This window comes from Humulus lupulus, chromosome 9 (genome assembly GCF_963169125.1).
Source record: "Humulus lupulus chromosome 9, drHumLupu1.1, whole genome shotgun sequence".
In the NCBI taxonomy this organism is placed as follows: domain Eukaryota; kingdom Viridiplantae; phylum Streptophyta; class Magnoliopsida; order Rosales; family Cannabaceae; genus Humulus; species Humulus lupulus.
Window position 1 is genome coordinate 123,149,606 of NC_084801.1, and position 72,089 is coordinate 123,221,694.

The 72,089-nt window shown below is 39.2% G+C and overlaps 2 protein-coding genes and 1 non-coding gene across 3 annotated transcripts; 1 reads left to right on the top strand and 2 right to left on the bottom strand.

The window, feature by feature from the left end:
* Positions 1–5,033: 5,033 nt before the first annotated feature.
* Positions 5,034–5,140, bottom strand: LOC133803020 (small nucleolar RNA R71). The gene has a single exon (XR_009877754.1). It is a non-coding gene; the product is annotated as a small nucleolar RNA R71 (small nucleolar RNA).
* Positions 5,141–31,607: 26,467 nt separating this feature from the next.
* On the top strand, positions 31,608–32,225 carry LOC133800004 (pre-mRNA-splicing ATP-dependent RNA helicase prp28-like). Its single transcript, XM_062237987.1, has one exon. The coding sequence runs from the start codon at positions 31,608–31,610 to the stop codon at positions 32,223–32,225; it is 618 nt and encodes a 205-aa protein (XP_062093971.1).
* A 37,467-nt stretch (positions 32,226–69,692) lies between these two features.
* LOC133802259 (NAC transcription factor 25-like) lies at positions 69,693–71,597 on the bottom strand. The gene is made up of 3 exons (XM_062240526.1): positions 71,328–71,597; positions 70,933–71,252; positions 69,693–70,349 (listed from the first exon to the last, which is right to left on the bottom strand). The coding sequence occupies exons 1-3, from the start codon at positions 71,533–71,535 to the stop codon at positions 69,834–69,836; spliced, it is 1,044 nt and encodes a 347-aa protein (XP_062096510.1). The 5' UTR covers positions 71,536–71,597; the 3' UTR covers positions 69,693–69,833.
* Positions 71,598–72,089: the final 492 nt, after the last annotated feature.

A 72,089-nucleotide genomic window follows, 5' to 3' on the forward strand; every position in this document is an offset into this window, starting at 1 on the left:
GGAGGATGTCCCCTGGGGGACAGGGGGGCATCCTCCATCTCCACCTCAGCCTCATCTTCGTGCAGTGATGGCCCAGCCGGCGTAGCCACAATCTTCTTAGACCCGGTGATTGACCATAGGAACTTGGGGTTAGAGACCGGAGACAATTGGTGGCGATTGAGATTCGTCATGGTAAATAGGACTGCTGCCTTCTTCAGGGCGGGGTCTGCTGCAATGAGTCTGTTTATCGCCTCCGCCTCCGACCCGATGACCGAGGGATCAGCAAATTGCCCTGCAAGAACCGCACCAATATCAGTACAAGCGAGAGTGCAAAATGGTGAGTTCTAATAAGAAAAAGAAAAAGACCTGGATACTTACTAGGTTCAGCGCGAAAGCCTTCACGAACTGAAAGAGGCCCCTGTACCCAGAAAAACTCCTGTTTCCAGGACCCTGGGTTAGACACTGAGTCATCTATCAAGGGAAGCTCACTATTGGCCTTCTGCAAGTAATAGAAGCCCTTGGAATTGTGCACCCCAATAAGGTTGTACAAGGAATGCACCTCTTGCGCCGTCGGGGCGCGTTGCTCATTATCCTTGAACCAAAGAAAGAGGCAACTTAAAGTCAACGAACTGTTGGGCGACAGTTGGAGAGGGGCCAAATCAAAATAGTTGAGAACCGCCACAAAGAACGGGTGTAGAGGAACGGTGCCACCCGCCTTCATAATCTGCTCACTCAAAGCCACAAAGCCCTTCTCAGGGCGATCAGCCCGGCAGGTCTCCCGAGGAACATGCAAGGCGTATTCTGGAGGAGTTCGGTAGCGCTTCACGATGGTCTTCAGTTTGTTCGAAGACATATGGGACACTAGGCTGGACGCCAGTAGGGGGGCGTCGTCTTCTTCCTGGACGGACACCTGTCTGCGTACCTTCGACATATCTGCAAAATCAAAAGAAACATGTGAGGAAGAGGCAGAGCACTTAACCCTCCATTTTCTCTTCCTAGCAAGGGTTTTCCATCGAGGGAGCGATGGCGGAAGCGCTAAGCCAGGATCAACGGAGACTAGGGGCTGAGGAGAGGAGTTAATAGCCCCGTGATCTTCATCAGGCGAAGTGGGAGTGGGAGTTTCTGGCGGGATGTGTCCCTCCATAAACTCTAACTCCCACCGCAATTCAAAAAGAGCCGTCCTAAGACGCGCTATATGGTCACTAAGGCCCGGGGGTGAGGGTCCTCCGTCTCCCCTCGACACTGAGTCGATTTCGCTCTCTACCACCCAAATTTTATGCCTAAGATCCGCCATGCACTCGAGGAGGCGAATGCGGGCCTGCCTCAAAGAATCATAGTCCTGGTAAGGGCTGCCCTCAGGGGACTTGGGATCTGAAGACAGGTCGATAAACTTAGCCCTCGAGGGTATGTCGGACGGGCCCTCACTGGCCATGAAACCGCGTCCCGACAGCAAAAAGGGGGTCACGTTTAAACAAGGGGGATACTACAAAACACAAAGGAACAGGCTTAATACCCCTAGGTGCAAACGCCCTAAATGGACTACTACAAGGTATATGTATAACAAGAAAGAGGAGGGGCGCGCGTATGGTCAAAACAAGCTCGGGCTAACGTACCCCATCCCAAGTGTTGTTGGTGTGAATCCGATAAAATAAGTAAATAAACGGGAGAAGAAAAGAAAATATACCTCAAGCAATTGAAAGAACGAAGTCGGAGTCCAAGTAAGGTTGGAAGGCGAAAAGCACCAGAGCGTTGAAAATGCGCGTCTGCAAGAATTAATCAGAAGTGTGTGTTAGTCCAAAAATATACACACCAAGGAACTAGCTAAAAAAAAAAATGATGACGATGAAAAAATGGAAAAGTGATGAAATAATAGAGAAAGTGTGGTTGTGGGGGATTGAACCCTTTACCTCTTGAAAGGAGCAAGGGTCTAACCACCACTAAGCCAAGGAAGTAAGGTGTAAATATTAAGCCATGCATGAAGGCCTATTTATAGGAACCAAGATGAATAGTCTACAAGAGCACCTTAAGGCCCTTTCCTAGACTAGGGGGGCAAGTGTTGATGCTCATAATCTCATCAAGGGGAAATGCAAGGTAGTCACCTGGGCGTACTCCCCCCCCCCCCCCCCCCGATCCGCGAGACCGCCCCGTCTCACGAGGATGCTCTTCCGCGAGGCCACCAAGTCGCCTCCCGCGAGGCCATCAAGTGGCGAGGCCCCCCCTGATCCGCGAGACCGCCCCGTCTCGTGAGAATGCTCTTCCGCGAGGCCACCGAGTGGCGAGGCCCCCCCCCCCCCCCGATCCGCGAGACCACCCCGTCTCGCGAGTGCCTTGTTCCGCGAGGCCATCGTAGGGGGCGAGGTACCTTATTTAGCGAGGCCACCCTAGGGGCGAGGTGCCTTGTTCCGCGAGGCCATCCCAGAGGGCGAGGTGCCTTATTTAGCGAGGCCACCCTAGGGGCGAGGTGCCTTGTTCCGCGAGGCCACCCTAGGGGCGAGGTGCCTTGTTCCGCGAGGCCATCCTAGAGGGCGAGGCGCCTTATGTAGCGAGGCCATCGTAGGGGGCGAGATGCCTTGTTCCGCGAGGCCACCATAGGGCGAGGCGCCCTATTCAGCGAGGCCCTTGGGCCACTCCTACCATGCCCATGCGCGGGGCCGAGGGAGGCTGCGAGGCCGCCAATGGCGCCCCGTGCGCGAGGCCACGCAAGGTCCCGCGCGCGCGCCCCGGGAGGTCCACCAGCCCGCCATCTTCTCAAGAGGCCGACACACCGTGATTTGATGCGCATGGGCCCAAGACCCCTATTCAATGCCACGGCCAATACGGACACCAAAGATCCCCTTTTTCACAACCTCAAAGTCCCTATGCTTAGTAGATCCAGAACGAGTCGAATGAGACATATTTGTACGATCGGGTACTAGGTACGGATGCCAATGCCAGCGAGGATCGTGGTTCGTACGTCTACGGCCATGGGTCAGAGCCGACACCACTACCTCCTGCGCCACCACGCCTGCTGCCACGCCTCAGGAAAGGGTACAGACAAGTAGTGGAGACATCCTCCTGACACCTGCTCCTGTACGGGATGTACAGCCACAACCTCTGAAGCCACTTCCCTAGTACAGTACGTTTGTACCTCTTGGTCCCCTGGACCACTATGTACCTAAGGCCGTTAGAGCCTACTATAAATTGAATTCCAAGGCCACCTGAAAGGGGGTTGGAAATTTGACTGTAGCAGAGACATTAGTGTGAATGAGATACTGAATTCTCCATTGTTGTTATTCCATTGTTCTTGAGTCATTGTTCAAGTTTTCATAGCTTCCTAATTAGCGATTTCAATTCGATAATTTTTCCAACTTAACTTCGTTGACGAGTTCTCACCGTCAACAAAAAGGTTTTAGGGCTAAGGTTTTCATAAGTTTTTAATTACTAATTCTGGAGATTAGAAGAACAGAGGAGAGGACAACAATCTTTCCTACATCAAACTAATTTTTCCTTCTTCTCTTTAAAACTCTTTAATTTCAATTATAATTATGTTATTGGTTATGTTTGTGACTATGGAGTAGTCTTCTTTTAGGTCAAGGGTTATTTTAAAACCCAAAACATGAATTCTTGATGTTCAATAATGAATGTTATTTCTTGATTTCTCCAATGTTTAATTGCTTCTATTCTTCTATGATTAATGTTATGGATTATGTGATATATTCTTAGATGGCCAACTAATTAGGATGTTTCATTATTCTACTATCATCTTAGAATTACTATTCACCTAATTGTTTAGGGTTCTAAGTGTATGTGATAATTTGCAATTGATAGTATTGTCAAATGTATTATTGATTGTGATGAAGTTTAGAAACTAAGTTAAACGAATTATATGCTAAATTGATTTGTTGCTTAGAATAACCTATCTCCACAAGAATTCATGTTATTCCTAGGTTAAATAGATTACATGCTTTATGGATTTATTTCTTGGTATAAAGATTTAATTATTGAGCGCTTCACCTTGATTAATTGTAATTGGGAGATTAAGATAATTGACTGCTTCAGCGTTATCTACGGAGTTAAAAATTTAATTGGAAAATCATAATAATGTTTTTTATTGTTGGTCTTGAATGATTGTGGAGGGTGGAGAATGACTCTTAATTTTTTTTTTTAAATCGTAATATCAACTCATTATTGCTTTTATGTTTATGCTATTTAAGTTTCAATTTGAGAAAAAAATCCCTTCTTTAATTTTCGCTGTTAATTCTTCAATAATAATTTGAACCCCTTCTTTAATTTTTGTTGTTAATTCTTCAATATTAATTTGAATGTAGTCCTCATGGGTTCGACTCGTATTTACTGTTATACTGAAAGGAAAAAAATAATTAAATTTGACACGACACACGACACCCGTCATTTTTGGCGCCGTTGTCGGGGACTATTGTTATTCACTTTATTATTCAAATTTTTTTGTTTGCAACCATTTAGTTTTTACTATGGAATTTTCAGGTGTATATGTTTGGAGAAGAGGATACACAAGATCGACTACAAAAAATCAAAGATTATCTTGAGGCATCGTCCACATCACACTCTTCCAGAACAATCACTGATAATCAACTCTTTCAGCGTCATTATCAACGTGTGGAGTTTGTTAAAGAGCCATTTCCATCTGACAACGAATCTAATTTTGACTATTCAGTTCGATTTTATAGAAATATGGCTTAGCAAAGGACGTTCAAAGAGTTGGAGCGCTGGATCTTGACCAAAAACTGCTTTGCATCCAGTATCCACCTTTGGATGTCAACTTTGAGTTAAAGTCGGGCCTCATTCACTTACTGCCCTATTTCCATGGATTGGCTAGTGAGGACCCGAATAAACATTTGAAGGAGTTTCATATTGTCTGTTCTAGTATGAAGCTTGCTGCATTGACTAAGGAACAAATTAAGTTGCGAGCGTTTCCTTTCTCCTTGAAGGATGCAGCTAAAGAATGGTTGTACTATCTTCCACCCGATATTGTTGAAACCTGGAATGGTATGTAGACTATGTTCTTGGAACAATATTTTCCAGCATCTAAAGTTGGAAGCATCAGGAAAGAGATCTGCAGTATAAGGCAATATACAGGGGAGTCATTGTATGAATATTGGGAGAGATTTAAGCGATTGTGTGCTAGTTGCCCTCATCATCAGATAAGTGAACAACTCCTAATCCAGTACTTTTATGAAGGATTACAATCACAAGATAGGATTATGATTGATGCAGCCACTGGAGGTGCACTAGTTGATAAGACTCCTGTTGTAGCCAAGAGCTTGATTTATAATATGGCTGCCAACTCACAATGGTTTGGCATTCACCAAGATCTTAATCCCCCACCAAAGTCAGTTAATGAGGTAAATAATTCAAACGAGAACCATCTTGGTCATCAGTTTGCTCAATTAACTGAAGTGGTACAACAACTTGCTTTAGGCCAACAGGTGTGGCCATGTGGAATAAATCAAGTTGTTAGGCACGCTATTAATACTTGCCCTACTCTATTTGAGGGAAAGACTGATGGTGTTAATGTTGTAGGTAATTTCCCAGGTCAATTACGCCAGATGTACTATGAACCTTTTTTACAAACTTATAATCCTGGCTGGCGTGATCATCCAAATCTTCATTATGGGAATCTCCAACAAGTTGCTCCACTGTCTACACCTGTTAGACCGTCTGGTTTTTCTCTTAAATAACGATCTCAACAAAACTATGCACCTAGACCATCGCAAGCACCACAAGCTGCTCCACCACCAAGTACAAAACCCTCTAGTGAAGATTTAATCAATGCAATTGATACAAATATTCTTTAATTTTAGCAAACTACGCAAGCGTCCATTAAAAGTTTGGAGAATTAGGTGGGACAACTAGCGGCATCATATAACAGATTGGAAGCTCATCTTTCTAATATATTGCCTTCACAACCTAAGAAGAATCCCAAGGAGAATGTAAGTGTGATAACACTACAAAGTGGTATACAATATGAGCCATCCACACAACCTTCATCGCCAGCTTCAGTGCAAAAGCAAGTAGTAGAAAACTCCATCCATGATGAACCATCAATGTAGAAAAAGTCACATAAACCTACTATGCCAACCTATGTCCCACGTCCACCTTTTCCAAGAAGATTTCAGTCTATGGTTGCCCCATACTTTACTAACTAGTCCATGCCCAAAATCATGTAAAAGTCATTCATAACTAACTCAATCAAATCAACTGACAACTCTCTGATATCCACTGTCACTAGCAATGATCTGATCCATCTACTATAGACTACTAACTCTCAAGTGGTCAGTAATGTTCCAAACCCCACTGTATAGTAATCACAAGGCCTACATAGTGTATAAATTATCCTACTAGAAACAAAAGAGTGTGCAGGACTAGAATCAATCAAAATAGTATAAGAGTTTCTAGCACTAGAAGGCTAACCTATCACTTCTGAGGGACTAGCCTCAACCTCTACCCGTGTCAATGCAAACACTCGAGCTGGATTCGAGCTGTCTGCTTTCCTTGCTTCCTCTTTCTTTGCTCTCGGAAATCCTTCTTCAAGTGTCCCACTATCCCACACAGACAATAGGTCTTTGCCCGACACTCTCCCACATGGCACCTCTTACATCTAGTGCACTCTGGGTAGGTCCTCCAGACCTCATTGCCGGTCTTGCAGCCTATCTGTATACCGTGTGGCCTTCTATCAAGGTCTGAAGCTAAAACGGTCTCTAAAGCCTTCCCTTTCTGGTCACTAAGGCCTCCGCCCCTACCAGAATCCATAAATGGAGGCCCATCCTCCTTGTGCTTCTCTTGGTCATGTTCTCGCACCATATTTTATTCTCTGCGCCATCTGCAGTAAGGGCTTTCTCTACCACCTAGGCATATGTCGTCACCTCGGACAGGGTAGTATTGCGAACATCCTGGGCTATCATAGGTTGTAGCCCCTGAATGAACCATTCCTTCCTTGTCCCATCAGTGGGTACCAAGTCTGCAACAAATTTGGCCAATCTATCAAACCTGAGTGCATACTTAGTCACTGACATATTCCCTGTAGCAGCTTACTGGATTCCTCTGTGGTTGCAGCCCTAACTACATCATTGTAGTACTTTTCATTGAATAAAGTTCTAAACTCTTCCCAATCCATGATTTTCACATTCCTGGTCTAGGATATCACTTCCCACCAAATTTAGGCATCCTACGGAAACATATACATGGCACGTGCCACTCTCTCATTACCCTCGACCCTCATGAAGTCTAGGATAGTGGTAATCATACTCATCCATTGATTGACCTTTGTTAGATCTACATTTTCCTCAAAAATTGAGGGTGTTGTTTTCTGAACCTTTTATAAAGAGGTTCCCATCTATTCCCAGCCTCTGACGGCTGTGCTACAACCGATACCAACACATGTGGCACCTCAGGCTGAACATTCCTAGATGGAACTTGTTGCTGTCTAAGTAGGCAGATCGCTACTTCCTACCTCTATAATCTACCTTGCATATCAGCATGCACTTGTTGCCAGCTCTCTGGAGTTGGCGAAGGGATCTGACCTTGATTATCATTCTCGACATGTATTTATTGACCGACTAATGGATCTAAATGTAATGGAAGCATACTTCCAAATTTATCTCTACAATTAACAATTCGGCCTGTTAGGTAGTAATAACAATACCTATTTCCTTCTTGCAGTCTCAAGCAACTTATATAGATAAGAAACTTAAATACTTTAGTTTACAAAATCCAAGAAAGGCTTTTTGTCTTCCCGTTGAGGAGGGTGTATTATCTAAATAATAAATGTCCATTTATTCTTTTACTAGAAAAGAAGACATGAGAAAATTATTCCTACAACTCAGTGATAGACTATTTAATGTATCGAATGTTATGTTTTCACATTTTTTAAACGGTGGGAATAGTCAGTAGTTGTCAATCCAATGATTGAGTCATTGAATAATTATAAGGACTTAATTTTGAGTATCTTGAATATATTAAAGATTATATGCATGTGCATTTAGGCGGTGACCTAAAATCTTAAAGGATGAACTGATTTTTAATCTTCAAAGATTGATATCAGAATCAGCTTCCATAACTGTGGAGGAGATATATTAATCTAGAAATGTACTAGACATTTTATATTTGTATGTTTCACTGCAAGAGCTGATATATAATAGCTATGAGCAGTTAAATAGGCTATTTGACATAGTTAAGTTCTATGTCATTATGGAAAGGGTTTCATACTAGAATAAACAACTAGTATCTCATTACGAAAGCAATGGAGATACAACTATTCTAGAAGAACTAGAAATCATGATAGGGTAAAGCACATGAAATGATGTATCATTTAATTCAAGACAATTTCACATAATTGATGTAATGATCTTGAAGATAACTTAAAAATTGTTACAAAGACTTTTTCAGACAAATTCAGTCAGGAGAATATGATTGACATATTGAAAGAGATGCCTCAATTTGCTTTAGGGCAAGTGGGAGATTGTTGGGAATAGTGCCCTTAAATCAATTGTAGTTGACAAATGTATTAAATGAAATATATTGACTGTAAGAACTCATCGACTAAGTTAGATCAAGAACTTTGTGAGTTATAAAAGAAGTAGATTCAAATCAAATGAACTTCAAGCAAACTTTCTTGTGATTTCAAGAACACAAAATTCTTTCCATTAACAATGAGTGGTTACAAAATTCTCTCTCCCTTTCTTAGATGAAGGGAGGCCATATTTATAGTAGAGCACTAATGACTCTTGTTGACCCTCAATTTAGCCAACGACACGGAGTCAAATGTACGACAAAGTATAAAGCAAGAATGAGAAAAATGATCTAACGGAAAGGAAGAAAACACCAAGGAATTATAGTGGTTCGGCCCCAAAGAATGGTAATGACCTACGTCCACTTAGTGATATTGTTATTATTGAATCTCAAAGTCGTGATCAAAGAACTAGGGTTCTTGAGTTTCACAAACCTTAGATGTATTACAATAAGACGATGAACAACTCACTTTAGTTCTTTTTTCTCTCAATATTTCGCAACAAGATTCAGGAAATGAAAAGTTCAAAAGTCCCTTCCTTGAGCTATTTCATGCATATTTATAAGCTCAAGGAGGGTTACACATGCCAATGTGTCCTATCTTTTCTTAATAATCGCGTATCAAGATAATAATGAAGAAATATTCAACGCAGTTATTATAAGATTACAAATTAAGAAGGAAATAAATTAGGTTATACGACCAACCTGGTCGTATCAAAAATTAACCCTGATGATGCGGTGTGCTTCTGGTCGATAGTCGAGCAGTACTACGCCACGTGTCAACCATGTGTGAGAAATTATCACCACATCATCAACAACCGTTTTTTGGGTAAACAACTCTTAGTACATTGTGGTCCCTGGGGACACGACCCTGCATATGCAGTTTATAGGTGGTAGTGGTGCATGGAGCGTGGTGGTCGGTTCTAGTACATGTCGTGGGTTTGTTGGAGTACCTCAACTTTAGCACCTGGATGTACCTCCACCACTTGTTTAGTATGAGTATCATAAATTGTTTGATGAGGACCACATCAGGTAATTCACATGTACGACCACTACTTGTCTATCGTGCACATCGTCTCCGTACTCTAGCTCCTCTTGATTTGCAGGTACATTTTGTATCTCTTCTGACTTTATATCGAATCGTTGGAAGGCCTTCTCCGACCTTCCTCAAATGCATGTTCAAGAGGCCCTTGACTCTACCTCTCATGAGACCCATAGGGAAAGAGGTGCCTCATTGGTGGCACTTATCTCAGGAAGAGAGATAAGGCCTCCTGCATATGTCGTGAGACATGATGCCCACTTGTGAGATGAGGGTCTCACTTCACAAGGCCCTCCTGGCCGAGACACCAAACACGAGGCCCTCCTGGCTGAGACACCGGGCGCGAGGCCCTCCTGGCCGAGACACTGGGTGCGAGGCCCTCCTAGCTGAGATACAAAGCACGATGCCCTCCTGACCGAGGCACCAGGCGCGAGGCCCTCCTGGCAAGGCACCAGGCACGAGGCCCATCCTAGCCAAGGCACCAGGCGCGAGGCCCTCCTAGCTGAGGCACAAGGCGTGAGGCCCTCTTGGCCGAGGCACAAGGCGCGAGGCCTACCTGGCCGAGACACGGGGTGCGAGGCCCTCTTGGCGAGGCACCAGGCATGAGGCCCATCTGCCCAAGGCACCAGACGCGAGGCCCATCCTGGTCTAGGCACCAGGCGCGAGGCCTTCCTGGCCGAGCCACGGGGTGCGAGGCCTTTCTGGCCGGCACACCAGGTGCGAGGTATCTCGACTGAATGCGAGGCAGTGGCTTCACGAGGCCAAGGTGCAAGGGGATCTATTCTTCAGGATTGCAGAGACCTACGGGGCACTTGGGAGTGTTGGCTAGAACGTGGTCTCGTGAGTCCTATAGGCCCGAGCACGATAGTATGACTAAGTGACCCTTAGCCATGTATTTCAACCAGGGATCAGAGATTTTTTCCTTGGTGGATTTTCGGCATCCACACTTGCCCCCCAGTCTATAAGGAGGTCTTTAGGTGTCCTTGTAGACTTGTTATAATGCTACACTTATTATGCTCTAGTGGTACGGCTGTGTGATTTCTTGTAAACCAAGTTGTTGACGGTGAGAATTCATCTACAAAGTTTGTGTTGCTAGTGACAATGGTGGCACACTCTAGGTTGTCATGGCCGCGTGAGTGGAAAGACAGCTAGTCGGTATCCAGTCATGCATTACTTCCACGGGGGAGTTGTCGAGCATCATGGCACGTTGTTATTATTTTGTGAGATCTCTCGGGATGACTAAGTATAGATGAAATCGTATGGCACTCGATAATAGGCTTTGGAGGGCATAATCAAGTGCTGGATGAAAAGGACTAAGCATTGACATGCGAGGCCACAAACCAAGTTATCCGGGGGCATTGGACCAAGGGTGACCTTCCTTCTTGCCTCTGAGTCTTCAACCTTCATCTGTCAACACGTAAAGGCCTTTGTTTGTCATCTTTTACATGGTTGCGATACTTGCATTATTTTTGGAGGCATATAAGGCATCCAAAGGTGTCATTCAGCACTATTGGTTGATGGAGACCTCGCTATGCAAGATGGTCTTGCACAGCGAGACCCTCTCACATGGTGATGCTTTCCTCCTTCTCTCATTGGTGTGAGACTTTGAGAAGCCCACTCTTTTCTTTAGTACAGGACCTTGAGAAGCCTTGTTTTTATTAGTCTGGGACTTTGAGAAGCCATTTTTTTCTTTTTTTCGCATGAGGAGCTTTTGCAAGTCCTCATGGTCAATAGCTTTATGTTGAAAGTGTTCCCTTTGGGACCCCTCTACTGCGTGTGATTCGTGTCTGTTGGTGCACCTTGATTTCTTGTAAGGATATGTTGACCCCTTGGGTTCTCGCTATCCTTTTATGTATTTTTGTGCGTGCATTTTATTTTGTGCGAGAAGCGTCCTTCTCGTCAATATGCATAGTAATATTTTTGCAAGCATCTTCATCGAGACCCTTTTCGCAAGTGTCTTCTTTGAGACCCTTTTCACAAGCATCTTCTTTGAGACCCTTTTCACAGGCGCCTTCTTTGAGGCCCTTTTCACAAGCGTCTTCTTTGAGACCCTTTTCACAAGCGCCTTCTTTGAGGCCCTTTTTGGGCCAGGTGACCTTGGCCAACCTAAGATTGTTACGATGACCTTTTTTGGTCTTTTTTGGGACCCTTTATAAGGAGATGGTATTTGTGAAACCTTGCAAGCACCTATTTTCAGGGCCCTTTTTCCCTCGTAAGGCGACTCAGTTGATCTTGACTTAGGGATCTCTTTGGGCTCCCCTTCGGTCTTCTACGACATGGTTCTTTTATTTGAATTTTCAGTTCAACAGATGCCCAGAACTCGGTCAAAAATGTTCAAGAGCAAGTCCAAGTGGTTGAGGGTTTTTTTCTAATTTAAATCCACAAAGTTTTAAAAATTGCTCCAAGAGTTGATATATCACATACTCTAGGCGATATATCGCCCCTACCTATGCCCCGAGCATTCGTGGTTTCATTCGTGCGAAGTCAACCTGTTTTCTGTATCTTCCGTAGGTGATGTATCGGCCATATAGCTACGATATATCGGCATACGATGATATTTTAAACAGGTTTTTGCACACTTTCAGCATATTTGAAGTTTGTTAAAAGTAAATTTGACTGAGTAAAACGTAATCCTAATAGCTGCTGGAAGATTATAAAGCTTCTAGATCTATCTTTTAATAATTTTTTCATTCATAATGCTTAAATCATCAATAAACATGCTTGTGACAAGTGACACATTCTTATTAGTTCTATCTAAATCTTAGGTTATAATAAATAATATTTCTAGGACCAACTATATTAATCAAACCTTATGTTATAATTAATATTTCTAAATTATAGGTTAAACTTATAAAATCTATAACTGTTTCTATGAGCTTCCAACTAAATCTCGGCTTGAACCAATAACCACTGAAACTAAAATACTACAAGCTACAACAACAACAACTACTACTACTACTACTAACTAAGTGAAATTCAGAGACCCTACACCATAGGTCCCTAGGGTGGCTCTATCAACATCATATCAAAGTAAGAGTTGATACAAGGGTAAAACTATAATTTGGGAATTAGAGAAGAATTTTATTCTTCGGGTCAAGTATACAATTATATGATAATTGAGGTTGAATAATTAATTTGTAATTAATTATTAATTTTCGAAAATATATTTATTAATTTAAATATATAATTTTCAAAATTCATATATAAATAAAATAATTAATTTTTTAAATTAATTATTTTATTTAAGTGGGAGAAAATAAAATTGGTAAGTCAAACATAGTTTTTGATTTATGGAATTTTAAAAGAAGATGATAATGATGATGATCAATTTGAATTTAAAATTTAAATTTTGAAATATATTTGTCATTTTTTCCTTAAAAAGATAAATACCTTATTTTGTGGAGGTTTGATTTTAATTAAATAAATAAATAAAAGAAAAATGCAATATCCCTGAAAAGGGATATAGTAGTTGAGGTTGTGCCATGCGTGTATCAATATACTGATATTGTATCAGTATTGTTTTTATTTCATTTATTTAATTAATTAATCATTTGAAAATAGTTTTTCAAATTCGGTAAGTTAGATATTTACCTAAATCAACTCCTATTATCATTTGATATTATTATTATATTACTACTATTAGGAAAAATAAGGTAATAGAATAATCTTTATATATATGATATAGAATAATAAGAAGAAGAGACAATACAATACAGATACAATTCAGAATAGGTTTCAGAATTTTTGTCAAACAAAAAGACTTTCTTCTTCTTCTTTATTCTAGCCATTCTCACACCATAATCCAAGTTCTCATGTGTTGAGAAATACTTGTGATTCCTAAAATACAATCACATGTTCTCTATGTGCCCACACACATCTTGAGGTGCAAAGAACACTTCGAAAGATCGTGGTTTGAGTGCTAAAGCATTGGATAGGAAGAACAATAAATATATGAAAAGACTCAAGTACACTTGATAGGCTTCAAGAGGTAATTGTTCATGTTATTAAATATTTATGTGTTTATATGGTATATTTATATATATGTTGCATGATTAATAATATTGTATGTTAATGTTTCTGTCTGGATGTTTTCTTGTTCATATAAACTGTTTATATGGATGATAAAAAAATTTGTTCTACCCAATGGGCCCACCACACTTATTCCCCTGCGTGCTCTGAATGTTTTTTCAATAATTGGTACCAGAGCAAGTCATTAATTTATTCATATTATTGATTGTTGTGTGGGATTATATGCATTTTTATATTATATGTGATATATGTTTGAATGGATGGATGTTTATTTTCATGATGATATATTCTTAAGGGTTGTTTATAATGGTGCTTTTGGGTTTATGAATTGTTCAGTATCTTCCATAATTAATGTTTTTTTAATTAAAATATCTAAAATTAAAATTATCTTGAATTTTAATTTATTAAAATTAAATTGTTTAATTTTATTTTTTAATTAAATTATCCAAATTCAAATTGGGCCTTAGAAACTTTGGGTGTTAAAACCCAAAGTTTAATTATTTTAAAAAGTTGTATAATTCAAAATGGATATGGAGAAGGGTGGCATTGGCTCAGTAAGACTACATCTCAAGGTCCAAGATCAAAGTGCTTTTAATCAAGCCTTAGTTAGTCTATGTTACATTTTCATGTATTTTTTGCAAATGTTGTATTTTTTCTAGAAATACCCAAAAGTTACCATACCCGCTTTTAGTTAATTATTATAAATATTTGAATGTAATTAAAATGTTTAATATTTTGTCATTCATATTCCCACACAGTATGCAATTAGCATGCATTACATTCGTGTAGAAACATCCTATATTTTGTTATATGCTTATATATATGATAAATCATATAATAATAAATTTAGTTTTAATTAGTTAAGATGGTAAATCAAAATTAAAGTTGTTTAATTTGTTGTTTTAATGAAAAAGTTTTTATTAAAATAAAAATGATATTCTCTTAATTAAAGCAAAATTAGAATTAAGGGCACAATTTTGTTTTGTTTTGTCTAATTGGATCAGTAATTATTAGAATATCATTTGGTAAAAATAATGAAATTTATTTTTAAAACTAAATTAAAAAATATTGATTTTGTGAAAAACACACTTTTCCAAAATAGTGAGCGGGAGAGAGAGTTATGAAAATAAGTCTCATGGTCTCTATTATTGGTTGAACACCGAGAGGCATATGAAGGGCCTCGTGTCGCCTCTGTTTGCGGCCTCCCTAAGGAAAGGCTTCTGAATATGTTTATTTTATCTCAAGGTTGACTTCTCTTATGAGAATATAATTTCACTGACCCTGAGGCACACTCTTGAGTTAAGTCACTAATTGAAAATAATGGGTTACACTCCAAAGGTGTATATAGGCTTTCGAGCACGACGAGTGCATCTTAACAAAACTAGCGGTAGTTCATAAGTCAAAAGAGAAAAAGGCTTTTAAGTTTTCACTTATGAAATTGAGATTTGTCTCAAAATTAATTTGGAGTTAATCTGACCTACCCTAAGGCGGTCCATTAATTTTCAAATTAATTTATTGTGGATTATTATATATATTTTTTCTGTGTTTTTATATGTTGCATTCATGGATCATGTTTACTTTTCCAAATAAAATCAAATATTTATTATATGTTTTAATTCATTATATTTTATTTATTAATTTCCAGCAATAATGGTTAATTCTCTTAATCCTGATCATGTACTTGAAAACTTGGGAAATCAAACATACCTCATTGACAAACTCTAGGAAAGGATTCTATTTAATCTTAACCACATAAGAAGATGGTACGATGGGATTCACATTGTCTTCGGAACACAAAACTTGTATGGAGCGATCTATGATCTACCACCAGAGGTTCCAAGCTTTTTCATCCAGCTTTGATAAACATGAAAAATATGGTGAATGGATGAGATTGAATCACCTAGCACGTCAATGCATGTTATCGACCATGCATGGCGACATTAAAGAAATTGCATACGAGATGTGGGCCATGATAAATGATGATGCTATAGCACATGCTCAATTTTTGATATACGAGGTAAATTCGATTTACTCAAAAACTCTTATTTAATATTTTTTAATCCTTGATTCAAAATTATGCCACTAATATTTTTTTTCATATGTTCTTGTTTTTAGGGATGCAGAAATCTTTTGAGAAAAAGAATAGTTGCATTGAAACCAAAGTGAAGAAGAAATGATGAAGACAATTCAATAAAGAAATAATTAGTTTAGAAATTTATTTTGTTTTGTTTAAACAATTTAAACTTTTTGTCATTTTGAAATAGTTGATTTTCATTATGAAAGAAATTAATAAGTTCTTTCTTTAAATTAGTTCTAGACTTTTTTCTAGAAACTATGTTTTTAGATCCCCTTATTTGATGAATGAACAAGTTTAGTATTTCTTTTAAATAATAAATTCAGTTGTTATTTTTTAAATATACTTGTTCCACCTATTTCATCAATGAGTATAAATGATAATTATGAATTATTTATTATTGTGCAAATCATAGATTTAAAAGGACATCTTATTCCAACCACAATTAAGTGAAACATATCTGTGAATTATTTTTTAGACTGGCTTGTAATTAATTAAACACATAAAACAAATAAAAGACAGTCTTTTATTGCAACCATTCAATGGTTCTCTCCCTATTTATATAGTCTGTTAATTAAAGTTAACCAAAAAGACATTTCTCTAATAAAGGCTCAAAAATCACATAATCGTGTAGCTAATACATAGAGATGTATGTTGAACATTTTAATGTTCAAAAGCTAAAAGAAATAATAAATAGTAAGTCAATATTGATTGACATTTATTTTAGAAATGTTTAACTTTGATTAAAATGCAAAGAAAATTTCTAGAAATTTTCATGCAATATTCAAAGTAAAGTAACTTAGAAACTTGTTTGATATGATCAAAAGGAAGTCTAAAACTCGAATTTGGAATTCAAGTAATTTGCATGTGAACTTGGAATTCAAACCCAACTCACATACAACTAAAATGCTCAGCGAAAATAGTATTTTGTAAATGGAATATAATCATATCAGATAAGAATTATATTCATGATGAGTAATCATTATCATCTTTATCATTTCTATAATTTCAACACTTGTTATACTCCGTACATGTTTGATTGTACAACATCAAAGACTTAAAAGTTGGGATTCACAAGTGGTTATGTTAATTAATTGAAAATTTTCCATGGAGTCATTTAGTGAAACAGTTTAATAATCATAAAAGATTACAAAAGAGTTTGTATCTCTTTAAATGCTACTTTAATGAAGCGTGATTATTATAATCACTATATTTTCTACTTAAGTAGTACTAGAAATAATGGCTACAAGTCAAGTAAACAGATTACTGATAAATAACAATGATAACACCAAATAATATCACAAATTTTGTAAAGCATTACAAAAGTGGGAGCCTTAGTTAGTAACTACTCTATTACAAATGTAAAGATAGTTAAATTGTGTGTAACGCAATCTAACTATACTTCATTCACATACTAGTATATGATATGAAAAAGTTTCTACGAAAAACAATGGTTGAAACACCATGAATCAAGAAATGGAATTTGGAATTCTATGACATCTGGATTCTTGAACACCCACCTAAAGTTCATTGAACTTTAGTTTGAAAATGGATATTCAAGATGAAGAGGAGAACAGAGGAAAGCACAAACTTTTCAAAGTTAGGTTAATAGCCTAAGGCTATGAACAGAAAGAAGAATTTATTACTTGAATTAATATCTTCTACTGTAACCAAACTTATATATGTTGACGTACTCTTATCCAATGCTCTATGCATAGATTATGAGATTAATTTAAATGGATGTCTAAGTAGTCTTTACTGAATGGATAACATGACAAAATCATTTGAAGATCTCGACCAGAAAGCATCTATTGTGATTCCTATTATTAATATTGACAATGTTCTAATCATTGGAATTGATGTAGAGAAATCGTCAATAGAAAGGAAATGGTTAGTTGAACATTTCTAAATATTGGATTTATAAAAGCCAAGAATGTTATATACATTCAATTCTATAGAGATTAAAAGAACAATCCTTTTGCACTGTCTCAAGCGACTTACATAGATAAGAAGCTTAAATACTTTAGTTTACAAAATTCAAGAAAGGATTTTTGTCTTCCCGTTCAGTAGAATGTATTATCTAAATAATAAATGTTCATTTATTCTTTTACTAGAAAAGAGGACATGAGACAATTATTCCTACAACTCAGTGGTAGACTGCTTAATGTATCCAATGTTCTATTTTTACATTTGTTAAACGGTGGGAATAGTCAACAGTTGTCACTCCAATAATCGATTCATTCATTGAATAATTAATAAGGACTTAATTTTAAGTAGCTTGAATATAATAAAGATTATATGTATGTGTATTTAGGCAGTGACCTAAAATCCCAAAGGATAAAGTGATTTTAAATCTTCAAAGATTGATATGAGAATCAACTTCCATAACTGTGGAGGAGATACATTAATCTGGAAATGTACTAGACATTTCAGATTTGTATGTTTCACTGCAAAAGTTGATATATAACAGCTACGAGCAGTTAAATAGGCTATTTGACTTAGTTAAGTTCTTTGTCATTCTAGAAAGTGTTTCAGACTAGAATAAACAACTAGTATCTCATTGCGAAAGCAATGGAGATACAACTATTCTAGAAAGAACTAGAAATCATGAGAGGGTAAAGAACATGAAACGAAGTATCATTTAATTCAAGACAAGTTTATATAATTGATGTAATGATCTTGAAGATAACTTCAAAACTGTTACAAAGACTTTGTCAGACAAATTCGGTCAAGAGAATATGATTGACATATTAAAAAAGATGCCTCAATTTTCTTTAGAGCAAGTGGGAGATTGTTGGGAATAGTGCCCTTAAAGCAATCGTAGTTGACAAATGTTTTAAATGAAATAACTAATTGAATTGAATTATTATATATGTATAGACTATGTCTGATACTATATGATAATGTTAAGTAAATATCATAAAATTCCAATGTTTATATATGTGGTCTTAATCTCATATTGGTGTGAGATGATCGAGATTAAGATAATAAACTTAAAACAATTCGCATTAAAATAAAGTTATGGAATCTTTAGATTAATTACTGCTAGTATGGTTCGCTAGTATTATGAATACAAGTGACGTAGATCTGATCACTAGTGTAGTAGGACACTTTAGTGAAGGTACTTTATATATAGTGATATATAGAACTGGACCAGAAGTGATTTATTAATACTTGTTTAAACATTGTTTCGTAGTATTAATCAAACACATCAAACGATGATCATATACACGATGATCTTAATCCTGAGGTTGCTATGAACTCCTATATATTTCATCTGATCCTTTGATTCATGCATTAATGTTTGTCAGAATGATCAGACTAAGAATAATTGTTTTGGGGACTCAATGATGTATATGGCTGAGGACGTAGTATAATAGATTTGGAATCTATACCTCCTTATAGATTGAATATTGGTTCCCTATTGGGTTGACTTTTTGAACTGGAAAAGGTTATGAGCGCTCACGTCGCAAACTTGTTGTGACACAACCTTCACTGGTAAACTCAATGGTACTCTAGGAACAAGATATAGCTATAAGAGTAAAACGGTAATTTTATTCCATTTTAATTATGAACTATTAATGAAGGATTAACGATGTATGTAATGATTATATCAATGGACATTTTATTCTTTAATAAAGTACTCAGTAAATATATGTCTATAATTATCAAGAGTTCAATCTCATATTTATAGTGGAGTAATCATGAGATTAATAAATATGATTATTTAATCAAAGAGCTTTGATTTATAATCTAATATATATTGGAGCTTGATATTATAGGTCCATAGGTCCACAGGGTGGCTCTATCAACACCATATCAAGGTAAGAGTTGATACACGGGTAAAACTGTAATTTGGGAATTAGAGAAGAATTTTATTCTTCCGGTCAAGTATACAATTATATGATAATTGAGGTTGAATAATTAATTTAGAATTAATTATTAATTTTCGTAAATATTATAATTTTTGAAATTCATATATATAAATAAATAAATAAATAATTTCAATTAATTATTTATTTGAGTGAGAGAGAATAAATTTGGTAAGTCAAACATAGTTTTTTATTTATGGAATTTTAAAAGATGATGATAATGATGATCATCAATTTGAATTTTGAATTTTGAATTTTGAATTTAAAATTTAAATTTTGAAATACGGTTGTCATATTTTCCTTAAAAAGATAAATATTTTATTTTGTGGGAAATTGATTTTAATTAAATAAAAAAAATAAAAAAAAATTCAATATCCCTGAAAAGGGATATAGCAATTCACCCATGACACAGTCCAAGAAATGTGTCATGCATGTATTAATATACTGATATTGTATCGGTGTTGTTTTTATTTTATTTATTTAATTAATTAATAATTTAAAAATTATTTTTTCAAATTTGGTAAGTTAGATATTTACCTAAATCAATTCCAATCAACATTATGATATTATTATTATATTACTACTATTATTAGGAATAATAAGGTAATAGAATAATTTCTATATATATGATATAGAATAATAAAAAGAAGAGACAATACAATACAGATACAATTTAGAATAGGTTTCAGAATTTTTTTCAGACAAACAGTCTTTCTTCTTCTTCTTCTTCTTGATTCTAGTCATTCTGAGACCATAATCCAAGTTCTCATGTGTTGAGAAATACTGGTGAAAAATACTTGTGATTCCTAAAATACAAACTTATGTTCTCTATGTGCCCACACACATCTTGAGGTGTAGAGAACACTCTAGAAGATCGTGGTTTGAGTGCTCAAAACATTTGATAGGAAGATCGATAAATATACGAAAAGTCTCGAGGACAGTTGATAGGCTTCAAGAAATAATTGTTCATGCTCTTGAATATTTATGTGTTTATATGTTATATATAAATATATTGTATATTTATATATGTTACATGATTAATAATATTGTATGTTAATATTTTTGTATGGATGTTTTCTTGCTCATATAAAATGTTTATATGAATGATAAATTTTTTTTTGTCCGACACAATGCGCCCACCACGCCTATTCCCCTACATGCTCTCAATATTTTTCCAACATGGTGGTCAAGCACGCTTCATATGTACACGTCGTCATCGAAGCTCTCCATCATATGGGTAGTCGAGCTTCCCTTTTCCCTTTCCTGCACCACATAGCACTAGTGAGCTAAGGCTCAGCAAGAAAATTTAAACACTATGATATGCATGTAATAACATATTATAGAATCATCATTAGCATGCCTAGCAGAAATAACCCTACTCACGTATGCATTCAATCTAGATAAGTAACTATAAAGTCACACAGGGGGCCTATTGCTCTAGATAAGTGACTATAGAGTCACACTGGGGCCCGTTTATTGGGGGAGAGTGAGACAGCATCACCTCAAAAAATAGAATCTACACAAAAAATAGATTGACAGAGACTAATTAAAGATTGAGAAAGAACTTGCAAACCCAAGTAGATCAATGGTCTTCTTCAAGTTTGATGAAGCTTCAAAAACCTTAGGCAAAACCACCACCTTGAGAAAACCCTTCCTTTGAATCAAAGCAAAAACACAAAACCAAGGCGTATACACATTGCAAAATTCTATCCTAATATTCTATTTCCTAGCCACCATGGATGCTTGAGGACCTCTTTTTAGGAAATGAGGATTGAGATTTCACAAGCCTTAAACTTTCAAAGTCAAGCACTTTCTTTGAGAGTTCTTCAAGAAAAACTTGAGATTCTTAGAGCTAGAGAGAGAGGGTATAGAGAGATTGGAGAGATTGATCAAGTCTTCTTAATCACCATTTTGACCCTTATATAGAGTAAGCACCGTCATTAGGTCTAACCAATAGAATTAGACTTGTAAAATACATCATTAAGAGCATTTCACGTAACTTTCATGTACTGCAGTAGGCGATGTGTTGCCTGCAAGCAAGCAATGCTATGCCACTTGAGTGGCGACGTATCACCATCCTCTCTGTTTTTGGACACTTCCAAAGGCCCTAAAAATGCTCTAAATACTATCAAACTTTTTGAGAACCCTTAGATACTTTCATGCATCACTTTGGACCCAAAATTGCATTTTAAAAGTGCCTACAATTGAAGCTCAAATTTCACATCTTCACTATGTGAAATTTACTAAGTGTTTATACCTTGCTTGTATTTTAACACTTATAGTTTGTATTTAACCAATCATAACAATCCCCCACTTGGTTAAATACAAGCCTCATTCTCTAGCTTAAAACAATTTTGGTGCATAAAATAAAGTGCCTTTCGGTTTGAACTTTACCTTAGTGAAAATACCACAAAGTCTTATTGAAATCATTAGTTGCATAAAGCTTTGACCAAGTATTCCATATGATAAAATCGATGATACCTCACACACCTCTACCACATCTTTTGTTTTCCCACTTTCTCGCTTAGCAATATCATGTCCATGTGCTCATCTCTTCATGAACTTTCTAGGGAGAAACTCCAACTCCCATGAGAGGCGGCACCACCTCTAAGTCCACATAGGTGAAGTTCTTATCACATCTTTGCTTCCTTTATAGATGCTTGTTACACTTAACTGAACTTCATTAAAATCCCTAGGCTTTACCCTAACTCGGTAGCAACCAACACTAACCATCTCAGATGGAAGTCATCATAAATTTTAGTGTTGAAAATATTCACTTATCAATGACTTGTTCTTACCTATTAAAGTCTTTCCCTTGATTTGTACAAGTTGAGAGTTGGGTTTCCATCATTGGTGAATCTATTATTCTACGAGTTTCAATCCCATCCCTTTTGAAGTAAAACTTACTAACCTTCTCAGAAGAGGTTTTGTAAATGGATCTGCTAAGTTCTCACTTGTCTTAACATATAAGATCGATATGATTCCACCTTGAATCAATTGTCTCACATATTCATGTTTTAGATTAATGTGTCTAGAATTTTCGTTATACACACTATTATATGCTCTATCAAGTGCGGATTGGCTATCACAATGTATTGAAATTGTTGATACCATATCCATAGTTAATGGAATATCCATCATGAGATTCCTAAGCCACTTGGCCTCTTTGTCGGTTGTCTCTAAAGCTATAAATTCTGCTTCGATGGTTGAGTGTGATATACAAGTTTGCTTCTTGGAGCCCCATGAGATTGCACCTCCTTCGAGAGTAAACACCCAAACAGTGGTGGAGATATTATCTCCAACTCCTAATATCAAATTAGCATCGGAATATCCTTCAAGTATCTTTAGAAAGTTTGTATAGTGAATACTATACTCTTTGATACCCTTAAGATAACCAAGAATTCTCTCAATAGCTTTCCAATTCTTGATACTTGGATTGATAGTAAACCTACTAAGTTTACTAACCGCATATGCAATATCCGCTCTTGTGCAATGAGTGGCATACATTAGGCTTCCTATTGCATTTTCATATTCCAATTGAGCCACCGCTCTTCCTTCATTCTTTTCAAACTTCATGTTTGAATAAAATGGTGGACGTGCCTCTTTGATTTTGAGATGACTGAATTTGTCGAGCACTTTCTCAATATAGTGGCTTTGACTCAACACAAAACCCTCCATTATTCCTTCTAACTTTGATACCTAGAATGGTATCCACATTTCCAAGGTCTTTCATTTTAAAGTTAGAAAGATAGAAATCTCTTCATTTCTATTATTCCTTTCATGTCATTACTCAAAATCAACATATCATCTACATATAAACACACAAGTATGACAAAGTCATCCCAAGTCTTATAGTATAAGAACTTGTCTGGATTGTTGTGTCTAAATCCATTAGAAATAGTGAATTTATCAAACTTCTCATGCCATTGTTTTAGAGCCTGTTTCAAAACATATAATGATTTGCAAGTCTACACACTTTATGTTCATTTCCTTGAAGAACAAAACCTTCTGGTTGTTCCATATAGACCTCCTCCTCGAGATCCCCATTTAGGAATGTTGTTTTGACATCCATTTGGTGAACATGAAGGTTATATATAGATTATAAGACAAACAACATTCTTATAGAAGTAGTTCATGCTACTGGTGCATATCTGTCAAAGTAATTTAATCCTTTCGACCGGTGGTTAACGCGCTATTGCCGCCCTTGACTTATAACTCAGTCCTTTCGACTGGTGCTCAGATCACTATTACCGCCTTTGACTTATATGTCAAGCCTTTTGGTCGACGCTTAGCACGTTATTGCCGCCCTTGACTTATAAGTCAAGCCTTTTCAATAAGATAATATAGACAAGCATACATCATTTAGCAATTATCCAGATGCAGTGCATTCAAGCATGCTTTATCAAACAATCACAGGCATAATCATAATCGTGCTCATTCACAGGGGCCCAAGCCCTAATCATAATTGTTATCCCAAAAATTTCAATTTGATGATGTAGCAATCAGGAGTGATATGTGGGAATGCATGGCTATCAAGTGCGGCATTAGTGTCAATAAATGTGTCTACCAAGGGAAGTGCAAAGGTTATAAAATGACCTGCACAGTCATCGCATCACTGGTCAGGAAAAACATTGACTGTGAGGATGGTTTGATCTAGTCAGGCAAAAACAAGAATGAATTTACCTGGTCAGGAAGTGATATACCCGACCAGGTATGACAAACAACGAGACATACCCGACCAGGTATGTCAGAAAGGTGACATACCCGACCGGCTATGTCAAGGAAGTGATGTGACCGACCAGCTACGTCAAGAAGGAGACATACCCGAACAGCCACGTCAAGAAGGAGACATACCTGACCAGGTATATCAGGAGAGTGACATAGCTGGCCAGATACACCAGAATCTTAGGAGCTAACTGCCTAGTAACTTTTCTATGGAATCGCAATAACGATTTCAGCCAGAATCGCCCGTAACTACCGTGGGATTTTCTCAAATATCCTGAAATAATAGCCCATATTGTTGTATTTTTAATTTATTTATTACTTCATTAATTAAAGTTGGTTAAAACAACCAAAGATTCAGTAAAAATGGAAGACCCTTCTTGTATGATCCATGAGCCTATAAATAGATGGCTCGTGGGATCATTCAGGGGACTTTTTGGAACTCTTGGGGAACTTTAAGAGAAAAGCTTGTATTCTTCAAAGAGAGATTTTGTATTTACTGCTTGCACTTAAGAAACTCAGTTGGCCCAGGTTCATCTGATCTTAAGTGTAGGTCAGCATATATTCAAACACCAAGTGGATTAGGTTATTAACATTTCTTTGGGGCTGAACCAATAGAAAATCTTATGTGTCATTTATTTTCTATTCAGTGCATTCTTACTTTCTATCATTTTTGCATCTACTCGCCGTTGGCCAAAATTGTGGTCAACATTTTTGGTGCTTTCATTGAGAGCTTGAATAGAGAAAGCACATTGAAGTTACCATCCTACCCGTGATGGCGCCCAGGAAGCCCGATACTTCAACTATAAGAGAAACTATCGAACCAGAAGGTCCTGCTACACCTGAGAATCCTGAAACTGAACCTATGGTTACTCTTTAGGAGGTAACACCAAAGTTCAAAAAACTCTGGGAATCCATGGGGGTTTTATAGGAAGAGATGATACAATTCAATGCCTGGCAAGAGTCTTTTGCTGAAGAAATAGCCAAGTAGAAGGTTGATTTCGATCAGCAAAAATGGGATAGGGATGCAAGGAATGAGGATATCAGATTAAGGCAAGAAAAGGTTGACCGACGACATCACAAGGGTGGACTTTCCTTAGAAGTTGCTACCAAGTTGGCCGAGGCCAATGCCCAAGTCACAGCACGAACAGTTGCCCAGGAAGCTCAAAATGACAATGTTGGTCAGGAGCCACCTGCTGAGAAGACTAACTCTCGAGAACCTAATCGAAGTTGAAGTCATCAGGCTGATCGGATGGATGATGATCTCCCCTCTAGAGTTGTGTCCACACAAAAAGAAAATTCCAGAACCTCTTCAGGAAGTCACCAGTCGAGAAATCCCAGATCAAGAAGTCACCGGTCGAGAAATCCCTGATCGAGAAGTCACCGGTCAATAAATCTGCAAGCCCCGCCCGGAAACAATCAAGTGAAGGATATATTAAACTCATATCCTCTTGTGATTCGGCCAAAGAAGCTTGGCCAATCCTTCAAACTCAATTTGAAGGAACTATTGATGTCAAGCGTTCTAGGTCCATTATGTTGCAAACAAAATTTGAGGATCTTAGAATGTTTGAGACTGGAACTCTTACTGAATTTTATGAAGATTGTCTGATGTTGCTAACGAACTTTTTTCCTTAAGAGAAAAATTAGAAGAATCTGTTTTAGTTCTAAAAATTGTTCGTGTTTTACCTGACAGGTTTAGCACCAAACTAACGGCTATGGATGATGCCAAAGATTTGAATACCATGAAGGTTGACGAATTAAGGGGTTCTCTTTGAACCTTTGAACTGAATCAACAAATTAGCCAAAAATAAAAGTCGACCAATGTAAAAGAAAAAGAAAAATCTATTGCCCTGAAAAGTTCTGAGAAGGTAAGTTCTAAGGATGAAGATGGTAATGAGTTGGCCCTACTGACAAGAAATTTTAAAAAATATATGAAAAAATTGGGCAACAATTTGTTTCTCTAAAGGTAATACATCTTCAAAACCCTTTTTTCCTAATAATAGAAAGGGAATTCAATGCAGGGAATGTGAAGGATTTTGTCACATACAATCAGAATGTGCAAATACTTTGAAAATAAATAAAAAAAAGGTATGAACGCTACTTGGAGTGACAATGATTTTGAAAGTATAGATGAAGATAGATAAAATGTTGCTTTAACATCTCTACTCTCGAATTTTTTGTGTTTTTTGAAAAAAAAAAATAGACAATTTCTTTGCCTAAACAATATCGTTTCGGTAAATAAGGTTACTGATAATACGACAGGTATTGCTGATGTTGTTGACACTGATTCTAATGAATCAGAAGTCAATGAAGATTCACTGGAAGAATCTTACAAAAAAATGTATGATGAATGGATTAAGTTGTGTGCTGTGAATATATCAAATGCAAAAATCATTAAATCTCTTTCTTACAAAAATGATGAACTTGAAACGAATGTTAAAATTCTTGAAACTGGAATTTTTGCTAAAAATGATGTGAAATTAATCGTTTTAAAAAAAAAAAAGAGATTGATCTTATAAAAAGAAATGTTCAAATTCTTAATCCAGGATCTACAATTTTTGAGGAGGTCCAGAATGCAGGTCAACAAAACAATGTTGGATTGGGATCTGAAGGGTTCTAATCAAAGGGAAAAATTGTGTTTGTTCAAGCTCGCTCATTACTTGTTGTATCTTCTGATCTAACACTGCAGGTTTCTGATCCATCAACATCATAGAATGTCTCATCAGCAAAGAGACAGATAGGTAAGAATTTGACATCCAATGAAAGGACTAAGAAATTCATTCCCACTTGCCATTTTTGTGGTGTCAAAGGTCACATTTGACCAAAGTGTTTTACTATGATGAATTTTTTTAATACAAATTATTCTCATCATGAAAAAATCAAACAGGTGCAAAAGAAACATCATGCGCCTAAACAAAAATGGGTTAAAAAGAATGTGAATACTTGTCTTGATACATTTACATGTCATAGAACTCATACATCTAATTCTTGGTACTTTGATAGTGGATGTTCTAGACATATGACAGGTGACAAAAATATTCTTATTAATTTTAAAGCTAAAAACTATGGTGCAATCACTTTTGGTGATGGTGTGGCAGGTAAAGTATTTGGAAAGGGAACCCTAAATTTGCAAGGGTTACCTAAACTGAAAAATGTCTTACTAGTTGATGGATTGAAAGCTAATCTAATTAGCATAAGTCAGATTTGTGATCAATGATTTATTGTTAATTTCTATTGTGATGATTTTAGTGTGATTGATAAAGATGGAAAATGTGTTTTAAAAGGTTTCAGATCAATTTACAATTTTTATACTCTTTCTCAAAATTTGTTATGTCACTCAGCCATAAATAATTCAACTGATTGGTGGCGCGAGAAACTTGGTCACATTAATTTCAAAAACTTGAAAAAGTTGTCAAAAGCAGGTATTGTTCGAGGAGTACCCAAACTGCGTAAAAAGTCTATTGGTAAGTGTGAGTTGTGCCAACTTGGCAAGCAATTAACAATCACTCACAAAGGTATTTTGGATGTAAATACCTCAAAAGTTTCATAATTGCTTCACATGGATCTCATGGGTCTGATCTAGGTTAAGAATTTAAATGGAAAAAGATACATTTTTGTATGTGTAGATGATTTCTCCCCGTTTTACTTGGGTTGATTTTTTAAGAGAAAAATCTGACACATTTGAAGCATTCAAAAATCTGTGTTTAAAATTAAAAGTTGAAAAAGATTGTAATATTGGAAATTTTGTGAGAATTCGTAGTGATCATGGTAAACAATTTGAAAATGTTGTGTATGATGAGTTATGTAAGTCTTATGGTATCTCTCATGAATTTTTAGCACCCAAAACTCTTGAAAAAATGGAGTTGTTGAGAGAAAGAATCGTATTCTTCAAGAAATGGCAAGAGTAATGTTGAATAGCAAGAAATTGTCCAAACAATTGTGGGCTGAAGAAATTAATATTTCTTGCTACACAATAAACTAAGTGTTCTTACGTCAAGGTACAGCCAAAACGCCTTATGAGATCTGGAAAGGTAAACACCCGAATGTAAGTTACTTCCACATTTTTGGTTGTGTCTGTTACATATTGAGGGATCGCGAAAATATTGGAAAATTTGATGCTAAAAGTGATGTTGGTGTCTTTCTTGGTTATTCCATAAATAGTAGGGGCATATCGTGTGTACAACATGAGAACCCAAACTGTTATGGAATCTGCTAACATTGTTGTTGATGATATGAAGGATTTTTTATAATTTTCAACAGAAGCCGCGATAGGAAAATTCATAGAAAATGTGTTTGTTGCCTCAGATGCACAAAATGATGTATCATAAATGTTACCTTCTACGACAGAAACATCAACTGAATCATCACCCATGGTGTCTGATATATCGCCATCTGAACAGGTTAAGGCGCAAATGCCAAAAATCATCACTGACTCCGTGCATGGAGAACCCTCAACCAGGGTGAAAAAGAATCATCTGATGATCTCATTCTAGGCGATTTGGAGCATGATCACAAGGAAAAGGTATGTGAATCTCGTTCAACACCTGTGTTTCACTTCTTCACTTGAACCAAAAAACGCGAAAGAAGCTTTAACTGATGAATCTTTGATTAAAGCTATGCAAGAAGAATTGGAACAATTTACGAGAAATGATGCGTGGACCCTTGTGTCCAGACCAAATCATATTAATGTCATTGAATCACAATGGATTTTTAAAAATAAAAGTGATGAATTTGGCGCAATAGTAAGAAACAAAGCTAGATTGGTAGCACAAGGGTACACTAAAGTGGAAGGTGTGGACTTTGATGAAACATTTGCACCTGATGCTACAATTGAATTGATTAGGTTGTTATTAGCTATTGCTTGCATCATGGGTTTCAAATTGCATCAAATGGATGTGAAATCTGCCTTTTTGAATGAAGAAGCTTTTATTGAACAACCTAAGGGGTTTGAAGATCCACATTTTCTAAATCATGTTTATAAATTAAAAAAGGCTTTGTATGGTTTAAAACAAGCCCCACGGGCATGGTATGAAAGATTAACAAAATTTTGGTGTCTCATGGTTATCGTAAAGGTGGAGTAGATAAAACACTTTTCATTAAAAGAATCAAGAAATACATAATTATTGCTCAAATATATGTTGAGTATATTGTGCTTGGTTCTACATCAAACTCTGAAATGCATGAATTTGTTCATCAAATGAAGGATGAATTTGAGATGAGTATGGTGGGCGAATTAGCATATTTTTTAGGTTTGCAGGTCAAGCAATCTGAAGATGGCACGTTCATATCTCAAAGTAAGTATGCCAAAAACTTGGTGAAAAAGTTTGGGCTTGATATTGCGAAACATACCAAAACTCCCATGGGAACAACAATTAAATTAACAAAAGGTGAGAATGGAGTTAAGGTAGATCCCACTTTATACCGCAGTATGATTGGTAGTCTTTTGTATCTCACTGCTAGTCGTCCTGATATATGTTATAGTGTTGGGGTATGCGCTAGGTACCAAGGAAATCCCATGGAGTCACACGTGACTGCTGTAAAAATAATTATTAGATATGTTCACAGTACTTTAGAATATGGGATTTGGTACTCTAGAGAAACAAATTCTAATCTTGTATGTTTTAGTGATGTCGATTGGGCAGGTAATGCAGATGACTGGAAAAGCACAAGTGGAGAGTGCTTCTATCTAGGGAAAAACTTGGTGTCATGGCATTGCAAAAAGCAGAATTCCATATCTCTTTCTACAGTTGAGGCTGAGTACATTGCTACTGGCAGTTGTTGTACTCAGGTATTATGGATGAAACAAATGAAGTCTGACTATGGGTTTGAATTAGACACTTTAAACATTTTTTGTGACAACACCAGTGCAATAAATATTTCTAAAAATCCTGTCCAACATTCACGCACAAAACACATTGATATTAGACACCATTTCCTTAGAGAGCTTGTTGGAAATAAGACACTAATCTTGGAATACATTGAAACAGACAAGCAAATTTCTGATATTTTCACTAAATCTCTTGATTCAATTCGGTTTGATTCCCTTAGGAAATCCTTGGGGGTTTGTATTATGTAATTATTTATTTCCTCATGACCATTCCAGTTGTTTATCACTTATGTGTTTTTTCTGTTAAACGATTCTCAAGCAATTGCAAAACTTTTGTGATTACTTTCTGTTAGATTAATAATTTTTGAATATATGACATGCTAAGTTTATTGGTTTCAAAATAGAATTTCTTCACAGTTTATTTTTGGGAAAAACACCTACTAAGAGGGCATTGAGCTAAATTAACAAATTGTCTTCAATTTCAAGTTCCTCTATGAGAATAGAGCTACATATGCCAGTGTGTGAAAGACAGCTATAAGTAAGTTGAGACTATGTAATTAGACCTACGTAGAGGACACACTACCATTGAAAAGGACTACCACTAGTGTAGTGTGACAGCGTCGCCTTTGGGTACTACAAAGAAAGGCCAAAATTGCCAACATAGGCAACCACCCTATTATTTACACTTCGCACACAAATACATGTTCTGTATTAAGAAAAGGTAAAAAAGTGTAAGTTTCATCCTCTATGTTAATGTTTTTCCTAAAAATACTTTGTGCTCTAGAAAAATTTATTTTTATTCAACCACTCCCAAGCAAGTTATATAGATGAAATAATTTTTCTAACATTATCAGTACTCACTTAATTTTTGTATTGGTTGGTTATTGTTTTTCAAGTTTCACATTTTTTGATAACAGGAGAAGGAAATATTTTGGTCATTTTTTTAAATATTTATATATAAAAGGAATATAAATATATATATATAAAGGGGAATATCAAAAAAAAAAATTGAAGAGTAAACCAATTAATCTCGTAGGGTATTTTGAATTTCAGTGCTTATGTATTTTTTCTCCAATATGATTTTGTGTTATTTTTGTCATCTTTCTCTCTAAAGTTAAGGTTGTCTAATTATTAATTATGGTATATGTTAAGAAAAAGGACAGTCTAAAAATTTTCTTTAAAAATTATTTGTTGTCTTTTTTGGTTTGGTCACAATTAAGACAAAAGTTGTCTTTTTTCTCTCATAGTCAAAAATGGGTAACTACCCATTTTGTTATGCCTATATCCCATGTTTGGCCTCAACTCCCACGATCACTCTTCCACTCTCACACTTTACTTTTTTTATTTTTTTCTTTGTTTTCTTCTTGTTTGCTCTGTCAGTTATCTAAGTGTGCAGGAACCCATGGCCCAAACTAAGACCACTGAAGCTCCCAGACCTTCTGCTTCTGTGAGTGGTTCTTCTCCATCAGCTTCACCTCCGTGGCTTCAAGATCTTCTCTAAAGTCCTCTGTCAAGACTAGGGCTCGCAAAAAGACCTTCCCTATGTCCATAACCTCTCTGTTAGTGCTTCCATCCCTATCTCCTACTTCGATCGCTCTGCCCGCACCACCATCTGAAGAGGTGGTGCCAACCAAGACCCTTCCTTCAGAAATCAAGCCACCTGCTCCAAATCCTAAACCCTCAAAAGTCGGAGCTGCCAAATCAAAAGTCCCTTCTACTGCTGCACAACTTGTTTCTGGTATGTCGCCTGCTTCCCAAACTCACTCCAAAGCAACAACAGTCGTGAAGAAAGGAGAAAAACAAGGCAAGACATCTCCTCCAAAGAAATCTCCTCCAGTGAAGAAACTCAAAATCACTCCACTTGCATGTTCTTCCTCTGAGGCTGATCCTTTTGAAGACCCATTTGGTGAAGCAGTCGATCCTTCTGACCACTCATGTTTTGAAAGCACCAAAAGTTCAGAATCTTCCCCCAAACATGAAGATCTGATTGCCTCTGAAGAAAGAGTTGTTGACTCAGAGGATGGTTCTGATGCATCTGACACTTCGTCTAAGCCCTCTGACCATGTCTCTGAACCTCTACCTTCTGAATCCAAGGGAAAGAAGCCCATGACTTTTTCTAGTCCAATTGCTCACAAGGTTCTAACCAAAAACATTGATTAAGGTTCATCTTTTGTTCCTCGTTCTCATCATTTTTGCTATAATGATCATGAAAGGGATATGGTTTACTATGCTAACCGTAAGGTTATTTGTGAAAGGAATTTTGATCTTGCTACTCATATGGTGTTTGGGGTGATTGGTATTTTGCAAGAAAGAGAGTGGTTAGATTCTTTACCAGGATATTCTGGGTATGTTGATCGGGTTGTCAATGAATTTTATGCTAACATTACTGATGATTTTCTTAATCATAATTTATTTATGTATGGCAAAGTGTATGTTTGGGTCATTGGTTTTCTTTTACAGTTAAAGATATTGCTACTGCCCTAAATTTTTCATTGGTGTCATTCTGGATACCCTTGAATTTGATAAGGACCTAGGCCTTTTGGAGCTTTTCGGACAAAAGGTATCATGGAATCCAAGCACATCACTCTCCATTATTGATCTTACACATACCTATGTTGTTCTTATGCGTTTTGCTCTGTCCAACTGGATTCCTTCCCCTAATCCAGTTATTGTTTCTTGAGAATTGGCATTCTTTCTATTCAAGAATGATTCTGGTGCACAGATAGATCTTCCTTCCTTAATTATGGACCAAATTGTTTCTCATCTTTAAGATTCTGTCAAAAAAGAAGGGGTTCAACCTGTTATTTCCACAACTCATCTTTAAGATTCTGTCATCTCAGAAAGATGTCCTGATGCCAAATGAGTCAGTTGAGGTTCCTCCTCCTGGTCCCACATTCAAGCCATTTGAAGGGAAAGATCAAGCATCGAAGAAGTCCAAGTCCGTGGTGATTCCCTTTGTTTCCACTGCCACTGTTAATGCTCCATCTGGTGTTGGTCCTGCGACATCAGAAATGCTCGCTATCAAGACTGATCTTACAATGGTACAAAATCGACTTGGAACATTGGAGGCCACTCAACAAGCAATCCTTGCTCAGCTGACAGCCTTAGCCAAGGGTGTTAAGTTTCTATTTTTCATGTTTTTCCATTTTTATCTTGTTTAGTTTGTCCAAAGAACATGTTCATTGTTTTTTGTTTTTTAATTTTCGTTACTTTGGCTCCTTGATAGACAAAAAGGGGGAGTAGTTGGATTGCATGGTTTTTATTTTTATGTTTTTTTGTGTACAACTCTAGACCCTATTTTCAGGGGGATTTGTGTGGTATGTCTTGTTAAACTTTATCAAAAAAGCTAACAAATCGTATCTTTGCTAGTATGTTTGTTTGTAGGGGGAGTTCTTAGGAACTTTTATTTTTTCTACCAAAGTGTTTGTTGCATGTTTTTTTAGCTCATATTGCCGAAAATATATTTTGTGTAAAAAGTTGCCAAAAGGGGAGATTGTAAATTCCTATTTTGGCAAACCTTTTTAATAAATATATTTTATTATTTAAAGTGTATTTTTTTGAAATTTTATATTGGGTAATTAAGTGTGATTGTGTCTTATTTTGGTAAGAATCAAATCCTTATTAAAGTAAATTTTATTCTTAGTCAAATTTCCTAATTTATTTATGGTAATTTGTCTATTTTAAGAAGGACGTCTTATAGGATTGTTCTCTGGATATTTTGATTGATTCTAGTTTATTTAAAAAGAGAAAAACCAGTGAGTCTTGATGCCCAAGAAAGGAAACTTCAAAAATGAACGAGGTTGGGTTTTAAGACTAGGTTCACCAATTTCCTAATGCTACAGAATGGTTGTCTATCACATATAGAAATTCCTGCAGTAAATGAAATGAGAAGTAATTTTGAGTAACATCCCGATTTGGTCTGATTTGGATCATAAACGAGATTAACTAACTTAGGGGTTTCTAAACTCTATAAATACCAGACCTAAGAAGCAGCCAACCTTACCTCTTCACCATTCTAATGTTTTATGCTTTTGAAGAGTTATTTTTGTTTGTAAAGAGTAGTTCTTGTTCTGCTATCTCTTTGTTTGTTTATGCTTTGTGTTGTTTATTCTTAAATAGGTCATAAAGCTTGTGAACGTGACATACAAGTCTTCGGGAGAATATTTTCACAAGACTTACTCCGGGAGGAAGTAAGCACTCATCAAGATCAGAAGAGATTTCATGCTCTTGGTGTTTATCAACATCACATTATTAAAGTGGAGTACTTCAAGGTTGCGACAAAGATTTAGAGGGAGTCTAAACTTGTATAAGTCAATGGATTTTTGTATTCTTGAGACTTTACTAATTGATTTTATCTCTAGGCATGGCCCCGTGGACTAGGTTTTCCAAACCACGTAAAAAACTTTTTGTGTCACGTTACTTTAAGTTTATTTACTATCTGTTCTTATATTCTGGTCTATCAGCATTCTGTCTTGATATATCATAATATTTGTTTGATTAAAAAATTGTTTAACAGCTCCACATTAATTAAATTGTTTATTAAATTCAGTTGGTAATTTTAAAAAATGGAATTTCACCCCATATATGCGCTAAGTTCCCATAATACCCTCACCCCGAGCTGGGTATTTAACCCCGTTGTGCCTATTCTGCTAATCCACTCACCAGGATCGCCTCGAGCCGAATATCACAAATATATCCACATAATAATGTGGTCTCAATCATATAACACATAATTACATTTATACCCTTAATAGGCCAAAATTACACATATGCTCTTATTAACAAGAACAGGCCCACATTTATATTTAATACACATAAACATGCATATATATTCATATCACCATATAAATCATGTATGCCACATAATCACACATATATTCAATTAATTTCACATATAAGTCCAATTATGCCCTCCCGGATTCCTAGATTTCTTTTTCATTTTTAATTCGAATTATATGGAATTCCGATATCCATCGAAAGAAAGAATCAAATTAATGAAGGAAAAAAGAAGGGTATGGGGATAATATAATAAAAGAAAATCAAGTAATTTTCTTGTTATTATTCCACGAAGAAGTAATTGATTGAGCAGTTGACGGAAGATCCAGAAAAAAGTAAAAAGGGTTTCGTTCTTCCTTATTGTCCATATATAAAATTTATGAATAATTCGATTAGAATAATTTTCTGACCGTTTGTATTTATACCTCGCTACAACCGAGTATGCAATCAATGCAGCATTAGTTCTGGAGGATAAAAAGTACAAAAACCTGTTTATTATGTCAGCAAAAGATTACTGGGGGCAAAATCAACATATCCACTGATGCAAAAGCTCGTGTTGGGCTTAATACTCGCATCCTGGAGACTTTGACCGTACTTCCAAGCACACCCTATACATGTGTTGACTAATCAGCCACTGAGACAAATATTATCGAAACCTAAAGCATCCGGAAGACTATTGAAATGGGCGGTCGAGCTTGGATAGTTCGAGATAACGTATCACCCTAGAATGACGATAAAGGGACAAACCTTAGCTGACTTCATAGTCGAGTGTACTGGAATAACCAACGAAGAAGTTGTAACCCCAGTCTGCGAGCTATGGAGACTATACGTCGATGGATCCTTTAATGAGAATGGGTCAGGGGCAAGCATTATTCTAATAACCCCATCAGGAAAAAGGTTTCATTCTGCTTTAAGGTTTGGTTTCGAGGCATCCAATAATGATGTTGAGTATGAGGCATTATTAGTAGGGCTCCAAATAGCTTCCGAGCTAAAGGCAAAATCCATTCACTGCTATAGTGACACTCAATTAGTTGTCAACCAAGTCCTAGGAGAATACCAGGCTCGGGGCACTAAAATGGCAGCATACTTGGAAAAATTCAAGGTAGCATTTGGACAATTCGAGTTCTACGCGATTGAGCAAGTTCCACGAGAACAGAATTCGAATGCAGATGCTCAAACACACTTACTGTGGTACCAATAGAATTTTTACCAGAACCAAGCATAATCGAGACTGATGAAGTCAAGGTTGATATGATAGACTCACAACCTACTTGGATGACACCGATAATCGACTACCTCAAAATCGGGAGCCTCCCAACAGACCTGAACGAGGCTAGAAAACTAATGTACAAAATACCAAGATACATTATCTTGGAAGGAAGATTGTACAGAAGAGGGTATTCCATGCCATTACTAAGATGTGTAACTCCACCCGAGGTTAAAAAGATCCTATAAGAAATTCATGAGGGGCTTTGTGGAGATCACACTGGGGGCATAGCCTCTCAAAGAAAGTAATTAGGCAAGGATAATTTTGGCCTACAGTAAAAGCAGATTTGTGTTGAATATGTTAAATGCTGCGATAAATGTCAATGGTTCGCCTCAATACCTCGAGCTCCATCAACCGAGCTCACTATGACGAATTCCCCATGGCCATTCACAGTATGGAGAATCGACCTCATATGATCTATACCAATGGGAAAAGGTGGAGTCAGATATGTTGTAGTGGCTATGGACTACTTCACCAAATGGACCGAGGCAAAACCTCTGGCCACAATCACTTCGAAAAAATTCTTGGATTTTTTGGTAAAGACATAATTTGCATATATGGGATACCAGAGAAGGTTATCTCAGATAATGGAACCTAGTTCGATAGCAAGTTGTTCACACAACTCTGCAAGAAAAATGGAATAATTAAAAGTTTCTCCTCAGTAGCCCGTCCACAAGCAAATGGCCAGGTCGAAGTCGTAAACAAGGCTCTAAAGATCTTTGTACGCCCTAAATATCCGCGAGTTATTAGCGAGCTGGAAAGGGGCATAATTCAGTCCGCCACGTGTAAATAGTCCACCCAAAGCTGCTGTTATGAGTCTCCACCTCCCTAGCCCGAGCTGATCAGAGAGTTAGCAGTCTACTCGAAGGCAGTGGATTAGCAATATGGATATCACGAGCTGGCGCTACATCAAGCTCGAGGTGCTGCATAGATCTGACAGTCGAATCCTTGTAAAGGCTACCACGCATATCAGACATCACGTGTCTATTCCATTCCTGAATTCTCGGACACGCAGTATAAATGTGCGTGTTCAGGCACCCCACGACTGGTTTGGGCCATGCGGCCCATTATCCCCCTTTACCTATTGATTAGACAACCCCTCATTGTCAGGTTTTAGGAATTAATCATCAATGTCACAGAGATGACATGACGAGTAAGAAGGTCACGGGATGACCCCCTTTACCAACGCCTAGGTATCCTCTCCCTATAAATACCAAGACCCTGGGCGTTGCAAGGGGTTGGCGTTTTTGTTGTAAAGAAACACTCTGTAAGGAATACTCAAGAGATATCAATAATATTGACTGGTGGACTAGAGGGATTTTAACCTTTGAACCACCTAAAAGGGAAAGGAGTGATATCCTTCCCCCGATACTAATTTCGCCAGTTTAGAGTTACGACATTTTCATAATACGGTTCACTATTTAGCACTAATCCATCCCGTTTATCCGTATAATTACCTGTTGGCAAAGAACCGCATCAACAGTTTGGTGCTTTCATTGAGAGGATTTAGATTGGTGCTAGTGCAGAAAACCTGACCATGGCGGTTACCCATTCGAGGCATGGTAATGAAGCGGGTCAACATGATGGGCAGGAGGTCCACCATGCCGCCATATCCGATGAACAAAACCCCGAGGTCTAGCAGTGATCGGGAAAGCAGCCAATGGGCCAGGACAACACCGGAAGTTCGGCACCCCGGCCGCCAAATCTGAACCCAGATTTCTACACGGCGATAGAGATGGAGAACACACAGTTGAGGAGTCAGCTATCCAAAGAAAACAAGCAAATCGAAGATGTCTTGGCCCGACTACCCCCTCTTACAACCGACACTAACGTCGGAAAGAGGCATAGTGGGACTCATAAGTCCTGCCGGGATAACTAGTCTGGGCCCAACCGGTCAGTCAGAACCTCAACTCCAAGTTCTACTCCCACATCACACCACCACCAGGAAACTTTGTTTGAGGAGTTTCCTAGGGCCAATTAGCAATTCAGCCGATCGGTCCGAACCTCAACTCCTAGCTTGATTCAATAATTGAACGCACCCAGAAGGGCCCGAGGCAGCTCATGGAGGAGATCCGAGGAGGGCTCGTGGAGACAGCCTGCTCCGGGCAGCCGTCCTGCACCTCGATCAAACCGCCGAGCATAGGACGACGGGGATGGTAGGGTGGAGCGGCCGCGACCTAGCTTGATCCGCCCGGACGGGACTAGGATCGTGTCACTAGTTAGGCATCCCCTGTCACCAATAAGATACCCATCTCCTCCCCATCCAGTTCAGGACATTCCGGCTCATGGGAGCTGCAGGATAAATCCTCCTTCAGTCGGTCCTTCCTGTCGCAGCCGAGCACACGGGGAAGTCCCGGATCCTCGCCCTCAGCAGCGGGCTCCGAGTTTTTCAAACGGGAGTTATTGGACTGGGAGTCACCGAAGTGGCATGTCTGGTGAAGACCTGCGTAATCGCTTGAGCTCGGCTCAAAGCCCTCGGGCCACCCCAAGGGCCGACCTTCGGGATCGCCTCAACTCACAGAGAGGAGGTCCGGCTATAAATGGTAGTCATGCTCACTGAGGGGATGGTCTATCGGAAGTACGTGACAGTGGGAATGCCCCACCTAACCAAGCTCAAGCTTGGAGGGACAATAACCCACTTAACGCTTACAATGGAACTGGAGCTGTTGAACAGCCCCAGAACAACCAAGGAAGTAAGGACCAAACCCTAGAGTGTTTAGCTTAGATGGAGGAGTTGATGAAGAAGCTCTTATCGGAAAAGGAAAAAGATGAATACTACTCGGGGGATGAACTTGAGCTCTTCACCCCTAGCATAGCGGCCACGGCATATCCGCCTGGATTCCGTATACCCCACTTGTCCAAGTTCAACGGAGACGGAGACCCGTCGGATTATTTGGGTATGTTCAACACCCTGATGATGGCCCACAACATCGGCCCCGAGCTAAGGTGTTTGATATTTCCTTCCACCTTGACTGGGCCAGCCAGGCAATGGTTCAAGCAGAATAAAAAGCAGTCCATCAACTCGTGGAAAACCTTCTCTGCTGACTTCAAGAGGGCGTTCTGAGCTTCTCAAGCTTCCCGCGTCAAAGACGATACCCTGGTGAACGTGAAGAAGCAGCCCAAGGAACCTTTGAAAGCTTACCTGAGCAGGTTCGCAAACGTCTCGGCTCGAGCCAGGGACGCGGACGATAGTTCCAAGCTTATGGCCTTAACGACTGGGATCCTTGTTGGAGGCGGACTATGGAAAGAGATACAGAGGAAAGGTGTCAGCACCGTGGATGAATTCCTAAACAAGGCCTAGGGATGGATAAACCTGGAAGAGGCGCGAGCATCGGTCGCGGGAACCAGCCAAGCCCCTGATCAGCCCGTTGGAGTGGAAACGGATTTCGTGAAAATGACTCAAACCATTACACAAAATAACCAATTGGGTGGAGGCAAGAGAAAAGGGAGCAGCGAGGACGGCCAGCACGGCCCGAAGAAGAACAAGCCCATGGAAAAATTTAAGCCAGTCTACGCGACTTACACCGAGCTCACAAACACTAGGGAGCACATTTTCCTAGAAAAATCTACGCGCCTTCCCTGGAAAAAGTCAAAGCCTTTGAAGCACCGGAAGGCCAAGAGGGACCACTCCAAGTTTTGTCGATTCCACAATGACATTGGCCACAACACTGACGATTGTAGGCATTTGAAGGATGAGATCAAGACTCTCATCAGAGCCGGACCCTTGGATCAATATGCGCGGAATAGAGTTCCCGCCAGTTAACCGGCTACAGAAGCTCCGGTGAGTCAGCCCGGGCCCCGGATAAATCAGGACACCCCTCCTCCTGTGATAGGAGGAGAGATATCCACGATCTCCAGAGACCCCCACCTGGCCGACACGAGCAGGGGTCCCCAGAAGAGATATGTCAATGAATTGAAGGCTCATAACGGAGTGGAGTTCGTCCCAGAGCAGCATCTACCCAAACAGCAATGACTGGAAAGGCAGCCAATCATATTCACCGAGGAAGATGCTAGTCACGTCCAGTTCCCCCATAACGACCCTCTGGTCATAACCGCCCAGCTCGCCAACTGAAGAGTTAGGAGGATACTGGTCGATAATGGGAGTTCAGTGAACCTGCTGTTCCAGCCTACGCTGGAAAAGATGGGTTTATCTATCACCAAGTTGAAAGCCACCTCCATGATGTTGTATGGACTTTTCGGAGAAGGATCAGCGGCGATAGGGACAATTGAGCTGGTAATTACCTTGGGAGAGGGGCCCCGGACTATCTCTAAACTCCTTGAATTTGTGGTCATCGATTGTCCCGCCGCCTACAACACCATTCTGGGTCGACCTACATTGATAGCGTTTGAGGCCGTAACCTTTATCCGCCACCTCGCAGTCAAATTCCCCTCCTCCACGAGGATATGCATGGTCCGAGGTGATCAGCTCGCTGCCAAGGAATGCTATAGTATTTCCATGAAGGGAAAGTCACGACTCGGGCAGCAGGCGATGACCATCCAGGGCGAGAACGAGGAATCTCAGGAAGTAGGATTTACTCTGGAGATAGAATAACCTCAGAATGTCAGGGGGGAGGGTATCATCTCGAATAATGATATCGACCCATGAATAGGCTAGGATAGATCCGAGCTCCAGGCCATCAAAGAGCTCGAGGAGGTGAATATCGACCCACAAGACTCCTCGAAGGTGGTAAAGCTCGGGAAAAACCTGTGTAGCGAAAGGAAGGCGGAGCTGATTAGGTTTCTACAAGAAAATCTAGATGTGTTCGCCTGGTCTCATGGAGACATGGTAGGGATAAGCCCAAGTGTCATCATGCACACCCTCAACTTAGACAAGAACATGCCTGCGAAGTCTTAGAAACAAAGGCGCCTGGGTACTACCCGAGCTAAGGCCCTAGAGGAGGAAGTAGCCCGACTCTTAAAGTGCGGCTTTATCCGCGAGGCAAAGTACCCGATCTGGGTCGCCCATCCCGTTTTGGTCCCGAAGCCCAACGGGAAGTGGCGAACCTGCATCGACTTTTCCAATCTAAATAAAGCCTGCCCGAAAGATTGCTTCCCTTTGCCAAGGATTGACCAATTGGTGGATGCCACGGCAGGGCACGAGCTCATGTCTTTTATGGATGCATACTCGGGCTATAACTAGATCGCCATGAATCCGGCGGACCAGGAGCACACTAGCTTCATGACCCCAACTAACGTTTATTGTTATAAGGCCATGCCTTTCGGACTGAAAAATGCAGCAGCTACGTACCAGAGATTGGTAAATAGGATGTTTACCAATCAGATCGGGAAAAACATGGAAGTGTATGTTGACGACATGTTGGTCAAGTCAAAAAATGTCGATAACCATGTCTCCGATCTGAAGGAATGCTTTAAAATTTTAAGAGAATACGGCATGAGGCTAAATCCCCAAAAGTGTACTTTCAGGGTTGCGTCAGGAAAATTTATGGGTTTCATTGTCAACACCAGGGGGATAGAGGCGAACCTCGATAAGATGAAGTCGCTGCTCGAGATGCCACCACCCCAGTCGCGAAAAGACGTTCAAAGTCTGACAGGAAGGGTGGCAGCCCTTAATCGGTTCATTTCCAAATCCACCGACAAGTGTTTGCCATTCTACAACCTGCTCCGGGGAAATAAAAAGTTAGAATGCACCGAAGATTGCGAACGTGCCTTCCTCAACCTGAAAGCACATTTGGCCGAGCCGCCCGTATTGTCCAAACCAACAGCAGGAGAGCCTCTTTTCCTTTACCTAGCTGTCACGGAAGATGCGGCTAGCGCCTTACTAGTCCGAGAAAAAGACCGGTCTCAGAAGCCAGTCTATTATATCAACAAGAGGCTTCTCGGGGTTGAATCCCGATACCCGTTGATGGAGAAGATGGCTTTCTGCCTTATTACGGCCTCCCAAAAGCTCAAGTCATATTTCCAGTCCCATTCAATACACGTCATAACCGATCAGCCGTTAAGGCAGGTTTTGCATAAACCTGAAGGATCGGGATGTTTGTTGAAATGGGCTATCGAGCTCAGCCAATTTGAAATACTATACGTGTAACACCCCAAGTTGCTAATAAGGTTTAGGACCTTGATTAGCGTGCCTGGAGGGCAATAAGTGAATTAACATGATAACATATGAATTTGAATGAATATGTGATTAGAATGCATGTTTAGGTGGAATAAATATGCATGTGGACCCCGTTTGTATGTTAGGGGTAAATTGGTAGTTTTGGCCTGCTGCGGGCATAAATGTGATAATTGTATTATGTGATTTGTACCACGTAGGTGTGGTGTTATTAATGTGATGCACGTGCCGAGACGGCCCTAGGGAGCTAGTTAACTTAAAAGTCACAACGGGATTTTATACCCGGCTCGGGAGGAGCCTAGGGGTACTTTGGGAATTTTGTAAGTTGAGTTGAGAATTAGTGGTTAATGGTTATTGGATATTGAGTAACCTGAGTAACCATTAGTAACTGCTGAGAGTAACAAGTTTAGATGAAAGAAGTGGTAGAATTGTAAGAAAGTAGGAATGACAGAAAGGGCCTTGAGGTTTAGTTAGAAGGGGAAATAGATGGAAGGGCAAAGTGGTCTTTTGGTAGGGATTTAGATTACTTCAGCTAAGGGAAAGATCATTCACGTTATTTCACTTGGGAAATTCAGTTTGTGCTGAAAGAAAAAGAGAATTAAGGGCAAAAAGGAAGAAAGGAAGGGAAGAATTCTGAGATTTAGGAGAGGAATCAAGGTGATTTGAAGCAATTGAAGCCAAACAAGAATCAAGATTGGTCAGAGGTAAGTTTCATCTCTGGAATCTCTGTGTTTTTAGTAAGTTTCTATAGAATTTAGGTTGGAATTGAAAGATGGTTTGTGGCTGGCTTGTTTGGGAATTCAGCTTGTGAAATCAGAGGGCATAGCTTGGAGCTGGAATCAAGGGAGCTTAAGGTTGAATTCTCTACTTGAGGTAAGGATTCTGTGCAATTATGAAGTTTGTTTCTGTTGTGGCTTAAGGAATTTGAAGTATGGTTTAGGTTTTTGTAGGCTTTGGTCTGAATTTCTAAACTTACTGGTTTGAACTATTGAAATTTGGAATCAAGTGGGATTTATGGAAGTGATTATGTATCTATACCTGTGGATGATGTTTAAAGGTTGTTAGATGGTTTATCTGGGGTTTTAAATTGGTTTTGGGGTTTAGATATGTGTTTGGGTTGAGTTGGAGGTGTTTTGGCTTAGGAAAAACGCAGAGGAAAATCAAAATTTCTGGGTTCGCGAAGGGGCGCCGCGGCACGAGGCTGCTTCTGGGCTGGGGGATGCTCTCTGACTTGCTGGGCACCGCGGCCCTCAAGGGCAGCGCCGCGGCGCTAGGCTATTTCCAGAACAAGGAATTTTGCAATTTTAGGCTTTTGCTCCGGGGGTTCGGGGAATGTTTCCGATGTATTGTTTTAGGAATTTGGGGATTCCGAGAGTGTGGGATTAGTCTCGGGAAGTGGTTTTGGATTGGTTAGTATTAAAGGATGTTTTATATGTGTTGTGACTAGGTCTTCGGAGAGGCTCGGGATAGAGGACCGTGCTCGAGGCTTTGGTGCATTGTGATGCTCGGGATACAGGTAAGAAAACTGTAACACCCGTGGATCAGGGCATGGGTCCATAGTGTTGTTGCAGGGCACGACCCTAGATTACATTGTTGTTAGGATGTAGTTTTGTTTGGATTATTATATAGTAGCATGAACGGCAAAGGAGCCGAGAACGGCAGTGGGGCCAGGAATATCACTTAGCACGTGGAGTGCTTATGGTTAGGGTGAGACCCCAATGGGTACATGGGATATCCTTACGGTGTGGACTGAGAACCCAGGCTTCGGTAACGCTTTTGGGACGGTATGGCCGTATATGTGTATAAATCTTATGGATTGTCTGATTAATTGTGAGTTATCTGCTATAGTGATTGTATGATATGCATATGTTGTGTGCTGTATGAGTTTTCTTGCTGGGCTTCGGCTCACGGGTGCTCTGTGTTGCAGGTAAGGGCAAAGAGAAAGTCAACCAGCCATGAGTACGGAGAGCGTGGGGGCGGCATGTACATGTTTGGCCTACCCGACTGCTTTGGTTGGGGGCATTTTGAGAAAGGGCTGTATTAAACTATGTTTTTAACAATTAGTCATCTGTAGACCTATTTTGAATTGTAAATATTTTGCAAACCTCATTTTGGGATCCCGAATGTTAAACTTTTAAACTTTTAACGAGTTAGAGTAATTTTAAAGATTACAGCCTATATTCCTATCACGCTTTTATTATCAAAACCTCGTCTAGCAACCTAATTACACATTTTAAACTCACTTAGTAACGGCTCTAAGGTAGTAGGGCGTTACAATACGCGTCGCGAACTGCTATAAAAAGCCAAGCCCTGGCTGATTTTGTGGCAGAATGCACAGGATTCCAAGAAGACCCGGTGGAAGAACCGATTCGGACCTCATGGAAAGTCTTCGTAGATGGCTCGTCCAACGAAAAATGGGTCCGAGGCTGGAATCATATTGATATCCCCTGAGGGACATCGATTCCACTCCGCGTTGCGATTCGGATTCAAAGCATCCAACAATGAAGCCGAATACGAAGCTTTATTGGCTAGGCTAAGGGTGGCCCAGGAGCTGAAGGCCAACTCCGTCCAGTGCTACAACGATTCCTAGCTCGTGGTAAACCAGGTATTAGGAGAATACCAAGCACGGGGCACCAATATGGCTGCTTCATTGCCAAGTTAAAGAAGGAGTTATCTGCATTTAAGCACGGCTTTATTGAGCAGATACCTCAGGAGCAGAATGCCAATGCGGATGCCCTGGCAAAGCTCGCCACCTCTGGGGAGGCAGAAACTTTGGGGCTGGTACCAGTAGAGTTCTTGGAAAGACCAAGCATAGAGGAAATCGGGGCGGAGGTCGAGATGATCGACACCAGACCAACCTGGATGACTCCCATACTCGAGTACCTCACAACAGGGAAGTTACCCGAGGAACGAAACGATGCAAGGAGGGTACTTTACCAGGCTCCAAGGTATGTAATAATAGACGGGACGTTGTATTGGCGTGGCCTCTCTTTACCTCTTCTGCGGTGTATTTTGCCAGACGAGGCGAAGACCATTTTGCAGGAGGTACATGAGGGATTTTGCGGAGATCACGCTGGGGGCAATCCCTGGCCTTAAAGGTGTTGAGGCAAGGGTATTATTGGCCCACTCTTTCAAAAGACTCGATCTCTTATGTCAAAAGTTACGACAGGTGCCAGCAGTTCGCCACGATCGTCCTAGCCCCTCCAGTCGAGCTAAAGATGATTTCCTCCTCGTGGCCGTTCGCGGTCTGGGGGATTGATTTAGTTGGTGCCCCCCACGGGAAAGTGAGGAGTTCGCTATGCTGTAGTGGCTATAGAATACTTCACAAAATGGGTAGAGGCAGAAGCCCAGGCGACGATTAAAGAGGGTCCTCAACTTCGTAGTCAAGAATATTGTCTGCCGATTCGGGCTGCCAAAGAAGATCGTGTCGGATAACAGAACACAGTTCGATAGAGACCTCTTCGCGCGAATTTTGTGAGAGGCACGGCATAGTTAAAATCTTCTCCTCCGTGGCCTACCCCCAAGCTAATGGGCAGTTCGAGGCTGTGAACAAGACGCTAAAAGAAAGCCTTAACAAGAGGCTAGATGAAGCCAAGGGAGTTTGGCCCGAACAGCTCCCCCAGGTACTGTGGGCGTACTGGACCTCGCACTGAACTTCGACGGGTCACACTCCTTTCTCCCTTACTTTTGGGAGTAAGGCCGTCCTTCCTGTCGAAGTAAAGATAGCCTCGCACAGATTCCAAACATTTGACCAAGACCAGAACGACAAATTGCTTTGCGCGTCCCTCGACCTAATTGATGAAAAATGAGAATCTTCGCAACTACAGCTCGCACATTATCAAAAGAAGATTACTCGTTACTTCAACTCAAAGGTCAAGAAATGCACCTTTAGCGTAGGCGACCTGGTGCTCAGAAGAGTCTTCTTAGCCGGTAAGGATCCCAAGGACAGAGTGTTGGGGCCAAACTGGGAAGGACCCTCTCAAATAATAGAGGTTGTGAAAGAAGGAACTTTCAAGCTAGCTCGGCTTAATGGAGAGGCGGTCCCGCGGACTAAGTTTTTACCGAATGTGCTAAGAGTAAATGGCAATAATGGTAAAAGTAGATTAAAATGAAAAATCAGAAAAACCCATTGTCTCGAGGGGAAAAACCTTGTGGTAAAAAATTAAAAATAAAAATAAAAATTCTAGGCCCCTCCAGGGCGTTCTGCTGAGGTCACCCCTTCGGTCTCCTGCTCGCCTACAGCGGAAGTCTCCCCGGTCTCAGAAGGTGCCTCCTGTTGAAGGTGAGCCTTGAACTTCTCGAGGAAAGGCTCCCAGACCTCTGGTGCCAGGAAGGAGAAATCGCCATCCTGGTTGAAGGCCCAGCAGTGATAGAGCATGGCTTCCATGGAAGAGCTGGAAGATGTCATCTCTGCGACAAGGGCGGCCTTGGCCTCCTCAAGCTTGGCCTTCGCAGTAGCCAAGCCAGCCTGTGCAGCCTCGAGATCGATCTTCTTCGTGGCCAAGGCCCCCTGGGCGGCTTCCAGATCGGCCTTCGCGGCGGCCAGTGCGACCTGCGCGGCCTTTTCGCTTTCCTTGACAGCCGTCAAGGCAGCCTTGGCATCTCTCTCCTACTGTAGTGCAGACACGAGAGCAGCCTAAGCAGTCTAGAACTCGCCCTTGATCTCGCTAAGCCTGGCCCTGGACCGAGTTATGATGCGGTGTAGATCCAAAGCCGCCTGCAAATGAAAATATAGTAAGGCATGTGCTAAAGAGAAAACAGAGAAAATTGACTAAGTTAACTAGGCAGCCTTATCGTGAGGTTCATCCCCAGCGAGGACTCCATGACATTCTTGGGGCTCCTCATCTCGATCTCCCGCAAGTCCCTTGGGGTGGCGTTGTAATAATGCTCCACCGTGTAGCTCGCGGTCTCGTAGACCGTCCCTCGGAAGGCCTCGGGGAGTTTCTCCAAAGCCTGAGTGTTAACCAGTATACGCACGGTGGGAGTGGGAGCTGGCGGGGTTCCAGTTGGTGTCTCCTAGTCCCGAGTAGGGATAGGAGGTCACGGAGGAGGTGGAGGCATGCTCTCCCCTGGTGCAGGGCCTTGGCTCCTCCCCTTAGCGGGAGACTTGTTGACTGGCCTGGGAGGAGTCTTCTAGGTAAACTGGGGCTTCTTGACCAGGGGCCCGGACGATCTGGAAGGAGGATTCCCCCCCTGGAAGATGGACCGCAAGACGTTGTCTCTGGGCTGTGCCATCTCTTCACATGAAACAAAAAAGAAGGAAGCGTTAAGACATGCAAGGTTATTCAATTAGAAGAAAAATCTAAGGATATATTGAAAAGGTCCTACCCTCCGAGCTGGAGGAGGAATCTATTGCCACGACCTCCAGCCGCAGAGCTTCTATGGGGGACTCTAGGTCTATAACCTCGCGAATGAGAGGGGGCTCGGGGTCCAGATCAGCCTCAGGACTGGACTCCTCTACATACTTCCTAAGCCCTGAAGCGACTACACCCTCCAGAAGGGAGGGCCACGACCTAAGGTTGGTCCCGTACTCCTGAAAGAAGGCTGACCTAAAAGCCAGGGTGTTGTCTACTGCTACAGTGCCCCTAGGGTGGCTCATGTCAAAGGGTAACACCATTTGATCTACACTCTGGAGTAGAGTTACGTTAAGGTTTGGGTCATCTTCGTGGCGATGAACGAGCTAGCTTGGGTTAAACCTAGCAAGTCGAAGGTCTACGGTAGCCCTGTCTAAATCCCTAAACAGGTAAGGGTTACCTTGGCCAGAGGGGCCGGCTGCTGCCCCAGACTGGATCCGATCCGCGTCAGGGTCCCGAACAACCTTGAGGGGCCACTTTCGGCGCACGAGCGGCACCTCATCCTCCTCATCCTGCTCGTCATTCAGTGCAGCGCCCCCCTCAGGAATGGACGCCAGCTCGCGGGCTACTAGGATGGCCCACGGCCTCCTCAAGGCCAGAGTCTGGCCCAGAGAAATTAACTTGCACGCCAGCATCGTCTCATCCGACACGAGCTGACGGTAGTCTTTTTCGCTTGGTGGGAGCCCCGCCAAGGTCTCGTATTGACCCCGAGGGTCACCGATTTGGCCATCCTCGCAAAAATAGTTGCACGATGGTATTCAAGTCAATACCCATGGAAAGAAACAAATCAGTGATGATTTTGCAAGCTAAGGATAGAAAGAACTTACGAGGACGGTTGAAGTAATGGTGATCGCAGTTGCGAAACCCCGTCGACATAAAGAACTGGTCCTTGAAGTCGTTGGGGTGGCTGGGCAGCTCAATGACCACAGCCGAGTTGAGAAAATGGGTCAAGTAATAGAACCCGTCACCTCGCCCCCGTTGATCCAGGTTGGCCTTGAGGTAGAAAAAATAAAGGATGTCCGCTGGTGTAGGGACCTCCCATTCATGCTTCAGGAAGAGGTACCTGAGCCCCGCCAGCAGACAGTAGGAGTTCGGGGGCAGTTGAAAGGGAGCCAGCTTCACGTAATTCAGAAAGTTTGCAAAGTACTGGTCCAAAGGAAGGAAGCCCCCGGCATTGAGGTGTTCGTCGCTCCAGGCCGCGAACTCCTCGTCGAGAGGTGTGCAGCTCCTCTCGCCCTCGAAGGGAGGTCGGACAACAAGAGAGCCTATCCCAATTTTGATGTTATGGGACAGCAAGATCTTGTTGACCCTCCCTTGGGTCGTAACCTTCGAGACTATCCTCTCAGCCTCGAAGAAGGCATCAGGTCCCACCTCGACCTCTTTCTCCACGGTGGGACCAAAGTGGGGGATTGGAGATTCAGCAACTATCTCTTTCCCCTTGCTGGCCTGCTAGGATGACGAGCCGGCGGCACTCTTTTTGGGCATGTTCTTCCTGGGCCCCATCTGGTCGCCTAACGAACAAAGATGAAGAAATTTTAGATAGGCGACCTAAAAATAGAAAATGGAATCTAGCGCGAGAAGTGATTGTTGTACATGAGCTGAGGTAATATCAGCCCGCGGTGCGTGAGGCCACGTGATGCTGTGATCACGCACCTGTGTTTCCAACGGATCCCCGATTGCTCTGGATTTGTGTGTTAGGAGGGTCAGGATAATGTTTGCCTTGGAGGGAAAGTTTCAAAAAAGAAAAACCGCCTAGGAAGCGTGACCCCTAAGCTACCCAGTTTTGCACCCCAGAAACCTATCGCCTTCCCCTCTCCAATCAGGCATCCCAGAAAAATTTACCCAGAAGTTATCTTGCACTATACATCACATTCCTAAACATGTTCTCATATGATTGATACCCCTGGGATACAAACCTACGCACAAAACACCAGCCAAAAACAACCTACAGTGTGCGACTAAGAAAGAAGTTAACCTAACAAGGAAACGGAAAGATCAAAAAGTGCAACAGGCAGGGGACTTACAGTGTTTTTGACGTGTGAAAGTCGCAAAAAGCGTAGGAATCAGAAGCCTAGTGAAGCCTTTAGAACTGGAGTTGCGAAAAAACCCTTGTGGCAAGAGCGTAGAGATCTTTGGGACGACGACTGAAAGAAGAAAAACTTATGAGGTTAAAGAGGAGAGAAGATGAAAAAAAAAATTCAAATAAAAGGTGGCTCATGCGAAAGGTGGCCAACCATATATATACGTAAAAGGCAAAGGAATGAGGACTGTTCGATCGCGTCAATGCGAGATACGAGGGTCATAACTCGAGAGATGAAACGACAGCCGAAGATAGGCTAGGCCATTTAATGTAATTATCGGAAGACGGACCGTCGCCAACCACGGTGCTCCACGTGTCTGATACCTGCGCAGTGGACGAGACATGAAGAGTCGAAAAAGAAACCTAAAAGCCCCCGCCGTGGTCACAGATGACGTCATGTGTCACGAGCAGAGGCTTGAGGGGTAAATGTACGCCCTAAATATCCGCAAGTTATTAGCAAGCTGGAAAGGGGCATAATTCAGTCCGCCACGTGTAAATCGTCCAGCCGAAGCTGCTGTTATGAGTCTCCACCTCCCTAGCCCAAGCTGATCAAAGAGTTATCAGTCTACTCGAAGGCAGTGGATCAGCAATATGGATATCATGAGCTGGCGCTACATCAAGCTCGAGGTGCTGCATAGATCTGACAGTCGAATCCTTGTAAAGGCTACCACGCAATGTAAACGTGCGCATATCAAACATCACATGTCTATTCCATTCCTGAATTCTCAGACACGCAGTATAAACGTGTGTGTTTAGCCTCCCCACGACTGGTTTGGGCCATGCGGCCCATTATCCCCCTTACCTATTGATTAGACAACACCTTATTGTCAGGTTTTAGGAATTAATCATCAATGTCACAGAGATGACATGACGGGTAATAAGGTCACGGGATGACCCCCTTTACCAATGCCCAGGTATCCTCTCCCTATAAATACCAAGACTCTGGGCATTGCAAGGGGTTAGCGTTTTTGTTGTATAGAAACACTCTGTAAGGAATACTCAAGAGATATCAATAATATTGACTGGTGGACTAGAGGGATTTTAACCTTCGAACCACCTAAAAAGGAAAGGAGTGATAACCTTCCCCCGATACTAATTTCACCGATTTAGAGTTACGACATTTTCATAATACGGTTCACTATTTAGCACTAATCCATCCCATTTATCCGTATAATTACCTGTTGGCGAAGAACCGCGTCAACAATCTCCATTAAGAAAAGGCTCGAAGAAGCTAAAGGCATGTGGCCAAAAGAATTACCACAAGTCCTATGGGCTTGCAGAACAACAGCTCGAACCTCAACTGGACATACACCTTTTTCCCTAGCCTACGGCTGCGAAGCGATGTTGCCCATTGATGTCGAAGTTCCTACCATCATACGTGAAGTATAAAACTAGGACTCAAACCAATCTCATCTCGAAGAAGTCCTAGATTTAATTAAAGAAAAAGCAAGAAGAAGCACAACTTAAAAACGTTGCATACCAATAAAGGGCTATAAGATACTTCAATAAAAGGGTTCGAGACAGACAGATTGGATTGGGTGACGTGGTGCTTAGGCCCGTATTTTTGGCCACACAAGACCCCTTTGCATGCGTGCTTAGGCCTAATTGGGAAGGACCTTACCAAATTGAATCCATCATTAAACCTGGGGTGTACAAACTAGCAAGATTGAATGGAGAGGTTATTCCACGAGCTTGGAACGGTGAACATCTATGACCTTATTATGAGTAATGTAGGAATGATGTTTATTTAGTTGTAACCAAGCTTGTATTTACTTTTTTCTTTTATCATTAATAAAGCACTATTTCTTGTTCAATATTTTATTTTTTATGGTTATATTTTTGCAAGCTCTCAAAATTCAATAACCTAAGATTTCACAATCATAGGAAATTAAGGGGGCATAAGTGGTATATAATCATACCATAGGCTCGAAAAAAATATAGCATCAACATTAATAAAATTAATTACAATGCATGGATCACTACTAACCAAGCACGACTTTAAAACCCTAGACAAAAACCAGGCATGAACCTAACTTAACAAGTTTGGAATAAACCAGCAAAAACAAATCAACACGAATAAAGTTGGAATTCTAGATAAATCGACAATATTCGTAAAATCGAGACAGAGCTGGAATTTTTTGCAGAATAGTTTCAACCTCGCAACCTTGAGACCATATTTGAGGATGAGGAAAAGTTACTATCTCTAAGCAAGGAATAACTAGACTAACGAAACTACACACCAAAAAGTGTTTTTAAACATTAAAATTCATGGTATAAGTAGTATTTGACCTAGAATATAACGAGATCAAAATTGAGCAATCGAATAAACTATGTATGATTATATAGAAATTCAAACTTAAACTCGAAATATGTACTTGTGCAAATAAATAAGTATAAAAGTGATTCCTTGGTAGCATGCTCGAAATATTTTGTAACTGAAATATGGTGCATGGTATTATGGAAAAAGCTATAAGTAGATAATGTGCATAAAGATTTCTAGATAAAAGTTTGAGCATAAAACTAGTGTTAAAAATAGACGAATATTCATGAGAGAAAATATATTAGCTCATACCCAAGCTATAATATAGATTTTCTTGGCCCACGGGGCCTTAATAGAATATAATACAAAAAATAAAAGGACGCAGCCCTTGTTAGAAATAAAGAGAAAACCATTCCTTAGCAGTCAGAGTAGATTCAGCCTCCCTTACTTTCTCCCACAATCACTTTCTCTTCAGCCAACCAAGCCTTCCACTTGGCCAGAAACTCCTCTTCCTTGTCCATCACAAATGCGGTGTCAACATCTGGGTTCAGTGACCACATTCGGTACATGGCTTTGTCGGTGGCCCACTCCTTTTTGGCAATGAACCCCTTGAGCATGCGCTTCTTCTTGTCCTCAAGAATTTCGTAGGCCGCGCACTTCTCCTTCTCAAGGTGCTTGATCTTCGAAGCATTTTTAGCGAGCTAAGCTTTTGCAGCATCGAAGTATGTCATCTTCGTATCGAGCTCTGCATTCAGATGGATGACCTCAGCCTTGGAGGAGGCAAGCTTATTTTGGACCACTTTAAGGGAATCATCAGCCTTGGTCTGAGATCCCTTAGCCTCTTTCAGGTCATCCTCGGCTTGAATTCGGGCTTGATGAACACTGTGGGCCAACTTCTCACTAGTCAAGATCTTCGAGGATAGGAGGGAACATTGGCACATAAATGCAAGGAGAGACTAAAAGACAAACAATGACAGTTAGAGAATAATTTTTTTTTTTATAAAATGAAGAACTAAAAGGGTAAGGAGACTTACGGAAACCCTGAGCTCCATGGACTGGTTGAAGAGGGCGGTAGTGTTGTCACTTCTAAGAAACCTCCACATGTTGGAGTCAAGGTTGGTGCACGATTGGCCAATTCAAGACAAAATATCAGAGCATAGGTCGGCTCCAACCTCGTTTGCCAAAGGATACTCTTACATGTGCATCATGGCGCAAAATTTGCAGACCACGGTGGGTGTTGGGGCACCCGCTGGCTTCGAAGACTTTGCTCGGGGGAGGAGGAGGAGGTGGTGGAGTCTTCCTCATTGGGGGAGAAGACGTCTTGGGTTTTGGCTCGCTAAGGGCAGCCTTCGAGGTCACAAAAGCAGGATCATCGGTAATTCTCGCGACCTTAGAAGAAGGAGCATCCTTCTTCGAAGACGCGCGGCTCTATTTGCTACCTCAAACCTTAGGCGGCTTCCCAAGAATGCTATCAAGCTCAGAATCCATATCGCCTGAAAAACAAGAAGAGTTTTATTAACAGCTGGTTGTCATAGAAAGGTCAAAGATAGTTAACCAGGAAACCTAATTGGAAGACTCCTTCGAGATTTAGCTTGGGGACCAGGAAATCCCTCTATCTTCTGAAGATTCTATGGGGGTACCTTCTCGATAGGTGGGGGATAACCAAGAAAAATTCCTATACTCATTGATTCCATATGGAACCGCTATCCCTTCCCAAACTTTGTTTAAACTATACATTGTTTGGAACTTACTTAGCCAGCTATCGTCTTAATGAATTCTAAAATCTACACTCGACCAAGTGAAAAAGTTGTTCTGGGGATTTTTAAAGAGAACAGGGACATTGGGCTCATATTTTAAAAGGGTTGGAAACCACATGGACATATCCAATACTACTTTACCTCTTAACGAGCCTAGAGGCGTTTCATCTATGGCCTCGCTACCCGACCTAGAGGGTTCCACTAGCTCCATGCTCAAATCATTCCTTTTCTTTTTCTTTTAAGGATTTGAAGGGCGAGGAAGAAGGACGTCCTCCCATCAAGCATACTTGGGAGTCGAGGAGTCATTGGTGGACTCGTCTTCACCAATGAGCTTGTAGAGGCGCAACTTATCCTCGTGCAAAAGATAAAGGAGAGATCGCTGACAATGGGGGAGCTTCAGCATCCCTTCTCTGTGGTCCACCAAAGATTGAGTCGGCTTTGAGCGATCATAGTTGTCTGAAAAGGGCAAAAAGTTGTGAACATTTGAGCTTTAAAACAACCGAAATAAAAACTATTTTAAAAGACGAAAAACTTACAAGGTCGTTAGAATGAAAGAAATTCGGATGATTCAAGGCCGCTCATCCAGAAGAATAGCCTCTTGAAGTTGGGAGGATGGTTGGGAATATCTTCGAACAGCCTCTTTTCTTGAGGCCAGCTAGAGAGATAGTAGAATTCGTCTCCCCCTTTGGCTCTTGTGGGGTTATTCTTCAAGCAGAAGAGGTACAAGATCTCGTAGGGGGAGGGACCTTCCCATTTCATTTCAGAGAGAGTGACTTCAGTGCTGCTAAAATTCTATAAGAGTTGGTTTGGAGTTTGAAGAGGGCTATACCAACATAGTCGATAAACTTCCTAAAATAATCATTTAAAGGCGAAAGTGTCCCAGCTCGCATATGCTCGGGACTCCAGGCCATGAGCTTAACCTTTCTCTTAGGGTCTTCCTCACCTCAAGCGTAGCAACTTCTCTCATCAATTTTAGGAGAGCGACAGATGAGATCCCCAAACAATTTCAGGTCATCACAAGACAGAATGTCCAATATCTGTCATGTGGTATGGACGGTACTCTTGTACAGTTCCGCTTTGAAGAACTTGCCTTGGAGAGTGGGGATAGAAGAGAGACATGGGGCATTTGAGGGGGTTCTGGATCGATGAGCTTGCCATGAACTCGAAAGAAAGATGACCTGGGGGATAGGCTATGGTAACTTTATGTTGTGGATCTAAAAGGATTGGATGGATCTCATAATCAGGATTTGGATATATGAAAAATCATGGTATCCTTCGCTTTCTTTCTTCAACCTCGATGATTTCACGTCGAAGGTGTGCTTGGATGTCTTCACGATTAAGACGCTCCTCGTACTCCTGGATCAGCCGCTGATTTTGAGTGAATGGAGATTCAACTCGAGGAGAAGGTGGGTGGTAAGGGGTTGCAAGCTCGGGCCCCCACTGATTCTCTGAAGACTACGAAATCTAACAAGAAAGAAAAATATGAGGACCCATTACTTGGAAAGAATACGGATAAGAAAATTTTTGATGACTTGAGCTCAAAAATTCGAGACAAAAGGATTAAAGAAGGTAAATAAAAATTAGAAAAGCTCAAAACTTCGAGATTGAAGAATCGAAGTAAGCAAGGAAGCTCGGATGACCTAACTGAGATGATACAAGTTCGGGGCACTGAGAATGATCCCACGTGTGAAGTAGGATGTTAATTAAAAAAAATCCCAATTTTCAAGGGAAAATGGGCAATTACCCAAATAGGGATTGTCATTGAAAAGTGTGCATATAAAGCCTATTTCTAAACCCTATTTCTTGTTCTATACAATACCCTCACGTAACCTTTTCAAATTCCAGGAGGAAAAAATACCTTTTATCCTACAAATGTGCTTAAAAAACTCCTTTTTGCCATTTCTATATTATTATAATGGATCAAAACACCCTCTATTCTATAAATTTCCAAGAACCAGTCGAAAGAAAAAGAGATTTTTTTCTTTAAACCACAATACTAAAAAGATTGAAAGACTTACACATTGGAAGCTGATGATGAAGTCAAAGAGTAGTCTGGTAGTACTTGTGCAAAGAAATCCTTGGGGAACTTGTTTTTGAAGGGAGATCGAGTGGGAAACTGGGGAATTTTTGAAACTCCTCTCTTTTCTTCTCAGACAACATGCAAGCTTTGGGATGTTAAGAATAAAAGTGATGAATGAGGAAGGAGAGGGGGTTTATATAGACTACTAAATGATGATTCTAGAGTGAATCTGGACCGTTAAAATAAGATTGAGAGTAATCCAAGGGATCTCATTTAATTTCGAAAACTGACGGCAATAAAAGGAGTTGAAAAGACGTGTGTAGAAAGAGAGTACTTGAATACTCTCAATATGCAATCCCATAAGGGCACGTGCCTACACTTGAGTGTGGTAGGTGGTCACATTTTCCGAAAGTGGAGTTCAATGTTTCATTCTCATAGGATTCGAACCAACATTTTTGAGGGGGTAAAATGTTACACCCAAATTTTGAGAATAAATAAACAGCCTAGAAATGTAGGTTCGTAAAGTGTAATCCCAAAGTTAACAAGTATTGGCATTATACTTGCACAAATAAACGCGAAGTTCCAATGCCACGTCATCAACACTCGAGCATGAGTTGCAGGCTCGAAGGCAGAAGTCTCATCCAAAAGGATGAGTTCGAAAAACTAGTTGAGCAAAGAGGTAGCGACAACTGGAATGGTGAGCTCGAAATTATGTGATCTTGAAAGCATGTTGAAGTAGTGTTCAAGCTCGAAGACGCGTTAAACATACACATGGAAAATTTGTTAGGTAATCCCTATTTCTTTGGGATTAGGTTAAATAGTGTATTGAATCCCTATTTTTATGGGATCTTTATCTAAATAATGCATTTAAGCTTTTATTATTATTATTCAAATATTTATTTGAATATAGATTTGAATATATGTTGTAACTTCCCTAAACTTGTGGGAAGATATTCTTGTGACCAGATCTATAAATAGTCTGGATCTGGTCATTTGTACTCATGCATAGGATTGAATTGAGAAACGCTCTGTGATTATTGCTCTTTCTTGAAGCTTTAATGCGAACTTTAATAAAAGTGACTCGTGGACGTAGGCAGATTTTAACAGTTGAACCACGTAAAAATCTCTTTCCTTTCTTCCTATTTGATTATTTATTTTCTCTACATAATTTAAGTTGACGAAAAATAGTGTCAGCAGTCTTAGTCATGTCGACTTGCTAAGTACAGCTCATGAACTCTCCACAAAGAATAGTCAAATTCATATTCTTTTACAAATAATTCATATAAACATAAATATAAACCCAAGAGAACCACAGGAAAATGTAGCCATAAAAAAACAATCAAAACCGAAAACCACCTCACCTTCAATCTAGAGTAGATATAAACATCTCTAAAGAATCCCTGGAAAAAAAAAATTATGCAACACAGAAACAAAAACTAAAAACATTAACTACTCAAAATCCAACCTGATCAAAGCATAATCCCAAACTTACAGCAATTAAAAGATTAATAAAGATCGATAAAGACTTTTGATATTTTTAATTAGTAAAAGTTACAACCAGAGAGTTATTGTTTTGAGAATATTGTAGATCATTTGCCAAAGGTGTACCACAATGGAGAACACTAATACTTGACGCTAAAAATCCAGCACTCCTCGATCCAAGGAGATCTCCTGTAATAGGCATGCAGCATCACTACTACAAAAAGGGCTTTTTAGGGCTCGCAAGTTTTTAGGACTCGCGGGGAGCGAGCCCTCTATTTGAGAGCCTTAAAAAGTGAGGTTTTTAGGGCTCGAAAGAATTTTTAGGACTCATATTGCGAGCCCTAAAAGAATGTTTTTAGGGCTCGCAATGCGTGTCCTAAAAGATCTTGTTGAGTGCTTTAAAAAAACCAAAATTTTATTATTTAATATTTATAATATATTAATTAAATCAATTCAATTAATATATTTAATTATTTGGTTATTCTATTTTTCTTAATATATATTATAAACAATTAATCAATTGCTTTAATGCATTTTTAATTTGAGAAATTAATCATAAATACATTGTCTTTTCAAAATACAAATTGTTCACAGTAATATACAATTCTTCATTATCTCCAAAATAGATTAGAATAACAATAAAAAATAGAAAAAGAAAACTCACACAAAGATTATTCTACAACAAAATAGGAATTTTAAACAAGTCAGATTTATACAACATAAGAACATACTTGAACAAATTAAAAATAGACTGAAGGAGAAGCGTTTTGTAACGACCCAAATTCGCTAATAAGGCTTAAGGGCCTTGATTAGTGTGCCCGGAGGGCATAATGGGAATTATGTGTGATTTTAATGAGTAAGATGCATGATTATGATTTAAAGCATGTTATGTGACTACTTGAATATTTGAGATGCATGACTATGTGTATTAGTATGCATGTAGGCCCTGATTAGATTAGAAGGGCATAATCGTAATTTTGGCTATATGGGCATAACTGCTTTGATATATGTGATAACTGTCGAGACCACATTATTATGTAGATATATCTGTGATCTGTGACTCGAGACGATCCTAGTGAGCAAAGTAGCAGAAAAGTCGTAGCGAGGACTTATACTCGGCTCGGGGTGAGTCTAGGGGTATAAATGTGAATTTGGTGAGTATATTGGGATCTATTTTAATATCGAGGAATATAATTGGAGACTAGTTAGGTATCGGGGATTAAGCGGTAAATATTAGAGACACTCGAGGAGTTAGCGGAAATTGGGGTGAAATGACTAAAATGCCCTTAAGTGGATTAAAGGGTTAGAAATAAAGGGGAGGGCATTAAGGTCATTTGGCTTTCTAAAGATGGGAATTACTGAGACTTTATGTTAGTGGAAATTGTAGAGAAGTGTAGAAGTCTGGAAGAGAGAAAAGAAGGGAAAAGGAAGAAAAAGAAAGGGAGAAAACAGAGAGAGTTTTCTAAGGTCGGTTTATACTTCCTTCATTAGTTTCTTGAGGATTTTTGGAGCAAAACTCAGAGGAGAGCTGGGATAGGCTAAGCATCAAGGATCCTAAGCTAGGTTTGAGGAATTGGCAGAGGTTTAGCAAGGACTCACCAACACTTGAGGTAAAACTCTGTAAGTTTCTTCAGTACTGGTTTTGGATCTTAGCTAAGATATTTAAGCTGTGGTGATGGGGAGTTTTAGGAAAGTTGGAGCCAAGGGTTGAGGAAGAGCAAGCCAAGGAGGTCTGGAGGAAACTTGAGGTCGAAATTCCACCAAAGGTATAAATTCTAAGCTTCTAACTTTGTTGTTCAACTAGTTTCTACTGAGTTTTAATGTCTAGAAGTGGCTATGGTGAATTTTGAGTTTGGGGATGCATGTGCTTGATTTCTAGGTATTTGGGGTGCTTGGGATGAGTGGAGTGTGTTTATAAGGTTGTTTTTGGGTTTGGTAAAGGTTTGGAGAAGTTTTGGTTGAGGTTGGTTCGAGGAAATCGTAGGAAGGGAAAACTGGTGTTGGTCTGTCTGTGACTAGCGCTACAGCGCTAGCCTTTGGGCGCTGTAGCGCTAGGCCATGCATGCTGAGGGAACTTTGCTTCTGTTTTTAGCGCTGTAGCACCCTCCCATGAGCGTTGTAGCGTTACCATGTCTTCTGAAGGGGATTTTAGGGTTGTTTGCAAGGGTTTTTGACCAAGGGTTTGGGGTTTGTTTCCACCACCTTGTTTGGTGGAACTAGGACTTCCCGGGGGCTCAGGATTGGCCCCGAGGCTAGGTTTTGGACTTGAGATTTGATGATGACTTTGGCCTATGGTTGTGTTTAGGTGAGCGCTAGGGCTCGAGGGGGATCGTGCTCAAGGAGTCGAGTGATCAAAGCTAACGAACTAAAAGGTAAGAAAAATGCACCCGGTTATATGATTGTGATGGGACTAAGTGCTCCCGATACTTGTATTATGTCAATGATGGTATTACGCCATGGGACATGTGATAGCGGCCTAAGGGTGCCATACACAATATTTGCGCACAGGGCGCGGCTTGGCCACTGGTAGCCGAGGACAACTTAATATTCACTGAGCTCGGTTTAAGCGGGCCGGAGTCAGTGGGATAACGGAGGGAGCGGCCTGAGGGCACTAGCCCTAGTTATCATTTGTGAATTGATATATGATATGAGTTGATGTGTTTAGTATGTTGAATACTTGATTATACTGGATGTTTATATGGTTGAGAACATGTGATGCAATATGAGATATTTATTTTTCTGTTGATTGCTTATGCTCTATTGTTGTGTTTTCTTGCTAGGCCTTGGCTCACGGGTGCTACGTGGTGCAGGTAAAGGCAAAGGCAAGCTAGACCACCCCTAAGATGGAGAGCTGCGGGGTTGAATGTACATAGCCAGCTGTTCGATCGCCTTGGTCGAGGAGTGGATCAGGACATGGATTGTCTAACTGTCTATTTTGCCTTAATATGGCTTGATATTGTATATAAACCTTGTGTCTTTTGTAAACGGTTTTTAAACTTAATATATTTGGGATCCCGTGTAAACAGATGATGTTTCTTAATGAAAATACGACTTTTGAGACCAAAACATTTTAACCCTAGCTCCACTATAGTTTCAGTAACACGTTTTTAATTAAATGACTTGATTAGCAAGTCTAGCACTTTATAAACACACAGTGTAACGGTCTTGGCTATCTAGGGCGTTACACGTTTCCTCCCAAATCATCCAACAAGTAAGCAACAATAATCTTCATTCTGTCAAAAAAAAAAAAGTTCTAAAATGGAGGTCTGCGGAAATATGTGTGTGAGATAGAATGAAAAAAAAAAAAAGAAATCTAAAAATAGAGTGTAGAGAGAAGAGAAACCCGAGGAAGCAGAGGGACGAAAAACTCCAACCCCAAACCCCCCGACCACATAGCCATAACCCTGAACCACCGACCCTACTGCTCATAGCCCCAACCCCGACTTTCAAAAACACAAAGAAAGAGAGAGAAACTTACTCCAAGGGTTGACCCCCGTTGTTCGTCTGGAGCCACTGTCATTTTTTCTTTGTTGTGGTCGTCCCAAGCCACTGTCATTCATCCTAAGTCACCTCCATTCGACCAAAGTCGCAACCACTCCAAGCCCCTCCGTTCGGCCCAAGCCACAGCTGCTCCGAGCCCTTCCGTTTGTCTCAAGCTGTCGTCGTTCCGAGCCCCTTCATTCAACACTGGGAACCACGATGACGAGCCCTCCATGCTGCAATCACCTAGTACAAGAGATCGAGAGATGTAGTGTGAGAGAGGGGAAGACATCGAGAAAGAGGGAGAGATAGATGGCAACAAGGAAAAATGAGGAAGAGAAAAGAGGGAAAAAATAATTAGGGTGAGAGAAAGTGGGCTTCTGCCCATGTTATTTTTTTAAAAAAAATACACATTTGTGACACCCAATGTGAGCCCTTAATACTCTTTTAGGGCACCCAAAGTGAGCTTTTAAAAATCACCACTCATATTAGACACTTAAATTTTCTATTCATGTTTTTTAGAATTTATATATATTTTTAAGACACTCATTGCGAGTCCTAAAATGTATTTTTTAAAAACTATAGACATTTTTTAAGACTTACATTTAGATGTGTGTCTTAAAAAAGTGACTCGTACATTGTATTTTGTAGTAGTGAGTAAAGGAGGTTTGGAGCTTGGCAATGTCGAGGGTGAGCCCGAGAAGACGAGGGCAAGGGTACATGAGGAAGAGAGAATGGAAAAAGACATTGTCATTTAAAAAATAGCCCATTAAATAATGCACGTGAGATTACAACAAAATACACCAAAGACAAAAATCAAAGGCATCCAACTCTAATATAACCAAACAAATTACAACCATCAGATACAATATCAATGGCTAAAAAATGCCCTCACGTTTAGGGACAAAACGAGAGCTCTCGATTCAGCAGTTTCCTATAAATATATATATATATATTTATATATATACATAATAAACAATCTGTATACTTTAACTAGCAGTTAATATGCGTTTGAAGTTTATTTCAAAAAATATATATATGTGTTTGAAGCGAGCTGAGAAGTATTTTTCATATGAAAATAGTGGTACGTAAGTATTTAAATGACCAATAGGTAAAGAACACGTCATCTTATCTACAGCCAACCAAGAGACAGAGCTATTAGGTTTTAGTTTCATTGTGCTTTATGAAACAAGCCAATGTGGAATGGGCTATGATCAGCTGATACACAGATTTGGACCAACAAAGACAAAAGATAAAATCGTCATTTATTACTGTGATCAGCTATTCAAGAGAATTTTTTATAAATATGATTTTTACACTTTTACCGTGCAAAATTATGGGAAATAAACTTTTCTAAATTTATATGGAAAAATTTAATTAAAATAACTTCAATTTATGAGAAATTTTTTTTTTTTTTTTTAATAAGAATCATTGTATTGCTCAAAAACAAATCATGTACACTTATAATTTCCTTCTACCCCTATGTGACTTACAGTCCACATATCTAACTTTACAATTTATGAAACCATTCCTTATCCTTATTTTGTTTCCCTTTATACATTGATACAGTAAATCTCAACTTTAGCTCTCTCTTAATGACCTCCATAGTATGATTGACATGCCAAATCTTAGATGACCACAAGACATCATTTCAGACTCTCCATATATGATAAACTAGAGCTGATACAGCAGCTATGTAAAAACCTCTCCTGAGCTTGGTAAGGTGTTTTGCTTTGGAAATCTAGTGCAGTAAGGTGTGATAATTTTCTGTTTGAGCTCTGCAACCGATCCACTCCTTCAACTTCACAAGACATAAGTTACTGTAATTACATTGAAAGAATAGATGAGATATCTCTTCTTTATGATCTCCACACAGCAAGCACATTGTGTCCACTACCTGACAGTGATTACTGAGGTAACCTCTGGTTTTCAGCTTCTGGTGTAACGTTAGCCAAAGTATGTACCTGTGTTTCGGTATATTGCATCTCTCCCAGACATATTTTCTCCATTGGACCTTGGTTTGTTGATCATATAGTATTGCATGCCCAGATTGAACACTATATTTCACTGCCATGAAAGCTAATTTATCCATTTTAGCTCTAAAAAAGTCCTTAATTTCCACTATTTTCTTCCAGTACCAGTACCAGCTGCAACTTTGCTGTACTGATAATAATTAATTACATATAATAATTCAAAATTAAACAAAAACACATCAGTTAAAAAAAAATAGCATAATCAGAATTTGTTACAAAAATATGGAAAAAAAACTCATAAAAATGATAAAAATTTATAAAAGGCCGTAAAATAATTATGTTGAAAAAAAACCATATTTTTGTAAATTTCAATAAAAAATCATATAAAATGCAATTTCTACTTTATTAAAAAATATTTAAATAAATAAAAATAAAAATAAAAATAAAACCTTTTCTATATGTTGACATTTGAAAATACCATTTTTCTTTCTCATGTTGGGATATGATAAAGACGTGGAATAATGTAATAATATAATTGCCCTAACTGATTCTCTTTCTCGATCTCTCTCCTTTGAAATATACTTTACTTTTAAAAAAATGCTATAAATATTCTTTCCAAATTTCATATTTTTTTAGTAGAAAGATTTGGATATAAGGGAAAGCACTGTGCTTTTAAAAAAAATATATTGCAATTATTTTTCTGTTTGATATATATTATACTTTGCTTGAGATATAAGATTTTCATGGAACCCAGAATTCAACTTAATTAATATTGTTGGTTTTAATTTCCAATTCTCTTTTGTCATAATTATACGTTAAAAAGGTATTATGCTTATTTAATTTCTAGATTTATCTTGATAATGCATGATAATGATTATTCTAAGACAAATAAAGTATGTAGATTGACCTTAATTTTGTAATATATAAATTACACCAAGTGGCCAATTTATAGGTACGAGATTTAAAAAAAAAAAAAACTGAAATTTTCTTATAATTTTTTTTCGATCATAATAAAATTCTATAGTATATATATGTAGCTCTATTATGCGATTGCTTGTTTAATTTTTTTTAATATCAATAATTGATGTTAGTAGGTAACAGCCGTAATCGTAATAATCCATAATATCATGAAATATTAATTATGTGTGTGCATTAATTAATAATTGCACTGTTGAATATTGTTGTGCTGATGACCTATACGAAAATTAACTGATCGAGTTGGTTTATATCATTTTCGAATATATATATACATGTTCCGTGAACAATAATTAAATTTTAATCTACTTTTTTTAACTGTTCAATACTGATTATTCGCCTATATTTATGATGATTATTAATTGAAAATAAACAAGCAAACGAAACCTTGCTGAATATTTATTATAATATACTGGTGACACATATATATAACAGATCATATATTAATATTAATTAGTATTAAAATGAACGTAGATTGTGATTTAATTTATAAATTTATGAAATAATTTTTTTTAGTTATTGCGGAAATTTATTGCTAAGAGACAAACATCGAAGATCATGAAAATATTTCATATGATCTAAAAATTTCTCCCACATGATATATATATATATATATATTCTTGTAATTAATCAGTTATAAATTCTATATATAACATATAGAATAAATTGTGGCTAAAATATTTATTATTTTTAAAATATTGCATTTTTATATATAATTTTTTTAGCAGTAAATTTTTTTTTTGCAGTAAAATATCTAATATTTTAAAAATATTATACTTTTATATTTATTTTTTTAATTATTTTAAAAAATAATAAGAAAGTGTGGGAAAAATATAAGTTTTTAATTATTTTTTAAATTTTAAATTAATTACACTTCTTTATTTTTTTCAAAAATAATAATAAAAATATTAATATTTTTAAATTAATAAAAAATTATATTTTTCAAAGTAATTTAAAATTTTTAAAATAATTAACACTCCATATTTTTTCTTTACTTTCTTATTATTTCTTAATATAATAAAAAATAGGTATAAAATTAATATACAGCTAAAAATAAATTTAGGTATAAAAATGTAATATTTTGAAAATATAATAAAAAAAAATTGAATATAAAATGCAACATTTAAGTATTTTAAGGAGAATTTCATCAAATATATATAAATGCATAGTAAATGAAACTAAACTGGCCTGTACGTACGTGTGTATATTAATAAGCTGTGAAGTTACACTGTGACTGTCAAAGAAATTGCAATAGCAGAGGCTGACACAGAAGAAAAAGATGCTGCTGATGTAGAATGCAATGATGCGTGAATGAAGCAATCCCAAGGAGGATTTTATTGTTACATTGTTTTGCCAATTATGTTATGTAATGATTTGTAATATTCCCTTTATGTACACGTGTCTCTCTTTCTATGGGTTTGTTTTATACCCGTTGTAATTCCTCTGCTATATAATGAGAAGGCCTCTACTCATAATTGTTGAGCTGATTCAATTATTACTGTGTATATTTCTATAATTTGTCTTGGTATCAGAGCAACACAGGCCGTTGGCCATGTCGACCGGCGAGAGTCAGACTCCATCCAACCAGCCGGAGAAGACCGGTCCTGGAAATGTCAGCAATGCTCCTGGAGGATCGACAGTGCAGCAGAGTTTTGCCGGACCTGCTGCAACCTCTCTAATGATGACTCCTTTTAGTAACACACTGAGTCAACCCTTCTTACTCAAACTCGACAGGAACAATTTGCCATTGTGGAAGACAATGGTCTCAACCATCATTCGAGGTCATCGCTTAGATGGATACCTCCAAGGATTAAGAGCTTGTCCATCACAGTTTCTCACCATTGAGAAAACTACAGAAGAAGGACTCGAGTTTTCCGAACAGGTTCTAAACCCTGAGTATGACTCTTGGATAGTCCATGACCAACTCCTCATGGGGTGGTTATATGGTTCCATGACTGAGGGCATTGCCTCTGAAGTAATGGGTTGCAGCACTGCTGCTCAACTCTGGACAGCGCTCGAGGAGCTATATGGAGCTCACTCTCGTGCACACATGGACGATCTACGAACAAAAATCCAGACTACACGGAAAGGTGCCACCTCCATGACAGATTATCTCAAGCAAAAACGGATCTGGGCCGATTCTCTTGCATTGGCAAGGGAACCATATCCTGACAAACATCTTAATGCTAATGTCCTCTCACGTTTGGATATAGAATATTTATCCATTGTTTGTTTACTTGAATCCCGTCCCCATCTTACATGGCAGGAACTCCAAAGCTCTCTTCTTAGCTTCGATAGTAAACTGGAGCGTTTGCATTCTGTCACCAACTCCAGCAAACTCCTCAACTCATCAGGAGCTCTATCGGCAAATCTAGCACAGAAACCCTTTCATCCATGTTCATCCAGATCTCAGGGATCGAACTACAACCCAAGTCGAGTTACTGGCTCTCACACTCATCAATAGAGGGGCAAAGGTTACCTAGGAAGGGGAGGACGGTCTGGTCGTGGATCTAGACCAACCTGCCAAGTCTGTGGCAAGTATGGGCATGCTGCATCTATTTGCTACAATAGATACAATGAATCATACATGGGACAGCCACCACAACCAGAACAAACTCCAAGCAAAGACCCACAACAACATATGACAGCTCTTATTGCAACACCACAGATGCTTACTGATGAAAGCTGGTATGCGGATAGTGGGGCGACAAATCATTTGACTGTTGATGGTGATAAGTTGTCTCACAAATCAGACTATGGTGGTAAGGAACAAATTATTGTAGGTGATGGTAGGAAATTATCTATTTAGTCTACTGGTACTGGTTCAATTAACATTTCTGCAACAAATAGACTGTTATTAAAAGACCTACTTCATGTCCCTACTATTACTAAGAACCTTATAAGTGTTTCGAAATTAACACATGACAATCAAGTTTCCATTGAATTTTTTCCTGGTTTTTGTTGTGTGAAGGACCTGTAAACAGGGAAAGTGGTGCTGGAAGGAACACTTAAGGAAGGTCTTTACCAACTCAGCTCCTCTTCCTCACTTTCATCATCATCTCAGTCATCTCCACCCAGTTTTTACTCTACTGTCTCAACACAATCCCAGTCCAGCAATCAATTTAGTGTTTCCCTGAAGGATACCTGGCATAGGCGCCTAGGTCATCCCTCCATTTCAGTTTTTAAATTAAGTGTTAAAAGTGTCTAATGTAAAACACACAGTCAATGAAAAACCAACTTTTTGTGATGCTTGCCAATTTGGGAAATCTCATGCTTTACCTTTTAAAAATTCTCACTCTAGAGCTAACAATGTGCTTGATTTGATACACACAGATCTATGGGGACCAGCCCCTGTGGCTTCCCACATTAATTTCAGACATTATATTCATTTTGTTGATGATTATAGTCGATACACTTAGCTATTTCCTCTTAAACAGAAATCTGATGAACTTGCAGCTTTTATTCAATTCAAAGCACTAGCTGAGAATCAATTTGACAGAAAAATCAAACAACTTAGAACTGATTGGGATGGAGAATACCAAGCTTTTACACAGTTAGTGACTGAAAATGGTATTATGTTTAATCATTCTTGCCCTCACACTTCTGAACAAAATGGTAGGGCTGAGAGAAAACATAGGCACATAGTTGACATGGGTCTCACTTTACTTGCACAAGCTAAAATGCCTTTAAAATACTGGTCTGAAGCCTTCCAAACTACTGTGTATCTCATAAACCGATTGCCAACACCTCTTCTCTCTCACAAGTCCCCTTATGAAGTGTTGTTTTCAAAAGTTCCTGATTATACATTTCTAAAAGTCTTTGGCACAGCGTGTTTTCCCTGTTTAAGGCCCTATCAAAGTCACAAATTTCCATTTCACACTATAAAATGTGTAAATCTTGGGTATAGTGAGGTGCATAAAGGGTACAAATGCTTAAGTCCTTATGGGCAAATTTATCTGTCAAGACATGTTATATTCAATGAACTTGAATTCCCATTTCATCATGGTTTTGCAAACACTCTTCAGCCTGAAACAGAAATCACTCTCGATACACCTCACTCCTGGTTTACTCTTCCTGTTCTTCCTCCTCAAACAGGTTCACACATCAATCATTCAAGTGTTTCTTCAGCACCACCTACCTGCTCTTCACCAATGACTCCGGTAAGTAATTCTCTTCCATTAGTTGGTTCCCCAATCTCTTCCTGTCCCACAGATATTGAACTCGAACCTCCATCACCTGCTGTGTCTGCTACATCTCCCTCTGCTACTGTGATTCCCGCAGCCACACAACCTATGATCACCCGTGCTAAAGCTGGGATTTTTAAACCCAAGGTCTTTCTTGGCCAGGCACGTTTTTCTCTTTCAGATCATGAACCAGTCTCAGTTGCTGAGGCCCTTCGACATGAGGGGTGGAATGCCGCTATGGGAGTTGAAATTGTTGCTTTGAACAGGAACCGCACCTGGATTGTTGTTCCTCCACATCCTGATTGCAATGTTGTTGGTTGTAAGTGGGTGTATAAAAAGAAGTGGAATGCTGATGGAAGTTTCCAAAGATTCAAGGCTCGCCTTGTTGCGAAAGGTTTTCACCAACGTCCTGGCATAGATTTTGGTGAGACCTTTAGTCCAGTAGTGAAAGCTGCAACAGTTCGTGTCGTACTCACTTTGGCTGCTACATATGACTGGGAAGTAAGGCAAATCGACATCAATAATGCCTTCTTGAATGGGACACTAGATGAAGATGTGTATATGACACAACCTCAAGGTTTTGAGGTTCCTGGAAAAGAGCACTATGTGTGTAAACTTCAAAGATCAATCTATGGCCTCAAACAAGCACCTAGAGCTTGGTATGATCAATTTCGAACTACACTTCAGCAATGGCATTTTGAGAATTCAAAGGCTAATTCTTCCTTTTTTATGCTCAAGGAATCTAAATTTTTCATTATGGTGCTTGCATACGTTGATGATATCATTATTACAGGGAATAACAAAGCTGAAGTTCACACTTTCATCACCATACTCAACAATAATTTCTCTCTAAAAGACCTAGGACCCTTGCATTATTTCCTAGGTATAGAAGTATTGAGAGATGACACTGGTTTTCATTTGTCACAGGGTAAATATATTGGAGAATTGCTCCAAAAGGCAAAAATGGAACATGTGAAACCCTGTGTAACACCAATGGTTGCTGGAAAACCATTATCTATCTCAGATGGAGAACCACTTGTTCAGCCTACTGTCTAAAGAAGCATTATAGGGGCCTTGCAGTACCTTAGCCATACCAGACCCGATATCTCCTTTGCAGTAAATAAGCTAAGTCAGTTTCTTAAAAGTCCTACTGTTGTGCACTGGAATGCTGCTAAGAGGGTACTAAGGTACCTGAAAGGAACCATTCATCATGGTCTCCACATTTCTCCAAGTAATTCTCTCAATTTGGTTGGCTTCTCCGATGCCGATTGGGCGTGTTGTCCAGATGACAGAAAATCGGTTGCAGGGTAATGTGTGTACTTAGGAGATTGACTAATTTCGTGGTCCTCTAAGAAACAAACCATGGTAGCACGCTCAAGCACAAAATCAGAGTATCGGGCGTTAGCCCAATTAGCTGCAGAACTGACTTGGCTGGAAGGATTACTGTGTGAAATGAAATTCAAACTTATGGGAACTCCTGTTATATGGTGTGATAACATGAGTGCAAGTGCACTTGCATCCAATCCTGGCTATCATGCTCGCACGAAACATATTGAGCTTGACATTCACTTTGTAAGAGACAAGGTTTTACAGAAGAAGTTAGAAATAAGATATGCGCCTTCACATGATCAAGTCGCAGATTGTTTGACAAAGGGTCTATCACCAACACGTTTTCAATTTCTGATAAGCAAACTCAATGTAGTTCCAGCTCCTTTTCGCTTGAGGGGTGGTGTCAAAAAAATTGAAATAGCAGAGGCTGACACAGAGGAAAAAGATGCTGCTGATGTAGAATGCAATGATGCGTGAATGAAGCAATCCCAAGGAGGATTTTATTGTTACATTGTTTTGCCAATTCTGTTATATAATGATTTATAATATTCCCTTTATGTACACGTGTCTCTCTTTTTATGGGTTTGTTTTATACCCGTTGTAATTCCTTTGCTATATAATGAGAAGGCCTCTGCTCATAATTGTTTGAGCTGATTCAATTATTACTGTGTATATTTCTATAATTTGTCTGTGACATGTCACAAAAAGAGAAGAAATTAATTATAAAAAAAAAGAAGCATATAACATACTTTTAATTTCTAGTTCCAGTTCATGGTGGGAAGTCGAAACTGGGGAATACTACTACGCAAAACGCCGTCGTTTACGGAGCCAAGAAGAGCGTTCTGATGATGAAACGACGCCGTCTGATTCAATATAGAAACAAACGACGACGAGTTCATGTTAATCTCAGAGCTAGTAGCACTGGTCGTAGAAGTAGTGCTATTAAGATCACCATGGAACCGTTTTGCTTGTGGTGGTGACGCCATAGACGAAGAACCCACAGCTACTTCATTCCAAAACGACGATGGTTGCTGTCGTTTGACACCCATCTGATGAGGATCGTTGCCATTGTTATTGCCTTCTAATATTCCTTGGAGAAAACAGTCTTCGTTTTCGAGCAAGGCTGTGTAATTATTATTGATTGGCCTTGGGAAAATAATCATAGGATCCATAGAATCTTCTTTGTGATCATCATGACGCTCCATCATCATCATCGGTCGACTTTGCTGCCCATTGTTTTTCTTGTATATTCGACACAAAACCCAGTCATCCAGCTACAGTAAATAATAAACTAATTATAATTAATTCAACAATTTTAATCAAATAGATAGAAAAACCAATGAAATTAAATATATTTTTTTTTCTAATATTATTTTTTACACCAGCAAAAGTCATCGATTTCTGCTGGAAAAGATAAAAAAAAAATTCGATTTTTTTACGCATTTCTCTCTTTTGCTGACGTTTGTATGGAAAAGTTCGTTTTTTTATTGTATTGTTTACAAAATATAAAATGTATTGAAAAGTATAATAATTAACTTACAACAAAATTAAAAATATATATAATATTGTAAAATAATATTAAAAAAAGTATATTAATGCAAATACTACAAAAAAGAAGATTAGGCCAAAAAAATCTTTCCTTTTTTTTTTATCTTTCGCCGACGCTTTTATGAAAAGTGCTGAAAAAAGTACTTCTTCTATAGTATATATCAGAGTAATCTTCTCGACGTGTCAAGAATACTAATTTACACAAAATTATCATGTTTAAAAAAGTATTATTTTGTAAAATAACATCAAACAAAAATTCATTTTCACAATAATAATAAAAAAAATATATTGAAATATTTAGATATATACCCGTAAAGATGCTTTTTTGTTAGGCGTTGGTGGAGTATGATGAGGAATCGGATAATTGGAGCTGGTAGTTGAGTCGACCAATCGATACTCATGCATAATCCAATTGGTTTTGACACCTTTAGGTGGTTTTCCGCCATAGAAAACCAGAGCTTTCTTAACACCAACCTTCTGAGAACCATTAGAGCTCAGAATCGGCTTATCAGTTCCGGTGGCTTTCCAATATCCAGAAGTCGCTGCTCTGTTCGGCCGAGCTCCGTTTGGATACTTCCGATCTCTTGGACTGAAAAAATACCACTCTTGTTCCCCAAAACTAGCCTTACCTATATATATATATACATGAATATAAATACTAAGAAGAATTTGAATAAATAATTGATGATAGTAAAAATCATTACTTGGAAGCTCCCATGGATCGAACTTGTAGAGATCGATTTCGGCGATGATGGTGACCGGAAGAGGAGCGGCGGCGGCCTTTCGCTTGAGGTAGTGAACCACGAGCTCTTCGTCTGTGGGGTGGAATCGAAAACCAGGTGGGAGTTTCGGGTGGTGTTGTGATGATCTCAAAGAAGAAGACGAGTCTGTGCTGTTCTCCATATTTATCATCCAACTAGTTCTTCCTATTTTTTAGAAAGAAAAAATTGGAGAAAAATGGTGGAATTGGAAATGGCAGTTAGGGAGGAGTATTAGTAGTGGGGAATGCAGACGAATGATCGATTGACACGTGGAATTTGCGAGGGAAGGATGGTGGACACGTGGCTGAGGTTAGAGTGTGGGGTCCAGGGGATTGGAGCTGCCTCTACGCCTCTGATGTCATGCTTTTCTTATGAAACAGACAAAAGAAGTCACCACCTCCATGATCCGTTCCAAATGAAAAATAAAAAATAAAAATGATTATTTTTTTCTTACACGAGAAGTGGGAATGGCACGTGTGAATATTTTTGAGATATTTGTTTTGGTGGGGTTAAATGAATTTGTTTTGATTAGGTTGGTGATGTGAGTTTTGTAAGTGTATCTGTATGAGGAGTTTAATAATTAGCATAAACATATTCAATGTATATTTATATTTATTCTGTATGATTGAATTAATATTCATTACTAACTTGTACTATGTATAAACTTAAAAAGATTTATATAAAAGAGAAAAAAAAATTAGGAAT

Coding starts and splice junctions, on each gene's coding strand:
- LOC133800004 (XM_062237987.1), top strand. CDS start 31,608: ATGTCCATAACCTCTCTGTTAGTGCTTCCATCCCTATCTCCTACTTCG.
- LOC133802259 (XM_062240526.1), bottom strand. CDS start 71,535: ATGATAAATATGGAGAACAGCACAGACTCGTCTTCTTCTTTGAGATCA. Junction 71,253..71,327: donor CGATCCATGGGAGCTTCCAA/GTAATGATTTTT, acceptor ATATATATATAG/GTAAGGCTAGTTTTGGGGAA. Junction 70,350..70,932: donor ACAAAAAAGCATCTTTACGG/GTATATATCTAA, acceptor TATTTACTGTAG/CTGGATGACTGGGTTTTGTG.